At 46.7% G+C, this 72089-nt stretch overlaps 1 long non-coding RNA gene across 1 annotated transcript; it reads left to right on the top strand.

Annotated features, from left to right (window-relative positions):
* Positions 1–19002: 19002 nt before the first annotated feature.
* LOC118993422 (uncharacterized) lies at positions 19003–41807 on the top strand. The gene is made up of 3 exons (XR_005067857.1): positions 19003–19016; positions 21476–21479; positions 41729–41807. It is a non-coding gene; the product is annotated as an uncharacterized LOC118993422 (long non-coding RNA).
* Positions 41808–72089: the final 30282 nt, after the last annotated feature.

Below are 72089 nucleotides of genomic sequence, written 5' to 3'. Positions count from 1 at the left end.
ATCTCTTAATACCCAGAGGTACTCATTGTTAACTTGTGGTCAAGATACACACCAGCTGGGAGTGGGCCGTTGCTGCATCAGAAGGACTGGGGATAAAAATGTTGAGTGGTGCAAGGTTAGCAACGTGGAAAATTGTCTTCAGTCTTGTTAAAGAAAAACATTTCTTTTCTTAAAGTATATTTTATTGATTATGCTATTACAGTTTTCCCCATTTTCCCCCTTTATCCCCCCTCAGCCACACATTTCCCAACTCTCCAGCTTTCCCCTCTTTAGTTCTTCTCTAACCGTCATACATGTAAGTTCTTTGGCTTCGCAGTTTCCCATACTATCCTTAACCTCACCCCATCTATTTTATGCCCACCATTTATGCTTCTTATTCCCTGTACCTTTTCCTCCATTTCCCACCTCTGCCTCTCCACTGGAAACCCTCAGAGTGATAGCCATTTCTCTGATTCTGTTCCTGTTCTAGCTGCTTGCTTAGTTTTAGTTTTTGTTTTTCTAGGTTCAGTTGTTGATAGTTGTGAGTTTTTCATTTTACTGTTCATATTATTATCATCTTCTTTTTCTTAGATAAGTCCCTTTAACATTTCCTATAATAAGGGCTTGCTGATGATGAACTCCTTGAACTTGACCTTATCTGAGAAGCACTTTATCTGCCCTTCCATTCTAAATGAAAGCTTTGCTGAATGGAGCCATCTTGGATGTAGGTCCTTGCCTTTCATGACTTGGAAACTTCTTTCTAGCCCCTTCTTGCCTGCAAGGTCTCTTTTGAGAAATCAGCTCACAGTCTGCTGGGAAGTCCTTGGTAGGTGACTGTCCCCTTATCTCTTGCTGCTCCTAGAATTCTCTCCTTCATTTTCATCTTGGCTAATGTAATTATGATGGGCCTTGGTGTGTTGCTTCTTGGATCCAACTTCTTTGAGACTCTCTGAGCTTCCTGGACTTCCTGGAAGTCCCTTTCCTTTGACAGTTTGGGGCATTTCTCCTTTATTATTTGTTCATAGAACTTTTCCACTTGCCGCTCTTCCTCTTCCCCTTCTGATACCTCTATACCTATAATTCAGATGTCGGAATCTTTAAAGATGTCATGGAGGTTCCTAAGCCTCTCATCATTGTTTTGAATTCTTGTCTATTCATTCTTTTCTGTTTGTTTTTTTCTTACTTCCTTCTGGTCCACCCGATTGATATGAGTCCCAGTTTTGTTTCCATCACTATTGGTTTCCTGTGCATTTTCCTTCATTTCACTTAGTGTAACCTTTGTTTATTCATCTAACTTGCAGCCAAAATCAATCATTTCTGTGAGCATTTAGATCACCAGTGTTTTCAACCATGCATCTGATAGGTTGGCTACATCTTGGACACTTAAAAGTATTGGCTCTGGGGCTTTGATTTGTTCTTACATTTGCACCATAATTGTTTGGTCAGGACATGCCTATTATGTAGTGAGGGGCGGAGCCTGAGGTGTTCATCAGGGTTAGTCAACCCAGTTGCTGGGTTGTAACCCTGTATGTGGGGGCAGGGTCAGAGAGGGAGCACAGGCACTTGCTCTGCTCTCTCTCAGATTTGGGTCCCTTTTCGTACTTCTCACAAGCAAACTGGGACCTTTTAGTGCTGGTTCCCAGGTGGGTGGACTTGTGGAAGTTCCTCCTTGTGAGCCTCACTGGGTCTGCTCATTGCGTCCCAGCATCCAGGGTCTCCTAGAGACCACCTGAAAACCCCGGGTCTGCCAACCACGGCTATTTCCTGCTGTGACCCCTCTCTGCCAGCCACAGCTACTAACGGTTCTTCTCTGAGTGTAGACCCCTCACTGCATCTGGAACACAGTCCAGACTCTGTACTGCACATCTGGTTACTGTGGCTGCCTCTACCATTTCACCCCCTAACACTCTTCCCATGATGTTTTGCCTACTTTATGATAGCTCCCACCCACTGTTGCTTTTCCCATCTCCAGCTCCAGCTCCAGGGTCTATTTCTCTTCGTATTTCTTCTGCCTCTTCCCTTTTCTTATTTATTTATTTACTTACTTACATAAGAGAGGGGGGGTGAGAAAGAAATGTCAACTAGTCATTCTACTTATTAGTCATTCATTGGTTGCTTCTTGTATGTCCCCTGAAGAGGGGCCCAAAGCACAACCTTGGCATATCAGATGATGCTCTAAGCAGCTGAGCTACCTGGCCAGGGCCTCTTTTCTCCTCATTTAGCTCCCAGCTTAAATGTTGTCTTCTCAGAGAAGCCTGACCTGTTTTTCTATTTAAAGTAGGTGTCCCACTATCATCTCTCACAGAACCCTGTGTATTTTCTTCAGTCTCTCAATGTTTTATTCACTTTCAGGTTTACTGTTTTCCCCAGCACCCTGGAAAGTCACCTCCTGAAGAACAGGGACCTTCCCTGTCTTGTTGGCAGCCAAATAGCCAGCATCCTCATCAGTGCCTGTGCATGGTAAGTGATTCAGTAGATGACTATTGAGTGACTAAATGCTTGTTCCAAGGAAAAGAGGAAGATAAGGTGAATGTTGACACCAGGTGAGAGAACCCACATCCCAAGCTGGCATTGCTGGGGTTGGAAGGCCTTCTCTGGGGTCCTCCCGGTTTTTGAGGGTCCTCCTGAGATGCTCATCACAGAGTCCCGTGGGAGCCTCCCCAGCCAGATGAGCCCTGCCAAGTTGCACAGTCAACCCTGAATCAGTCTCTGTGACATCCTGGGGGAATCTGGGAGTGTGGACAGGTGGAGCCAGCTGCCACAAACCGCCTGGCTACACTCCAGTCTCTCTATCTCCCCCACTGCCTTTCACTGGGCCTCAGAGAGTGGCTTAGTGAATCCATGTTCCGAAGTTCATCTGGGAGTGAGGCCACACACCTCCCATCCCTTGCCTGAGCCTGGGCTACAGTCTTCACACGTAGGCCAGTCCTCAGCATTGCAGACTGACCTTTCTTGAGGAGAAAATCTCCCTGGCACCTCCCCTGGGCTGAGGGTGAAATGGAGTGAAGGCAGGCAGGCCTCCTGTCCCACCTGGATTCTAAGCCCCCAGCCCAAGACCTCATAACACCCTCCACTTGTTCTTCCTGGGATCTGCCTGGTGCCCTTCTTGGGCTGTGAAAATTTCATCTGCTGAACCCAATTAAGCCATTTCCTCAACTGGGGGAGCTTCCTGGGGGTCTCAGGGTATAACCATGTTTGCCTCAGGGCATTCAGACTCCAAGCCCCAGGCCACTGAAAGCTGAAGCCAGAGAGAAGATGGGGGGGTGGGCTGCACTGGTTCTCAACAACAACACCTGGAACTTGTTACAAACCAGTGTGTGTGACAGAAAACAAGACTGAAATGAATGCCCCGAGTCCAGAATCAGTCTGGGTATCTCCACAAGCTCACAGACCCCACACCAGTGACCTCATTTAGTTCCCACCACCCACTTCCTCAGAGTCCCCTGGGGGGACCCAGCCTGGCACAGAGGCATTGGAACCAGCTGCAGGGTCTGACACAGGGGACTGCTGAGAGCACGTGGCAGAAAACAGCACACGTGGCTAAAGGGCATATAAAACAAAAGGTTCGAGTTCATTTGTAATCTAAGAAATGCAATTTTAGTACAACAGCAGGTAACCTTGGCATCCATCAGATTGTCAGAGATAAAACTGGCCCTCCAGTGAGGGCCAAGTGTGGCTGTGCACTGTTGGGTGCCCAGGGGGCACAAGGCAGCTCAGGCTTCAAAATTGGGCCACGTCCATCCAGCGCCTGATAATGGACCTGCCCTCACAGCCAGACCTCCTCTGCAGGAACTGTTCCTGAGGAACAGAAGAAGATCTAATGGTGTGGGGGAAATGCGGGTCACAGACAGTCACGGTTACCAAGTAGTGGGTACGTGCATTGGAGACCTGCATTCTGTGTGAAGTGTGCATGTGTGTGTGTGCACCAAGGACAAAATAACAGTGGTTTCCCACACAGGTGATTCAAGGAACTTTTACTTTCCTTTTTACTAACTTGTACTTTGGCTTTTCTACTCAGAAGGATGTTCTGATAAATGGGATTTAAAAGCTGACAACGATGGTGGTTCTAATCTCTGGCACATCTCAAAATCACAAGGCTTTGCCCTGGCCAGTGTGGCTCAGTGGGTGAGCAGCACCCAGTGACTGCAAGTTTGTAGGTTCCTTTGCAGGTCAGGGCATATGCCTAGGTTACAGGTCCTCTCCCTCAATTCAGATGGATACAGTCTTAGGTCCCAGCACAGATCCCTGTTCTGGGCACACAGGAAGGCAGTCAATCAATGCATCTCTTGCATCGATGTTTCTCTTTCTCCCTTCCTCTTTCTCTCTAAAAAAGCAAAATAAAAATGTATTCAAGTGAATATAAAAACATCACATGGCTTTTAATAACAAAGAATACGATGCCCCCACACACTCTGAATGAAAACAGTTTCCTGGGGTGGGGTGCAAGCACTGGTATTTCTCTTAAAAGCTGCCCTACTGATTTCCAAATATAACCAGATTCAAGAACCACTTAATGATACACTCCTTGGCCTCAGGAAACTCCCAGCTGGGTTTAGTGACACTTAACATTTTAGGGGTCACCAAACTCTCTGAGATCCTGATGCACTGAAATTCATTTCACAAATGCTTTCCAAGGCTCTGTCTTGAAATGGTCTCTTTCTCCAGAGAATTTATGGTCTTTAAAAGCTTTGGATCTTCCCTCGAAAGTGCAGTGTTCCTTTTCACACACTCTCAGGGAAAGAGTGCACATTTATTTGGGTTGAGGCCCACCTTGCACCCATGACCACTTCTTCCAGCTCTGTGATTTTTCCTTGGGCAGTGGGCTCTTCTCATTGCATGCCACTTTCCAGGGATTGTCAGTTGGGGGCTACACCCACCCCGGCCCAAAGGGTGGACAATATGACCTCTCCTGCTTTGGATTTGACTCTGGTCCTTGTAACACAGCTTTTCCTTCCCTGGATGACCTATCTTCCCTTCCTCTCTCAGCCAATTCCCATTGTTGGTGAAGTTAGTCCAAGCCAGTTTCTGTTACTTGTAACCCAGTGTCTTCATTAAAACAAGGTGCTAAAGAAGATCATTCTCGGGCTTCCTGAGAGCAGGCAGAGTCCAGTTCAGAGCCCCAGGAAGAGGTAGAAGAGGTAGGAACAGCACCACAGAGCCCCAAGATTCCTGGGCCTCAGGTCAGAAATTTGGGCTCTTTCTGCTGCTCCTAAGAGGCCATGTCTTCTGCAGAGATTGGGCTGATACAGACGGGAAGAGAGGCGGGCAGAAGTCATGGCCTTGAGAGTTGGCCCAATAGCAGTCACTTCAGTACCTGCATCAAAGATGGCCTTGCCCATGGGCAAGTGTGGACACTGACTCTGGCAATGTGGGGTGGATTGGGCAGAGGAAGGCAAAAACTGGTACAACTGTAATACAGTAAAAGTAAACAAATTTATAAAAGATGGTCTTGGTGGAGGCAACTTAATTTGAAGGAGATGCTTGGGAACTTAAAGCTGCTCTTGCACAGTTTTTGTTGGGTTGATTAGTAAAAGGCAGCTCAGGGGCTGATGATGGAGAGCCTGATTCCCCCTGCCACCCTTGGTAATCCTATGTGAACTGGGAGATCCACTGATTCTCCGTGCCCGACTTGGCTTTTAGACACGGATGCCTTGGATTCTTCACCTCCCTACTGCATGGAGTTGTTGCCAGGCTCAGTGGATATCAGAGAAAAGTATAAAGAGCCTCACAGATATAACAAGGGCTTGTTGGCAGAATTAGCATCTGCCAGGCAGCCACGGGGCACAGAAGTGTCACAGTGATGTCTCAGTTCCTTGGGGTTTGTTCCCAAGGAAGCCAGTCTGGGAAAAGTCCTGTGTAGGTGCCACTCAGGATAGTGAAAGGTGGGTGTGCAGGACGGCCCAGCTGAAGGAGGCTTCCTGAGACCAGTGACATCTCTCTTCTACCTGTTCTGGCATATGAGCTAAAGTCTGCCTCCTCCCAGGCACCTTAGGCCAGCAACATGGATTTGCAAAGCCCACTTCCTTTTGGAGAGTTAAGAGCAGGTGGGCTTTCACACAGTCCTTTGGGTTGGCCAAGGCCAAAGGCTGAGGCTGAGGAGTTCCTGGAACAGCCAAGAGGAGCTCGGAACAGGCCTGTCCTTGCACTTTCCCTCCCCAACTCTCAAATCTTCCCATTTCTCTTCACTCCCTTCAGCAGGTCTCTGGTGTTTTGTTTTACCCACCAAAACCTGTTTTCAGGAGAGGTTTAGATGCAAGTTACCTACCTCTCAAAGAAAAACAAAGGTCTGGATTGCTCTTTCCTCACATATTAAGCCGGTATTCTCAGTACATTTAAAGGAATTTCAGGCCTGAGAGTATAACGGCAGAAGAGAGTTAAGGGGAAAGGGGGAGGGAATTTCTCTCTGTTGCTCTAGGTGAGGCTAAGCATACACCTGGGGTCCCTCTCTGGGTTCTAGGACTCTCTGCTTCCCCAGGGTTCACCTACAGCACTGGCCACATTCAGTTTCCTAACTTGTATATAGAAAACTGTTTCCTTCCACTAAGCTAGAAATGCCTTAGTGGCAGAAGCCATGCCTAATTGAGCTCAGAATATCTCCCACTATGTGCACGGGGCCTAGAACAAACAGACAATTAATGAATGTGAGAAGTTAACATAGGTCCTGAAGGTAGTGAGTTTTCACCCAAGCATTGCATTAGTTATATTCCATAGGCTCTGATATATACTCTTTTCATTATTGTTGAAGTACTTTCCTTGTGGCACCAAGCTATCTGGAAGTATAGATTGGTAGTTGCAAAATCATCCTGGGGATGGAGAGTACAAGAAAGGAAATATGGTCAATAATTTTGTCCTTACTGTGGATGGTGCCAGTTGGCTACTGGAAATATCAGGGGGACACTTTGTCAAGTATGTGATGTCCAATCACTGATAGAAAATATTGAATGCAAAGTACAATTGAAAACAATTTTTATTAAAAACAAAACCCATCTCTGACCAAAAAAAGGAAAATTTTTATTTCACGGGTAGTAAAATCAAAGCTCAAAGACAAGGGGACTTGCTGTTAGACCACAAGGGGCAGTTTCACTGGGCTCCAAGGTGCAGGGTCCAGCACGTCAGCCACATGACTTAGCCTGAGCTTGAGCCCCAGCCCCTGCTCAGGCCCTGCCACCTCCAACCATTTTCCTATCTTCTCTGGGTATCACTGGGTCGCCTATAAAACCCTCCAGCGTCAGTTTGCAGTGACTGGAGATCCTTGATGTGAGGGGAGCCTTGCCTTTCCAGGAAGGCTTCAGCTACAAAGTTGATGCCAAGATGCTGCCTGTATCATCTGAAACCTTCCTAAAGAGGCAGGCACACAGCAGCCAGAAGGAGAACCAGGCTGCTCAGAGCTCAACCAAGAAGTTAGGGAAGTGAACATCCAGCTCCTTCAAATGCTTGCTTCCTCCTCCCATTGCTTCCCAACCAGGCATCACCACCTGGAGTCTCAGCATCTCAGCTGCAAGCTATTCAGGTCTCTGTCTCCCCCTTCTCAGCAGGATCTTTTTGAACTTGTTCATGTGGACCAGGAAACAACTCATAACAACTTAAAGTGCTATGTGTAATTTTGGCATTGCATTACTTTTATGGCACATTTCAAGAAAGATCATAAATCTCAGTTAACTATTCAACAGAGGACACACGTAGGAGAGAGACCTTTTAAGTGCCACTTTTGTCTCACGAATTTCTTTCAGCCTTCGGATCTCTGTAGTTAACCAGAGAATCCGCACCCACAAAAAGCCACCCAGCTGTCACATTTGTCAGAAGTCATTTGCCCATGACTCTACCTTGAGTGGTCATCAGGGGGTCCACACAAGGGACAAGCCTTGTCCATGCGAAGTCTGTCACAAATGTCTTAGTCACAAACTGAACCACAATGTCCACCTGCCTGCCCACATGGGCCTCAGACCCTACTGCTGAGACGAGTGTGACCAGGCATTCTGTTAGCTCAGGACTTTGAAATGCCACCAGAAAACACATTCAGACATCACTTCCCAGTGATTTCAACTCCCTTCTTCCCAAGAAGAAAATTAATTTGTCACCTATGTTGCAGAAAATGATGTATGGCAGGTTTTTAAACATATACTACAAGGTCTCTGGAACACAGTGGGGCTTCTATAAATTGGAAGTAAGATCCTTGAATGGTAAGTACAGATCTTCCTTATGGGCTTCTTTTTCTGTTTCATTATAAACTACCATTTCCCTCCTCATAGGATTTTGGTTCTTTCTCACACTGTCATTCTTCCAGCAAAATGCAAGTCATTAATTATTTCAATAAGTATTTCATAGTTCAACTGTAATCTCTTATTTGTCCTCCTGTTCTACTTTATTTCATTGTACAATAGTGTGATCCCAGTAGGATGCTCATATTTACTACAGAATACTCAGGGAAGAGTCCATTTCTGCTTAACACTGTTCCCCACCTGGAACCCACCTTGAGGGACAGAGGGAGGATTTAGAAGGAGGCTGACTGGTTCATGTGTGGCAAGAATCCAATCACTCCCACTTCTACCTATAGCCCCCAATGTGCTGCATCTGTTTTAGAACAGACTGGGGTAATGGGTGCTGAACGATATATAAGACCCCCCTTTTCCTCTGGAGGTTCATCCCTACCTACGGGGTGCATTTTGCCCATTGCCTAAAGAAAGATGTCTCTTAATACCAGACATCAGTGAAAAGAAAAGGAACTTATTATTTGAAATAATACGAACTAAAGTTCCCCACAAATGCACACAGTCCTCCCTGCACCCTCCATGTGGCCAAAGGGAGCACTTCCAAAGCCTCATGGTGCTGAGTCTCACCGAAGCTGCATGGTCACAACCAAGACACCAAAGCCCTGTGGTCCTAAACAGACATGGGTCCTAAGGAGTCCCATGGTCGCCAAAAGCCAGACACCCAATGGCTGCTGCACCTCAGTTTAAATCCCAGTGCCAATCTTTCTCTGCAGCCCCGTTTACAGCATCTCCCACAATTGGCCACAGCTATCAGCATTCTGGGCAGCTGTGGCCCTGTGGTGTGAAGCCAATTATCTCCAAGCGCTTCTGGACTCTATTACAAATTTCTATTTGGGGCTCCCCTCTTGGCTAACCTCTGTGACAAATCCCTCCTTTCAAATATACAACCCTTTTATACTCATGTGAAGGATAGTGGACGAAGGTCTCATCTTCTTATAACTACTTCCTGCTGGACATGGATGTAGACCTACCTACACTTGGCTCAGGGGCTGCCATGAAAGGGGAGTGGGGAGGGTGCAGCATTAGGCTACTTCTTCCTGTAAGGGGAAGGACCTTACAGAATCCAGGTCAGTTGGCTGTCACCAGCAAGTGGCAGGCTTGATGTCCAAAGGCTGCCATTACTGGACAGTTGGCCTTCTAGTATTCTGGAGGTGAAAGATTTGAAAAGAGAGTTGGAAGCATAATTAAATCATAATCACTAGATGACAAGGACAGGGACTTAGGGAAAGAATGGCTTATCTGGAGGAAGGTGTATAAGGCATGCTACACCTATCCAAATCCCTTGTGGCCTACTTGAGTTCACTTGCGCTGAGGGATATATATTAGGATTTTCCTCCTTTCAGATTTCTGGGTTCTTTCTCTCCAGGCCTTTAGGATAGAAAAGGGAAAATCAGTTCCAAAATGAAATCCACAGACCACCCCAACCCAACCAATTACTTTAGCCAACCTGTTAAGTCTCAGGGGGCAATGATGAAGACGGGATTTTTGAGTAAGGCTTATATTGCAACCAGTCACTCAGATAATGAGGTCCTAGGCATACACCCAACAAAAAACAGAAGGAAGAACACATGGTCATTTACACAAAAATGCCCAAGCCAGTCTCAGTGCCCATGATCCTGTCTTTCAAGAGGATATCTTGTTACAAGTTTCATTCTGAAATGACATTTAACAGTGGTAATTTGACAGGTTCTTTCTGCCTATACATTAAAAAGCAAACTTTCAAAACAGTTGAGCCGTTTCTGATCTACAATACTGAGTGTTGTGATTTTCCTCAAACCATAATTTTTCTTCCTTAAATCACCCTCATTGTTATTAAAGGGACTACTTTTACTCCAGCTTTTAGTTTTCACTGTTTGTTTGCCAAAACACACTAAGAAGAGCCTGGAACATCTATGATCTTCAAGTCTGCTTTGCTTGAACTCACACAGGGAGCCCTTAGATGGACTTCTCATTCGGACCCACGGGGCACACAAGCAGAGCCACACAGCTTCCATCTGGTTTCACCTGTACCAGTTGTTTCTCTCAAATTCTTGAGGCTTCCATTATGCCTACAGGTTCCTTTTTAGCCATCTTTTAGGAAAGCAAACTTCCTCCCTTCCCTGGAAAGCCTGCCACAACTTGATAGCCAACAGTGGCACCAGGCTTTTCTCTCGGGCTTTTGCTACCTTCACAAGTCAATCTCAGCTCCTTAGGGCTTTCTGGTGATGAGTAGAACACACACATGCCTCCTTCAGACATGACATTCCAGTTAAAATTTCAATTAGCAAGTCACCATTAATGACTGGTCTTAATACATTTATGCAAAGAAATTTTATGTAATGCCAAAGTTTGGAGGAATCAGGTAGGGAGAAAAATATCAAGTGTGAAGGAAAATCCTTTTTCTTCTGATACCCTTTTATATACCCTCTTTCATTTACATATCTTACACTTTTCCTTGTTTATTTTCCTACAGGGTGTGAAGTTTTAAGCCTCCCTGGAATCCTCAATTCCCTTTTCAGAGCAGATACAGAGCTAAACAGAACAGTACACATTCTGCAGAGGTGGAGGGAATAGAGGTAGAGGCATTCTCTTGTACCAGTGCCTCCCATTTGTGCCTCTGCAGAGACAGGCTCTTTCAGGCCTGCTCTCTTGGCTGAGACATGCTCCTTTGCCTCCAGCTGAAGCACTCATCAGCCCTGAATGACCCTGCCTAAGTCCTGAGTGCCAAAGGCATTCACCCCTACTGCCTAGAGGTGACCTTCTCTAGGACTTACAAATGACCTGGACTAGGTCTTCAGGTGACCTTAACTAGGTCTTCAGATACAGAGAATTTCTCATCAGAAACAACCAAATTGAAACCACATTCCCATAAAACCAGAAGACAACTAGGTGAGGCTTCCTTTCCTCCAGGTTTAGAACTTTCACAACCTTTCCTACATACATACTCATCCATATTACACCATAATTCATTATAATTCTTGTGTCTTTCACACACTGGGAAGGAGTATACTTAAACTTAGTACTTGAACTCAGTATGTGACAGTCAAAGGTCTTTAGCTTTATCAACACCTGCATGAAATAACAAGCACTGTCACCGTGTACTGGGGTTTGCTGTCCTTTTTGGAAAGAGGGATTTCAAACCTTCCTCTGCAGTGCAGGTCCCGCTATCCCTTCCCTCCTCAGTCAGAGCAGTAGTGTTACCCATGTGTGGTGAATCCAGGGCTTAATTCCCATTAGCTTCAGGAAGAATGCATTGTCAATAAGACATCGTAGGGAGCAGTCCACTGTTCAGAAAGCTCATGTTCAGGGCCTTGAGTCTTCCAGGTCTTTAGTAGGACTTGGTCCCCTGGCTAGAATGGATGCAGAGGTTGGTCAGAGGGGTAAAGAGACCTGTAATGAGCAAACTGGTGAAAAGTGGTTCGTGTTGTCCTAAACATTGGGCATATTGTTTATTTTTTTCTCATGCTCCAAACCTAGGGGTGTATATCTAAAACAATTTTCGAGGGGATTACCATAAACTATTTCAAACTGGGTACCACACTGATTCGAAGCAAAGCAATGGGGACTGCCTGGTCGCATTTTAAATGTGTTTCCTGGTGTATTTTTGCCAGAGTCTTCTTTATGGGATAATTCATTTTCTCAGTCTTTCCTGTGGACTGAGGTCTTTAAGATGCATGCAATTTCCATTGTATCTGCAATGCCTTTCCTACCTTCTCGGAGGTTTCTGAAGTGAATGATGGTCCATTGACTTTGAATGCTCTGGGGAAGTCCAAATCTGGGAATAACTTCTTGAAGAACAGTTTTGCCATCACAGTTGCCTTTTCAGTCCTGGTGGGGTATGCTTTTACCCACCCAGAAATAGGATCCACAAAGACCAGTAAGAATCTGAAATTTCCCTTCATTTTTGGCATTTGTGAGAAGTCCACCTGGCAATCCTAAAATTGTCATATCCCTTTGTAATGTACTCCATTTTCCTTGGGGACATGCTGTGTCTTAGGATGGTTTTTGGCTCGTATCTGACAGGCTTCGCTGATCCTGAGGACAGTCTTTTGCAAATAAGGGCCTTTCAAGTGTGGCCTAATGAAGTCTCTTAAAGCATCCCTTCCATAGTGGGTCCCTTCGTGTAGGTGCTTGAGGACGGGATATACTGGGGGCAAAGCGGGTAAAAACCATACCATGGGTTCTTCACCATCCACTTAGAATTGGGATCAGTGTTAGTAAATCCCCACTCATGGCCCATTTCTCATCTTGTTCTGTGTAATGAGGTTTAGACTGACAAACCCAGATGGGAAAATACAGCTGCTAAGCATGGCAACTCCTTGGCTGCCTGTCTTGCTGCTTTGTCAGCAACTTGGTTTCCCTGACTGGTTTGGGAACCATCCCTCTGGTGTCCTGAGCAGTGCGTTATACCAACCCGGTACAGTACATTCACTGCCTCCAACAACTGTAAAATCACCTCCACATGTTTCACACCCTTGATCCTCAAGGTTAAAACTCCTCTCATTCCATTTTGCTCCATGGGCATGGACTACCATGAAGGCATATTTGGAATCTCTATATTATGTTAACTTTCTATCCTTGGGACAGCGGTAAGCCTCTTGTGAGGGCTATTAATTTTGCCTTTTCTGCTGAGGTTCCTGGTGTCCGGGATTTGGCATCTACTACCTTGTCTGAAGTGGTCACCACATATACCGAGCTTGTCACTGGCCATTGTCTATGAAGCTGCTTCCATCTGTATACAGTTCCCAGTCTGGTGATGCCAGCAGCTGGTCTGTCAGATCTGAACCTGCTAGAATAAACATGGTCAATTATTTCCAAGCAGTCATGCTCAAGGGCAGAGTCCCCCTCCATGACTGGGAGTAGGGTGGCTTGTTTCAGGGTTGTGGTGGTGTGCAAGGTGACATTTGGATGGTCCAGCAAAATGGCCTGGTATTTCCCCATATTCCCTGCCCATCACCCAATATCCTTCTCTTTGTTCTAGTAGAGTCAGAACTTCATGTCACAACAGCACTGTAGTAGGTTGTCCCAAGATAAACTTCTCAACTTCCTGTAAGGTGTCACAGGTGACTGCTATTGCCTGGAGGGGTGTTGACCATCCTTTTGTTGTGTGATCTAGCTTCCTTTAGAGATAGGTTATGGGTAGGGGAAGAGTCTCCAGGGTCTGGGTTAGCACCCCCAGTCCTACCCCTACCTTTCATGAATGTACAATTTGAAAGGCTTTTGTAAGTCTGGCAGTCCTGATGCAGAGGCCAAAACAAGCTCCTCCTTCTAAGTATGAAATGCCACCTGTCAGTCCCCTGTATATTCAAGGGGTTCAGAGTCCAGTCCTATTAGGGAATTATACAGTGGCTTTGCCATGAGTCCAAAGTTTGGAATCCAAATCCCACAAAACCCTGTAAATGCTAAGAACCCGCAAAGCTGCCTTCAATTTTCTTGGATTTTTAGGTTAGCAATGGCTTGCTTTCTATCTACCATCAGATTTCTGGGACCCTGTTTTAGTTGAAATCCCAGATATGCCACTTCTTGTTTGCAAATTTGGGCCTGATAAGGTGACACTTTCTATCCCCTCTCTGCAAAATGATTTAGAACTGTGATGGTATTGTGCAAAGACTCCTCATAGATACTACTGCCCATTAACAGGTCATCCACATTGCAAAAGGACTCCTGATTTCAGCTGAACATCCCTTAAGTCTTTATTTGCACTTCCCAGAATATAGTCAGGGAGTTCTTAAATCCTTCTGGCAGCACAGTCCAGCAGTATTGGAGTGTGGTTTTAGTCTCTGGGCTCTGCTACTCAAAAGCAAAGAGTTGTTGAGCCTGCTCATCTATCAGGATGCAGAAAAAGGCATCCTCCAAGTCCAGGACTGAAAACCATTTGCCATCCCCAGCACTACAGTCCACAGGGTGTAAGGGGTAGCCTCAGTGGGGTGAATGTCCTGGACAATGTCATTGATGGCCCTGAGATCCTGGACCAACCAATACTCATCCGAGTGTGGGTTTTTGACTGGCAAAATGAGAGTGCTGGAGGGTGACCAGCAAGGCTGAATTAATCCTGATTTCAAGAACTTTTGCTACACTGGCTGAATTCTTTCTAAAGCCTCCTGTTTGAGGGGATACTGGTTTTTTTTCACTGAGACCCATACCCCTGGTTTCAGATGTATCTGTATCGGTTGCTTGTTAACTGCTTTACCTGGAGTTCCATTAGCCCAAACAGTTCAGTGGCCCTGCTTGCAGACCTCAGGTGGGAAGGATTCACCTCTGGAGTCTTGTGCCAGGTCAGGAAATCCTGCAGCCAGAGGACATTTTCCAGCAGGACTTCCACACACAGTTGCTGTCACCTGGGGGAAAAGGGTATTTGTGACTGCAGTTTACACAGCAAATCTCCACCCCACAATGGAATAGGCCAACAGGCATACAGAGAAAACTATGTGTAAGCTTTTGACTCCCAAGCTGGCATTCCAGAGGTCGTAGGCATGTCTGTTTTTGTACCTGGCCAGACATACCAGTACCTGTTACTCCATTTGAGCTTTTTCCAGTCAACTTAGTGTTCAACATTGAGTATGTACCTCCCATATCTGAGAGAAAGTCAATTGGCTTGTTCCCCAGAGTCACTTGTATCCAGGACTCCTGAGGGGAAATGGTGATAGGTCGGGAGATGTCTAGTGGAGCCCCTGGGCCTCCTCATTCATTATCATGCTCCAGTCTCTGCTTCCCACCATCACTCAGTCTGGATTCTAATTCTTACTTTCCTGTCTCCTCTTTGGGCACTCATTCTTCCAGTGAACCTCCTCCCTGCAATGGGCACATTGATTAATGCCTATTGGGCCTTTCTTCTTCTCCTTAGGTCCCCTTTGCTATCAGCATGGTAGTGGGCACCTAATGAATTTCCTTTCGCTGCCCTAATAAATGGCTTTTCCTGGTTTCCCTGTGTTGTTTCCAAAAACACCATGACCTCTTTTGCCTTCCCTGTTTCCCGGGCATTGTAGACCTTAAATGCTATGTGAACCAGTTGCGATGGGCTCATTCCCACTATCCCGTCTACTGCTGGAGTTTGTTCCTGATATCCAGGGCACTCTGTCCAATACAAGTCCTATTTACCGTCCTCACATTTTCTGGTTCCGCTGGGTCTGCATCGGTGAAATTTCCTATCAGCCTGATAAATCCTTTCTAGATTTTTGGAACGATCCCCGTCTGGCTTCTGCTGGAGAGATCAAATCAAATTCAGGCTCCTCTACTTGGGCACTGCTTTCCTAAGCCATTCCAATATGCACCCTGTGTAGTGTTTCAAAGGGGCTAAGTCTCCTCTGCTATTTGGGTCCCACTTAGGGTCCACCCAAGGAATTGCCTCAAATGGGTCAAGGATCCCCTGGCTGTCCTCATCATGAAGATGCTGGGTCTCCTGATCAGCCCTGTTTATAATTGTCTTTTGTCTGCCATTAGCAAAATATTCAGGAAGGCCCATACGTCTGCCAAATATAGTTGCTGACTGGCAGAAACAGAGGCAATAAGACCTGCCATCTTTGGAGGATCATCCCTATATGAGGAGTTAGGATTCCTCCAATTTAGTAAGTTTGAACTAGAGAATGGAATGTGGGCCCCAATAGTTGGCAGTGGGTTGGCCTTCTTCATTTACTCCATGCATTGGGTATTGCCTCAAAGTATGTTGGCTGACTACACCACACCTTTGGAGGGTTCCAGTTATAGGAGGTACCTGTCAAGTTTGGTGGGGGGATGGCGAGACATTCCTTAGCAGGTAGAGGTGGAGTAGTTGGCTTTACAATCCCTGCTTCAGGGGAGGTTACAGAAGGAGATGGTACTGAGGTGTCTCCCACTGCCTTTGGAGGAGGAGGTACCATGGCAGTGGCAGTCCCCATCACCTGTGAGGCCAGACGTTTAGAAACCTCCACCACCTGTGGGGGCAGCAGCCCCATGGAGACCTCTCCCACCTGAAGCTGGTGAAGCACCTCTGTAGCTCCTCCCTTCTACAGAGGAACTGGAGCCCCACAGGTCCTTCCAACCAAGCAGGGTGGCATCCCTGATGAGACCTCTCCCACCTACAGGGGAAGAGGGGTGGTGCAGGTCGCTTCCACCTGCAGTGGGTGAGGCACCGAAGTTGCTCCTCCCAACTGCAGAGGGAGCAAAGCCACTGGGGAGGGCAGCAGCTCAGAGGATACACCTCCCACCTGCAGAGAATGCTGATCTCTGGTGGAGACCTCTCCCTCTCTCCCTCTCTCCCTCCTGAAGCAAGAGAGGAGCCCCAGCAGGCCCCACCTGCCAGGGAGGTAGCAGCACTGCTGAGGTCCCTCCCATCTGGGAGAGTCCATTTTCTGGGTTCAGAGCATTAATGAGGTTTACCTCACTATCAGCCCACTTCTCCCGAGTTCTATTCTCAGGGAGGGGCTTTGAAACCACCTTTTCCTTCTGCACCATCACTCGCTTCTCTGTCTCTGGCATAAGGCTACTGTGCATCATTATAAATGCGTTAAGACACTGGAGTTTTTTTGAGAGTTGCGCCATTGGCAATGTATTTTTAGTGGGTAATGATGCAGTATTCAAAGAACGATTCACAGGCCACATCAGCTCATCACTCAAAACATCGGTAGGCCACAGTGTTACAATAGTGAAACAATAACTACTTACATAAGGGATTCTTGTAATTCGAGTTAGAGGAGTAACTCTCCCAATCCCTTAGAATTCTATCCAGTGGGCTCCACTCACAGACTGGCTCAGAACAACCTGTACTGTTCCAGCAGAATGTGCAAAAATTCAGAGCAAGAGGAGTACAGACAGCGAAAAGACCAGTTATTCCCTCAGCTATTGTCCATGACTCCAACTCCATCATTCCAAACTGTACTCAGAAAACAAACTTTCAACCAAGATACTTCCACCATTGCTCCCTTCCCCATTTCATTTCCTTTTCACCTTTCTGGGAATGATTAGGCCGCAGATGCCCTCAGTAGAAGTGCAGGCAATTGGTCAGAGACTGGGAAAATTATGATGTCTCACTGTCCTGCACCTGAGGGGCTTGGTCTGCCATGCAGAGTTATTCTTCCATCTCCGTCTCAAAAAACTCTTACGGAACAAACCCCGGTGGGGGGCCATGACCGGAACAAACCCCGGTGGGGGGCCATGACCGATATACAAGAACCCCCTTGTTCTCCAGGCGTTCGTCCCTACCAACTGGGTTCATTTTCCCTGTCGCCTTAGGAAAGACATCTCTTAATACCAGAGATCAGTGAAAAGGAAAGGAACTTATTATTCATTTGAAGTAATACAAACTAAAGTTCCCCACAAAAGCACACAGCCCTCCCGGCACCCTCCATATAGCAAAAGGGAGCACTTGCAAAGCCTCACGATCCTGACTCTCACCCAAGCCGTGTGGTCCTAAACAGAACCGTAGTCCTAGGGAGTCCCGGGGTCCTAAGAAGTCGCGTGGTCCCCAAAAGACAGACGCAAAATGGCTGCAGCACCTCCGTTTAAATCCCTGCACCAATCTTCCTCTGCAGCCCCATTTCCGGTTCCTCCTACAATTGGCCACAGCTGCCACCATCCTGAGCAGCTGTGGCCCTGTGGTGTGGAGCCAATTATCTCCAAGCTCTTCTGGACCCTATTGCAAATCCCTATTTGGGGGTAGCCTCTTGGCTGCATCCTGTTACACATCCACACAGTGGGGCTCCTTGTTGCAAATAAAACCTTCAGAAGCAGAATCTCTGGGCACAGGTTTCACCCACTGGTTAAGGAGCCCTCCATGTGGTTGTAATACAGGTGGATCCCTGAACCACAGCCCTCCCTCCCTGGTTCTTAGACCTGGAGTCACCTGGAGCGAGTTGTGCTTCATTTTAGTTTTAGTTTGAAATCATTGTAGAGTCATAGGAAGTTGCAACAAAAAGCTCAGGAATGTCGCTCAGATCAAAAACAGGCCTGCCAGCTGCACAGGTGAGTGGACTTAAACATCTTCAGGGAAATGGGTAGATGGATTTGTGTCATTTCTTTCCATCACATTGTCTACACTCGGGCTCTTTTCAGAGTCGGCGTGGTTTTAGCTTCTGCGAAGCCAGTGGTCATTTATCAAGCCAGCTCTCACTGAAACTCTTTCAGCACTGATGAACTTGACCTCAGCCATGTACTGGCCTGACTTTTTTTCCCTTGTCTCTGGCTTCTCTCCTGCCTCCTCCCCTGTCTCATACCCTCCTTTTCTTTGTCCCAGATTTATAAGGATCAGCACACCCTTATTATGGGTAAATAATCTTTGATTGTTGTAATGAAATATTTAAAACTTGATTGACTTGTACACATTCGTAAGGAGTAATGATAACAAAGAAAATAAAACATTAAAAAATGTCCTTTCAAAACATAGAGTTTCTTAAAACATGTAAGTGGTTTTAAACGATATTTTCTGAGACGATCTGAAAATTTCTGGTAATACCCAGAGGTACTCATTGTTAGCGTGTGGGCAAGATTCGCACCGGCTGGGAGCGGGCGTTGCTGCCTCAGGAACAGGGGTTAAAATGTTGAGTGGGGCAAGGTTAGCAATGTGGGAAATTATCTTCAGTCATGTTAAAGAAAACCATTTCTTTTCTTAAAGTATGTTTTATTGATTATGCTATTACAGTTTTTCTCATTTCCCTCTTTATGGCCCCTCGCTCCTGTACCCTCCAACCCTCCAGCTTTCCTCCCTTTAGTTCATGCCCACCATTTGTGCTTCTTATTCCCTGTACCTTTTCCCCCATTTCCCACCTCGGCCTCCTCATTAAAAACCCTCCAGGTGATAGCCATTTCTCTGATTCTGTTCTAGCTGTTTGCTTAGTTTTAGTGTTTGGGTTTTTACTTTTTTTAGATTCAATTGGTGATAGTTGTTAGTTTTTCATTTTACTGTTCATATTATTATCATCTTCTTTTCCTTAGGTAAGTCCCTTTAACATTTCATATAATAAGGGCTTGGTGATGATGAACTCCTTTAACTTGACCTTATCTGGGAAGGACTTTATCTTCCCTTCCATTCTAAATGATAGCTTTGCTGGATAGAGCAATCTTGGATGTAGGTCCTTGCCATTCATGATTCAAATTCTTTCCAGCTCCTTCTTGCCTGTAGGATTTCTTTCAAGAAATCAGCTGATAATTAGATGGGCCCTCCTTTTTAAGTAACTGTCTTCTTTTCTCTTCCTGCTTTTAAGATTCTCTCTTTACCTTTAACCTTAGGTACCTGAATGATGATGTGCCTTGGGGTGTTCCTGTTTGAGTCCAACTTCTTTGGGACACTCAGGAATGCCTGGACTTTGTGGAAGTCTATTTCCTTTGCCAGACTGAGAAAATTTTCCTTCATTATTTGTTCAAGTAAGTTTTCAACTTCTTGCTCTTGTTTTTTCCCTTCTGGCACCCCTATGATTCTGAATTTAAAGCATTGAAAGTTGTCCCAGAGTTTCCTAAGACTCTTCCCATTTTTTTAAATTACTGTTTCTTCCTTTTGTTTCAGTTGGATATTTCTTTCTTTCTTCCCTTTGTTCCAAATTGTTGATTTGAGTCCTGGTTTCTTTCCTGTCACTGTTGGTTCCCTGTATATTTTGGTTTGCTTCACTTCGGGTAGCCCTCATATGTCTCCTTATTTTGCAACCAAGCTCAGCCACTTCTCTGAGCATCCTGATCCCCAGTGTTTTGAACTCCAAATCAGGTAGGTTGGTTATCTCCTGTTCACTGAGCCCTTTTTCTGGAGTTTTCATTTGTTTCTTCATCTGGGCCATGTTTCTTTGTCTCAGCACACCTGTTACATTGCAAGGGGGCGGGGCCTTAGCTATTCTCTAGGGCGTGGCAACCCTCCTTGCTGTGTTGTGGCACTGTGGTGAATGGTACTTTAATTCCTTGGTTGACAGAGTTCCATGTAGTTTGGCTTTCTGGTACTTCTGGGTGTTTACTGTTTTTAGATTAGTTGTTATCCTTCTTTTGGTTGTGCAAGGCAGAGTGGAGTTTCTGCTAATGCCTTCATCTTGGCCAGAACTCCGACTTTGCATTTCAAAGAGACTCAAACCTTAAATCAGGAAAAGCCGAGCTCCAATAGTGCGATTTCAGTTATTAACGGGAGAATAACAAAAGGTATTTGAGGAGAGACTGAATTTAGTTTTTTGTACATTTGTCCCTTAAGTGAAACTGATAAAAAGAGCTATGGTATGAGTACCACTATCTGTGCCTCAGTTTCCTCTTCTGTAGAGTTAGAGCTTAGCAACTACTTCCCCAGGCCTTTCCTGGCTCTAGGAAACTGGGATCTTGGTGACAGAACGGGCCAGGTAACCGTGGAACAGTAATGTTTAATGGATTATTGCCTGGTTGACTGCTGGCAGCAGGACAAACTGCCATGGGACACATCTGACCTTTGCCTCCTTTCCCATCCCTCCCTCCAGCAGGATGGAGAGGTGAAGAACAGACGGTCTGTAGGAACAAGCCAGATAGCTGGACTCCATGGAGGCGGTAGCACCAAGTGTCCCCAGAATGTGGGTTGTTTGTCCTCAGACCTGTGTAGTTCAGCCTAGGGCAAGCTGTATCTCCTAAGCCCATGTTCACCATCTGTTAAAGGGGGTGAGTGCGATGCTACCTTCCTGTCCGCCTCCCAGGCTGGATAAGCAGCTCCAAGGTGAAGGCATGCTTTATAGAAAAGAACAGGACACAGTGTTCCTGAAAGCCCTTCCAGAGGTGTGTGAAAGCAGGACCCACCAGAACTTCTAATATACTCGTGGGTCCTGGGCTGGACAGAAACTACCTGGCTCACTCCTCTCCCCTTCTTCTTTCCAACGACCCCCTTCTCCTTCTTGGGCCCTTCCCCACACCCACTTCCAGACAGTGCAAAGGTACATCCTCCAGGCCTCTGGGCCTCTCTCAGCTGCAGAGCTCTGAGGCCCTGCAAGCAGCTGGGCAGGCAGCTGTGGAGGCTGCAAGGGGCTGCAAGGAAGCCACATGCCTGGGGACAGTCTGGGGCTGGTGCTGGGAGTGGACCTGATTTGCTATTTTCTCCTACTTATCACATAGCACAGCACCACAGGCAAGGCCAGGGCAAGGCCTGAGGGAGGCTGCTGCCTGGCAGGCCCCAGCTTCCCTGTGGGGCCTCAGTACATGGGAGTGTCTGTCCACAGGTGGTAGGAGGGCCTGCCAGTACCTCAGAGACCTTCCAGGCCAGTTTTTTATTTAGCCACTGAAGATATCCCACTCAGCTTCCAGATAAATCCCCCTGATCAGTCCCCTAGCTCAAGCTGGGTAGTGAGAACTGTTGAGGAGACAGCTTCTAGGGCAGCTCTGAGTGACAGCAACTTCTTCCTGAGGTGAGCTGAATTGTCTTACATTTTAAAATATGGTTTATGGCCTTGGCTGGTGTAGCTCAGTGGACTGAGCACGGGCCTGTGAACCAGACGATCGTGGTTCGATTCCCAGTCAGGGCACATGCCTGGGTTGCAGGCCAGTTCTCGGCAGGTGCCAGTTCCCAGCAGGGGATGCACGAGAAGCAACCATACATTGATGTTTCTCTTCCTCTCTCCTTCCCTTCCCCTCTAAAGATAAATAAATAAATATTTTAAAAAATTAAAATAAAATATGGTTTATGGATTATGTCATTATACTTGTCCCATCCCCTCCTTCATTCCCTTCCACCCTGCACTCCACCTCCCAGCCACATTCTCTCGCTTTAGTTCATGTCCATGTGTCCTAAGTTTTTCACCCTCTACATTTCCCACACTACTCTTGCCCTCCCCCTATTTTGTCCCCACCATCTATGCTACTTGTTCTTTGTACCTTTTCCCCCACTCCCCTCCTCCCACTCCCCTGTTGATAACGTTCCATGCGATCTCCATTTCTGTGGCTCTGCTCCTGACTTAGGTGTCTGCTTAGGTTGCTTTTGTTTCAGGTATACTTGTTGAAAACTGAGTTTCCTGTCTATTCACTGTTCATGTTTCTATCTTCTTTTTCTTAGATTCGTCCCTTTAATATTTCATATAATAAGGGCTTGGTGATGATGAACTTCTTGAACTTGACCTCTTCTGAGAAGCACTTTATCTGCCCTTCCATTCTAAATGACAGCTTTGCTGGATGGAGACAGCATGGATGTAGGCCCTTGCCTTTCATGAGTTGGAAACTTCTTTCTAGCCCCTTCTTGCCTGCAAGGTCTCTTTTGAGAAAGCAGCTCACAGTCTGCTGGGAAGTCCTTGGTAGGTGACTGTCCCCTTATCTCTTGCTGCTTCTAGGATTCTCTCCTTCATTTTCATCTTGGCTAATGTAATTCTGATGTGCCTTGGTGTGTTCCTTCTTGGGTCCAACTTCTTTGGGACTCTCTGTGCTTCCTGGACTTCCTGGAAGTCTCTTTCCTTTGCCAGTTTGGGGCAGTTCTCCTTTATTATTTGCTCAAATAACTTTTCCACTTGTTGCTCTTCCTCTTCCCTTTCTGGTACCCCTATTATTCTGATCTTGGAATGTTTAATGTTTTCCTGGAGGTTCCTCAGCCTCTCCTCATTGTTTTGAATTCTTGTTTCTTCATTCTTTTTTGTTTGGTTGTTTCTTTCTTTCTTCTAGTCTACTCGATTGATTTGAATCCCAGTTTTGTTTCCATCACCATTGGTTTCCAGTGCATATTCCTTCATTTCACTTAGTGTAGCCTTCATTTTTTCATCTAACTGGCAGCCAAAATCAACCATTTCTGTGAGCATCTGGATTGCCAATATTTTGAACTGTGCATCTGATAGGTTGGCTACATCTTGGACACTTAAAAGTATTGGCTCTGGGTCTTTCATTTGTTCTTACATTTGTGCCATAATTTTTTGGTCAGGGCATGCCTATTATGTAGTGAGGGATGGAGCCAGAGGTGTTCACCAGAGTGGGTCAACCCAGTAGCTTGGTTGTAACCCTGTATGTGGGGGCAGGGTCAGAGAGGGAGCAAAGGCACTTGCTCTGCTCTCTCTCAGATTTGAGTCCCCTCTGCTGCTTCCCACAAGCAAACTGGGCCCTTCAAGTGCTGGTTCCTGGGTGGGTGGGCTTGTGGAAGTTCCCACTTGTGAGCCTCACTGGGTCTGCTCATTGCCTCCCTGCATCCAGGGTGTCCTAGTCACCACCTGTGCACCTCGGGTCTGCCACACACGGCTATTACCTGCTGTGACTCCACTTTGCCCGCCACGGCTAGTAAGGGTTCTTCCCTGGGTCTAGACCCCTCACTGCATTTGGAACCCAGCCCAGAGTCTTTACTGCACATGTGGTTACTGTGGCCGTCTCTCCCCTCTGAGCCCCTGACACTCCTCCCTGAAGTTCTGCTTACCTTGTGATGGCTCCCACTCACTGTTGCTCTTTCTAGCTCCAGCTCCAGGGTCTATTTCTCTTCCTATTCCTTCTGCCTCTTCCCTTTATTTATATGTTTACTTACTTACATAAGAAATAAAGAGGGAGGGAAAGAGAGAGAAATGTCAACTAGTCATTGTATTTATTTATTCATTCATAGGTTGCTTCTTGTGTGTGCCCTGAACAGGGGTAGAATGCACAACCTTGGCATATCAGATGATGCTCTAACCAACTGAGCTACATGGACAGGGACCCCTTCTCCTCATTTAGCTCCCAGCTGCAATGTTGTCTTCTCAGAGAAGCCTGGCCTGTTTTTCTATTTAAAGTAAGTGTCCAACTATCATCTCTCACACAATCCTGTGTATTTTCTTCAGTCTGTCAAGATTTTATTCATTTTCAGGTTTACTGTTTTTCCCACCACCCTGGAAAGTCAGCCCCTGAAGAGCAGGGACCTTCCCTGTCTTGTTGGCAGCCAAATAGCCAGCATCCTCATCAGTGCCTGTGCATGGTAACTAGTTCAGTAGATGATTGTTGAGTGACTAAACACTTGTTCCAAGGAAAACAGGAAGATAAAGTGAATGCTGACACCAGGGGAGAGGACCCACACCCCAAGCTGGCGTTGCTGGGGTTGGAAGGCCTTCTCTGGGGTCCTCCTGATTCTCCAGGGTCCTTCCGAGATGCTCATCACAGAGTCACCTGGGAGCCTCCCCAGCCAGATGAGCCCTGCTCAGTGGCATAGTCAACCCTGAATCAGTCTCTGTGACATCCTGGGGGAATCTGGGGGTGTTGACGGGTGGAGCCAGCTGCCAGAAACTGCCTGGCTACACTCCAGTCTCTCTGTCTCCCCCACTGCCTTGCACATGGCCTCAGAGACTGGCTTAGTGAATCCATGTTCCGAAGTTCATCTGGGAGTGAAGCCTCCCACCTCCCAAACCGTGGCTGAGCCTGGGCTTCAGTCTTCACACTTAGGTGCTTCCTTAGCATTGTAGACTGACCCTTTCTTGAGGAGAAAAGTCTCCCTGGAACCTCCCCTGGGCTGGGTGAGATGGAGTGGAGGCAGTCAGGCCTCCTGTCCCACCTGGACTCCAAGCCTGCAGCCTGGTACCTCAAAACACCCTCCCCTTGTTCTTTTGTGGATCTGCCTGGTGCCCTCATCAGGCTGTGACAATTTCATCTGCTGAACCCAATTAAGCCACTTCCCCAACTGGGGGAGCTTCCTCCAGGTCTCAGGATGTAACCATGTTTGCCCCAGGGTATTCAGGTTCCAAGCCCCAGGCCACTGAAAGTTGAAGCCAGAGAGAAGATGGGAGGTGGGCTGCACTTGTTCTCAACAACAACACTTGGAGCTTGTTACAAATGGAAATTTCTAGCCCTCCCCCACTTATCTAGGGAAGAGGAACCCAGCTGCCTCTGTTTTAATGCATTGTCCAGGTGACTCTGATGGATGCGCCGTTGAGACAGTCACAGAACTGAAGGACCTAGACCAAAGCCTGAGGAGGCAGTGAATACCACAGACTGAGAAGTCCCAGCCCTCCTTTCTGCCTCCTTCCTGGTGACTTTGGGCAATGGATAGAATGTTTGTGTCCCTTCAAAATTCCTACGTTGAAACCTAACCCCCAATGTGGTGGTGTTGGGACGTGGGGCCTTTGGGAGGTGGTTAGGTCTTGAGGGCATAGCCCTCTCCAATGCCACTGGTGTGTGTATGAAGGCGGCCCAAGAAGGCTCCCTTTTCTTCTGCAGAGCCAGAACAGGAGAAATGACAGCTGTGTGTGATCCAGAGGAGGCCCCACACCAGACACCACCTGTGTTACCGCCTCGATCTGGGACTTCCTAGCCTCCACAACTGTGAGCAAGAAATGTCTGTTCTTCCGACAGACGTGGACAACAGTGTGGGGATGGACTGTGGGAGTGGGGAATGGAACGGGCAGAGGACGGTAAAGGGGGAAAACTGACTCAACTGTAATAGAATAACAATAAAAATTATTTAATAAGATACATTCCTGTTCTTCATAAGCAACCAGTCTTTGTGGGCACTCAGAGTTCTCCTCTCTAAATGGAGACACGATTTCTGGCCGTGACCTCGGGCAGGCCATGTCACCTCTCTGGGAACCACAATTCTCACTGGTGAAATGAAAAGGTCACACTTCCTGAAAAGGGGATGGGGCTGAGAAGTCAATCAGATAATGGTATTTACAAAGAACTCAGAGAGCGCCAGGTCCGTGACACCTGGCAGGTGTCAGCTCAGTAGCTGCAGTACCAACTTTTAAAGTGCACAGTGGGTGCGAGGGCAGTATTTCTAGGATACCAGGTCTGGGCCTTCCCTCAAACCAGGGTGTGTGAGAGAAAAGGAGACTGAAGTGAATGCCCTGAGCCCAGAATCCGTCTGGGTATCTCCCCAAGTTCACAGATCCCACACCAGTGACCTCATCTAGTTCCCACCACCCACTTCCTCAGAGTCCCCTGGGGGGACCCAGCCTGGCACAGAGGCACCAGGACCTGCTGCAGGGTCTGACACAGGGGGCTGCTGAGAGCACACGGCAGAAAACAGCACATGGCTAAAGGACATATAAAACAAAAAGTTCAAGTTTATTTGTAATGCAATGAATGCAATTTAAGTAGAACAGCAGGTAACCTTGGCATCCATCAGATTGTCAGAGATAAAACATGGCCCCCAAGGGAGGGCCAAGTGTGTCTGTGCACTCTTGGGAGCCCAGGGGGCACAAGGCAGCTCAGCCTTCAATCTGGGCTACATCTATCCAGCGCCAGAAAAGGGACCTGCCCTCACAGCCAGACATCCTCTGCAGGAACTGTTCTGAGGAACAGAAGAAGATCTAATGGTGTGGGGGACAAGCTAGCCACAGAGAGTCATGGTTACCAAATAGTGGGTACGTGCATTGTAGACCTGCATTCTGTATGAAGTGTGCACGTGTGTGTGTGCACCAAGGACAAAATTAAAGTGGTTGCCCACACAGGTGTTTCAAGGAACTTTTACTTTCCTTTTAATAACTTGCATTTTGGCCTTTTTCTCAGAAGGATGTTCTGATAAATGAAATTTAAAAGCTGACAACTTGGTTGGTTCTAATCTCTGACACATATCAAAATCACAAGGCTTTGCCCTGGCCAGTGTGGCTCAGTGGGTGAGCAGCACCCAGTGACTGCAAGTTTGCAGGTTCGACTGCAGGTCAGGGCACATGCCTCGGTTGCAGGTCCTCTCCCTCAATTCAGTTGGGTACAGTCGATGGTCCCAGCACGGATCCCTGTTCTGGGTGCACAGGAAGGCAGTTAATGGATGATTCTCTTGCATTGATGCTTCTCTCTCTCCCTCCCTCTTTCTCTCTAAAAAAGCAAAATAAAAAGGTACTCAGGTGAGGATAAAAATATTACATATGTTTAATAACACAGAATAGAATGCCTCCACACACTCTGAATGAGAGTTTCTTGGGGTGGGGTGCAGGCACTGGTATTTCTCTTAAAAGCTCCCCTGCTGAATTCCAAATATAGCCAGATTCAAGAACCACTTAATGATACACTCCTTGGCCTCAGGGGAAAATCCTAGCTGGCTTTAGTGACACTTAATATTTTAGGGGTCACCAAACTCTCTGAGGTCCTCATGCATTGGAATTCATTTCACAGATGCTTTCCAAGGCTGTTCCTTGAAGTGGTATCTTTCTCCAGAGAATTTGCAGTCTTTAAAAGCTTTGAATCTTCCCTCAAAACTGCACTGATCCTTTTCACACACTCTCAGGGAAAGAGTGCACATTTATTTGGGTTGTGACCAACCTTGCAACCATGACCACTTCCTCCAGCTCTGTGATTTTTCCTTGGGCAGTGGGCTCTTCTCATTGCATGCCACTTTCCAGGGATGGTCAGTTGGGGGCTACACCCACCCCGACCCATAGGGTGGACAATGTGACCTCTCCTGCTTTGGATTTGACTCTGATCCTAGTAACACAGCTTTTCGTACCTTCCTACCCTTCCTCTCCCAGCGAATTCCCATTGTTGGTCAAGGTAGTCTGAGCCAGTCTTTGTTACCTGTAATCCAGTGTCTTCACTAAAACAAGGTGCTAAAGAGGATTAACCTTGGGCTTCCTGAGTGTCTTCAGAATCTAGAGCAGAGCCCCAGGAAGAGGTAGAAAGGGTAGGGACAGCACTACAGAGCCCCAGGATTCCTGTGCCTCAGGTTAGAAATTTGGGCTCTTTCTGCTGCTCCTAAGAGGCCATGTCTTCTACAGAGATTGGGCTCATACAGACGGGAAGAGAGGTGGGCGGAACACATGGCCTTGAGAGTTGGCCCAATAGTGATCACTTCAGTACCTGCGTCAAGATGGCCTTGCCCATGGACATGGGCAAGTGTGGACATTGACTGTGGGAATGTGGGGTGGATTGGGCAGAGGAAAGCAAAAACTGGTACAACTGTAATACAGTAAAAGTAAACAAATTTATAAAAGATGGTCTTGTTGGAGGCAACTTAATTTGAAGGAGATGCTTGGGAACTTACTTAAAGCTGCTCTTGCACAGTTTTTGCTGGATTGATTAGTGAAAGGCAGCTCAGGGGCTGATGATGGAGAGCCTGATTCCCCCTGCCACCCTTGGTAATCCTATGTAAACTGGGAGATCCACCGAATCTCCGTGCCCGACTTGGCTTTCAGACATGGATGGCTTGGATTCTTCACCTCCCTACTGCATGGAGTTGTTGCCAGGCTCAGTGGATATCAGAGAAAAGTATAAAGAGCCTCACAGGCATAAGAAGTGCCTGGTGGCAGAATTAGCCTCTGCCAGGCAGCCACGGGGGACAGAAGGGTCACAGTGACATTTCAGTTTCTGGGGTTTGTTCCCAACGAATGCAGTCTGGGAAAAGATGTGTGTGAGGGCTCTGAGGTCACTCGGGAGAGTGAAAGGTGGGTGTGCAGGAGGACGCTGCTGAAGGAGGCTTCCAGTGACCAGTGACCTCTCTCTTCTGCTCCTCCTGTGGTATGAGCTAAATCTGCCTGGGCCCAGGCACTGTATGCCAGCAACATGGATTTGACAAGCCCAGTTCCTTCTTGGTGAGTAAGGGCAGGTGGGCCTTCCCATAGTCCTTTGGGTTGGCCAAGGCCAAAGGCTGAGGGCTGAGGAGTTCCTGGAGCAGCCAACAGGAGCTCCGAACAGGCCTCATCTTGCACTTTCTCTTCCCCAACTCTGAAATCTTTCCATTTCTCTTCACTCCCTCTTGGAAATTGCTCTGCTTGGTTTCAGGAATTGTCATTGCCTCCCATAGCTAAGGATGAGTAAGTGACATCTGGAATGTGAGCCACTAAGGAGACAAAGCTACTCACTGACTCTGCTTCATCTCCCTGCCCCCAGTGCATGGTCAGTTAGACCATGACGGGTACAACTCCTCAGAGGAGGGGCCACCTAAACCACATACCATCACTTGGGAGGCCATCATGGAAGGACGTGGGGGCGGAGGGGTGGGGAGCTGCAACATAGAGGGTGTCATGGCCCCTTGCACACTGGATATTCTGACATAGCCCAAGTTCCCCTGTCCTCTGGGACAAGTGCTTCCTGGCTCTAATCCACTTAAGCCTGAAAACCTGTGATGGGGGAGGCAGTGCAGCTTCTTGCCAGCTTGAACAAGATCCGGGGTGATTGGGCATAAGAAAGAATTCCTAAAAGTCCTGTGAAGCCCACTCTGCTAAGAGTGCTTTCATTCAGATGTTAAGGGTTCGAGCAGGGAGACATGAGTATGTCTCTCAAAGTTTCTGAAAACCCCTTCCCTGACAGATGCTGACTCAGACTAAGCCCTCAGATTTCCTTGAAATGTTATCTATTGTTTGATCCTTACCACCTGTATTCCTATGTATTACAACCCAGCTAAAGCCATTCGGGAAGGAGCCCCTGGCCTTTCTCCTCTGAGAGACTGGCCACCTCTCCTCCCCAAGCAGATCATGTCTTGGTAGTGTTACTCTCGTTCGTAGAGGACGGGGGGACTTGCTGACAAAGTTGCTCCCACAACTCTCTCCAGCAGGTCCCTTGTGTTTTGTTTTACCCACCAAAACCTGTATTCGGGAGAGGTTCTGATGCAACTCCCCTACCTCTCAGTGAAAACCGAAGTTGACTATTGCTCTTTATTCACAAAGTAAGCTGGTACTCTCAGAACATTTCAACGAATACCAGGCCTTAGATAATAGGGGTAGGAGACATCTAAGGGGAAGAGGAGAAGGGGAAGGGATTTTTCTCTCTCTTGTTCTAAGAGAGAGAAAAAAGGGGAATGAGGCTAAGAATACTCCTTGGAGGTCCTTTTCTGGGTTCTAGGACTGTCTGCTTCCTCACAGTCCAGGAACAGCACTGACCACTTTCAGTTTGCTAAATGGAAAGAGTTTCCATGCTCTAATGGACTTCATTAGGCCCATCTCAAAGGTCCTTATTTGCAGAACACTGTCCACAGGATCAGCCAAGCCTGTCATATATGTGCCAAAAACAATCCTAAAACAAAGTGTGTCCCCATGAAAAGGGAGTATAATACAAAGGGATGTGCCCATTTGAGGACAGGGAGGTGGACTTGTCACAAATGCCTAAAACGAAGAAAAATTTCACATTTTTGTTGGTATTCTGGAGTCTTTTTCTGGGTGGGTAAGTGTTCCCCACCAGGACTGAAAAGGCAACTGAGTTGGCAAAACTGTTCCTTAAAGAAATATTTCCCAGATTTGGACTTCCCCAGAGCATTCAAAGAGACAATGCACCATCATTCACTTCAGAAACCTTCCAGAAGGCTGGACAGGCATTGCAGATACAATGGAAATTGCATGCATCTTGGAGACTTCAGGCCACAGGAAGGACTGAGAAAATGAATTATCCCATATAGAAGACTTTGGCAAAAATACGCCAGGAAACACATTTAAAAAAGGGCCCGGCACTCCCCGTTGCTTTGCTTTGAATCAAAGTGGTATCCAGAGAGGGCTGAAATGAGCCCTTTTGAAATAGTTTATGGTAAACACCGCCCAAATTTATGTTTTAGGTACACCCCTCTAGATTTGGAGCATGAAAAATAATTAAGCAATATGTATAACGCTTAGGACAAGCACTAATCATTTTTCACCAGTTTGCTCTTTACAGGGGGGTTTACCACTCTGACCAGCCTCTGCACCCATTCCAGCCAGGGGACCAAGTCCTACTAAAGACCTGGAGGATTCCAGGCCCTGAACACCAGCTGTCTGAACAGTGGACTGCTCTCTACAATGTCTTATTGACAATGCATTCCTCCCTGAAGCTAATGTGAATTAAGCCCTAGATTTGCCACAGAGGTAAAACAAGCACCGATTAAGGGTAATGCAGACCCTACTGCTGTGACTGAGGAGGGAAGGGAGAGCAGGACCTGCACTCCAGAGGAAGGTTTGAAATTCTTCTTTCGAAAAAGGACAGCAAACCCCAGTACACGGTGACAGAGTTTGTTATTTCATGCTGGTGTTTATAAAGCCAAGGACCTTTGGCTGCCACATACTGAGTTGATGTACTAAGTTTAAGTTAGTCCTTCCCAGTGTATGAAACACACAAGCATTACAATGAATTGTGGTTAAATCTAGATGGGTAAAATTATGTCGAAAAGGTTGTGAAAGTTTTAAACCTGAAGGAAAGGAAACCTCACCTAGTTGTCTTCTGGTTTTAAGGGAATGTGGTTTCAAGTTGTTTCTGATGAGAAATTCTCTGTATCTGAAGACCTAGTTAAGGTCACCTGAAGACCTAGACAAGGTCATGTGTAAGACCTAGAGAAGGTCACCTGTAACCAGTTTGAAAGAATGCCTTTGGCACTCAGGACTCAGGCAGGGTCATTCAGGGCTCATGAGTGTTTCAGCTGGAGGCAAAGGAGAACGTCTCAGCCATGAGACCAGGCCTGAAAGAGCCTGTCTCTGTGGAGGCACCAATGGGAAGCACTGGTACAAGAGAATGCCTCCACCTCTATTCCCTCCACCTCTACAGAATGTGAACTGTTCGGGTTAGCTCTGTATCTGCTCTGAAAAGGGAATTGAGGATTCCAGGGAAGCTTAAAACCTCACACCCTGTAGGAAAATAAACAAGGAAAAGTATAAGATATGAAAATGAAAGAAGGTATAAAATAGGATATCAGAAGAAAAAGGACTTTCCTTAACACTTGATATTTTTCTCCCTACCAGATACCTCCAAAACTTGGCATTACATAAAGTTTCCTTGCATAAATCTAATAAGATGAGTCCTTAATGGTGATTTATTAATTGAAATTTTGACTGGAATGTCATGCCTACAGGAGAAATGTATTCTGATCATCACCAGAATTCCCAAAGGAACTGGATTGACTTGTGAAGCTGGCAAAAGCCCAGGAGAAAAACCTGGTATATTTATTGACTGTGCGGTTTGTGGCAGTCTTTCCAGGGAAGGCATGAAGTTTGCTTTCCTTAAAATGGCTAAAGAAGAACCTGTAGGCACAATGGAAGCCTCAAGAATTTGAGAGAAACAACTGGTACAGGTGAAGCCAGATGGCAGATGTGTGGCTCTGCTTCTGTACCAAGAGCTGGACTGAAAAAATCAACCAAAGGGTTCCTTGTGTGAGGTCCAGAAAAGCAGACTTAAAGGTCATAGGTGTTCCAGGTTTCTCTTAGTGTGTTTATGCAAACAAACAGTAAAAACTAAAAGCTGGACTAAAAATAATCCTTTTAATAACAATGAGGGGGATTTAAGGAATAAAAATTATAGTTCTGGGAAAATCACAACATTCAGTGTTGGACATGAGAAATGGCTCAACTAACTGTCTTGAAAGTTTGCTTTTCAATGTATAGGCACAAAGGAGCTGTGAAATTGCCACTGTTAAATATCATTTCAGCATGAAACTTGTAACAATATGTCTTCCCAAATGACAGTCTCACAGGCAAAGGGACTGGTTTAGGAATTTATGTGTAAATTACCATATGTTCTTCCTTCTTTTCTTGTAGGGTGTATACCTAGGGCCTCATGACCTGAGTGATTGGTTGCAATGTAGGCCTCACTTAAGGAGACCATCTTCATCATTGCCCCCTAAGACTGAACGGTTTGACTGAACTAATTGTTTGGGTTGGGGAGGTCTGTGGCCTTCATTTTGGAACTGATTTCCCCTTTTCCGTCCTAAAGGCTTAGACAGAAAGGGCCAAGAAATCTGAAAGGAGGAAATTCTAATATATACCCCTCAGCCTGAGTGAGGTATAGGGGGCCACAGAGGATTCGGATAGGTGAGCATGTCTTGTACACCTTCCTCCACATAAGCCATTCCTTACCTAAGTCTCTGCCTTGGTCATTTAGTGATTATCATTTAATGGTGCTTGCAACTCTCTTTCCAAATCTGTCACCTCCAGAAGACAACTAGGATGCCAACTGTTCAGTAATGGCAGCCTTTGGACATCAAGTCTGCCACTTGCTGGTGACAGCCAACTGACCTGGATTCTGTAAGGTTCTTCCCCTCACAAGAAGGACTCCCTCCATGCTGCACCCTCCCACTCCCCCTTTCAGGGCACCCATGATGCAAGGCTAGATAGGACAACATCCCTGTTCATCCGGAAGAATTTACAAGAAGATGAGACCTTCGACCACTATCCTTCATATGATTGTATAGGGCTTGTATAACTGAAAAGAGGGATTTGTATAGGGTGCAGGAAAGAGAGGAGCCCAAAATAGAGATTTGTAATAGGATCCATAACAGCTTGGGGATAATTGGTTCCACACCATACGGCCACACCTGCCTGGGATGCTGTCAGCTGTGGGCAATTTTGGGAGGAGCCAGAAATGGAGCTACAGAGCAAGACTGGTGCTGGGATTTAAACGGAGTTGCAGCAGCCATCGGGTGTCTCTCTTTCAGATGACGCATCGATTTAGGACCACAGGGCTTGGGTGAGAGTCGGCACCACGAGGCTTTGCAAGTGCTCCCTTTTGTCACATGGAGGGTGCCGGGAGGACTGTGTGCTTTTGTAGGGAACTTTAGTTTGTATTATTTAAAATAACTAATATGTTTTTTCACAGATCTCTGGTATTAAGAGATGTCTTTCCTCAGGTGGCAGGGAAAATGAACCCATAGGTGGAGAGAATCCCCCGAAGAAAAATGAGGTGTTGTGGAATGTCCAGTACCCTTACCCTGGTCTGTTCTGTGATAGTTTTTTTGGTGACACAGAGGGAAAGATAATTGACCATGGCAGACCAATCCCCTCAGGTGGAGGAGAGTGAGACTTTTGAATTTTCCCAGTCTCTGAGAATTTCTCTGTACTCCTTCTGAGGGCATCTGTTGACTAATCATGCCAAGAAAGGTGAAAAGGAAATGAATTGGGTAAGGGAGCAAACGGTGGAAGTATCTTGGCTGAAAGTTTGTTTTCTGAGTACTGTTTTGGAATAGTGGAGTTGGAGTGCTGGACATTAGCTGAAGAAATACCTGTTCTTCTCACCGTCTGTGCTCTTGTTGCTCTGAATTTTTGCACACTCTGCTGGAACAGTGTAGGTTGTTCTATAGGTCCCTGAGTGGAGCTCACTGGGTAGAATTCTAAGAAATTGAGAGAGTTACTCCTCTAAGTCGATTTAGAAGAATCCCTTATGAGCCCTGGCTGGTGTAGCTCAGTGGATTGAGCGAGGGCCTGGGAACCAGAGGATCGCGTTTCGATTCCCAGTCAGGGCACATGCCTGGGTTGCAGGCTGGTTCCCTGCAGGCCAACTCCCAGCAGGGGACACACGGAAGGCAACCATACATTGATGTTTCTCTCCCTCTCTCCTTCCCCTCTAAAAAAGATAAATAAATAAAATCTTTTTAAAAGAAGAATCCCTTATGTAAGTAGTTATTTTTTCACTATTGTAACCCTGTGTGGCCTACCTATGTTTTGAGTGATGAGCTGAGGTGGCCTGTGAATGGTTCCTTGAATACTGCATCATTACCCAATTAAAAAGGCACTGCCAATGGCGTAACTCTCAAAAGAACTCCACTGTCTTAATGCATTTATAATGTTGCACAGTAGCCTTATGCCAGAGACAGAGAAGCGTGTGATGGTGCAGAAGGAAAAGGTGGTTTCAAAACCCCTCCCTGAGAATAGAACTTGGGAGAAGACGGATGATGGCCAGATAAACCTCATTAATGCTCTGAACCCAGAAAATGGATTCTCCCAGATGGGAGGGACCTCTGCAGTGCTGCTACCTCCCTGGGAGGTAGGGCCTGTTGGGGCTCCTCCCCTGCTTCAGGAGGGAGACAGGGAGAGGTCACCACCAGGGGTCTCAATTCTTTGCAGGTGGGAGGTGTGTCCTCTGTGCTGCTCTCCTCCCCAGTGGCTTTGCTCCCTCTGCAGATGGGAGGAATAACCCAGTGCCTCACCCTCTGCAGGTGGGAGGGACCTGCAACACCCCTCTTCCCCTGCAGGTGGGAGAGGTCTCAGCAGGGATGCTACCCTCCTGGTGGGAAGGATCTGTGGGGCTCCAGTCCCTCTGCAGATGGGAGGTGCTGCAGAGGTGCTTCACCAGCTGCAGGTGGGAGAGGTCTCTATGAGGCTGCTGCACTGACAGGTGGTGGTGGTTTCTACATGTCTGGCCACACAGGTGATGGGGACTGCCACTGCCATGGTACCTCCCCCTCCACAGGCAGTGGGACACACCTAAGTAACATCTTCTGTAATCTCCTGTTAGGCGGGGATTGTAAAGTGAACTGCTCCACCTCTACCTGCTAAGGAATGTGTCTCACCACCACCACCGCCCAAGTAACTCGACAGAGTACTTCCTATAACCTCAGCCCTCCAAAGATGTAGCCAGCCAAGACACTTTGAGGCAATATCCAATGCATGGAGTAACTGAAGGAGGCCAACCCACTGGCAACTACTGGGGCTCATACTCCTTTCTCTACTTCAGACTTAATAAATTGGAGGAATCCCAATCTTCCAAATAGGGATGATCCACAAACAATGGCAGATCTTATCACCTGTGTTTTTGCCAGGCACCACCCAAACTGGGCAGAAGTACAGGCCCTCCTGAATATTTGTCTAATGGCAGGCAAGAGACAGTTGGTTCTAAACAGGGATAACCCGGAGGCCCAGCATCTCCATGATGAGAACAGCCAGGGGATCCTTGAGCCAGTTGAGGCAGTTCCTTGGGTGGACCCCAAGTGGGACCCAAATAGCAGAGGTGACTTAGCCCCTTTGAAACACTACACAGGGTGCATATTGGAAGAGCTTCCGGAAGCAGTGCCCAAGCAGAGGAGCGTGAGTTTGATTTGAACTCTCCAGCAGAAGACAAATGAGGATCTTTCCGAATTTCTAGAAAGGATTTATCAGGCTGATGGGAAATTCACCGATGCTGAATCAAAAGCACCAGAAAATGTGAGGACGGTAAATATGACTTTTATTGGACAGAGTGCCCTGGATATCTGCAAGAAACTCCAGCATGTTGCCAGGGTAATGGGAATGAGCCTCTTCCAACTGGTGGACATAGCATTCAACGCCTACAATGCCCGGAAAGCAAGGAAGGCAAATGGGCCATGGTGTTTTTGGAAACAAAACAGGGAAACCAAGAAAAACCATTTATTAGGGCAGGGAAAGGAAACTCATTAGGTGCTCACTCCCATGCTGGTGGCAAAGGGGACCTAAGGAGTAGAAGAAAGGCCCAATAGGCATTAATCAATGTGCCCATTGCAGGGAGGAGGTTCACTGGAAGAATGAGTGCCCAAAGAGGAGACAGGAAAGTAAGGATAAGAACCCAGACCGAGTGATGGTGGGAAGCAGAGACTGGAGCATGATAATGAATGAGGAGGCCCAGGGGCTCCACTGGACATCTCCCGACCCATCACCATTTCCCCTCAAGCGTCCTGGATACAAGTGACTGTTGGGAACAAGCCAATTGACTTTCTCGCAGATATGGGAGGTACATACGTAATGCTGAACACTAAGTTGACTGGAAAAAGCTCAAATGAAGTCACAGGTAGTGGTGTGTCTGGCCAGGTACAAAAGCAGACATTCCTACAACCTCTGGAATGCCAGCTTGGGGGTCAAAAGCTTACACATAGTTAGTTTTCTCTCTATGCCTGATTGTCCTATTCCATTGTGGGGCGGAGATTTGCTGTGTAAACTGCTGTCACAAATACCCTTTTCCCCCAGGTGACAGCAACTGTGTGTGGAAGTCCTGCTGGAAAATGCCCTCTGGATGCAGGATTTCCTGACCTGGCCCAAGGCTCCAGAGGTGAATCCTTCCCACCTGAGATCTGCAAGCAGGTCCACTGAACTGTTTGGGCTGATGGAACTCCAGGTAAAGCAGTTAACGTGCAACCCATACAGATACATCTAAAACAAGGGGTATGGGTCTCAGTGAAAAAAAAAACAGTATCCCCTCAAAAAGGAGGCTTTAGAAAGATTCAGCCAGTGTAGCAAAAGTTCTTGAAATCAGGATTAATTCAGCCTTGCTGGTCACCCTCCAGCACTCCCATTTTGCCAGTCAAAAACCCACACTCGGATGAGTATTGGTTGGTCCAGGATCGCAGGGCCATCAATGACATTGTCCAGGACATTCACCCCACTGAGGCTACCCCTTACACCCTGTGGACTGTAGTCCTGGGGATGGCAAATGGTTTTCAGTCCGGGACTTGGAGGATGCCTTTTCTGCATCCTGATAGATGAGCAGGCTCAACAACTCTTTGCTTTTGAGTGGCAGAGCCCAGAGACTAAAACCAGGCTCCAATACTGCTGGACTCTGCTGCCACAAGGATTTAAGAACTCCCTAACTATATTCGGGGAAGTGCTATTAAAGACTTAAGGGATGTTCAGTTGAAATCGGGAGTTCTTTTCCAATATGTGGATGACCTGTTAATGGCCAGCACTATCTATGAGGGCTGTTTGCATAATACCATCACAGTTCTAAATCATTTGGCAAAGGGGAGATATAATGCGTCACCTCATAAGGCCCAAATTTGCAAACAGGAAGTGGCATATCTGGGATTTCAACTAAAACAGGGTCCCAGAAGTGTGATGGCAGATAGAAAGCAAGCCATTCCTAAGCTAAAAATTCCAGAAAATTGAAGGCAGCTTCGTGGGTTCTTAGCAATTACTGAGTTTTGTTGGGTTTGGATTACAAACTGTGGACTCATAGCAAAGCCATTGTATCATTCCCTAAGAGGACTCGACCCTAACCCCTTGAATGGACAGGGAACTGTCAGGTGGCATTTGATAACTTTGAAGGAGAAGGTGGCTTTGGCCCCTCATTAAGACTGCCAGACTTACAGAAGCCTTTCAAATTGTACATTCATGAAAGGCAGGGGATAGGACTGGAGGTCCTATCTGTCTGATAGGTCTGCTAACCCAGACCCTGGGGACTCTTCCCTTAGCCTATCTCTCAAGGAAGCTGGATCACACAACAAAAGGATGGCCACTGTGCCTCCAAGCAGTAGTAGCCACCTAGTAGCCACCTTTCTGTGAATTCTTACAGAAAGCTGAGAAGTTTATCTTGAGACAACCTACCACAATGTTGGTGCCACATCAGATTCTGACTCTGCTAGAACAGAGAGGAGGATATTGGCTGATGGCAGGGAATATGGGGGAATATCAAGCCATTTTGCTGGACCATGCAAATGTTACCTTGCAGACCACCACAAACCTGAACCCAGCCACCCTACTCCCAGTCATGGAGGGGGACTCTGCCCTTGAGCATGACTGCTTGGAAATAATTGACCATGTTTATTCTAGCAGGTTCAGATCTGACAGACCAGCTGCTGGCATCACCAGACTGGGAACTCTATACAGATGGAAGCAGCTTCATGGACAATGGCCAGTGATGAGCTGGGTATATGCGGTGACCACTTCAGACAAGGTAGTAGATGCCAAATCCCTTACACCAGGAACCTCAGCAGAAAAGGCAGAATTAATAGCCCTCACATGAGGCTTACTGCTGTCCCAAGGAAAGAAAGTTAACATATATACAGATTCCAAGTATGCCTTCATGGTAGTCCATGCCCATGGAACAAAATGGAAGGAGAGAGGACTTTTAACCTTGGGGAACAAGGATGTGAAACATGTGGAGGTTGTTTTACAGTTGTTGGAGGCAGTGAATGTCCCTGACTGGGTTGCTGTAATGTACTGCCCAGGACACCAGAGGGATGGTTCCCAAACCAGTCAGGGAAACCAAGTTGCTGACAAAGCAGCAAGACAGGCAGCCAGGGAGTTGCCATGCGTAGCAGTTCTGATTTGCCATCTGGACTCGTCAGTTTAAACCTCATTACAGAGAACAGGATGAGAAATGGCCCATGAATGGGGATCACTAATACTGATTCCAATGCTATGTGGAGGTTCAGCACCCATGATATGATTTTACCCCCTCAGACTCCAGTGTATCCAATCCTCAAGCACCTACATGAAGGTACCCACTGTAAAATATTTTCAGATACTGAAACCTTTGTAAAGAAGCAGGTGCACAGTGGCCAGAGCAAGAGCCAGGCTGCTCAGAGCTCAACCAAGAAGTGAGGGAAGTGAACACCCAGCTCTTTCAAATCCATTCTTCCCCCACCCATTGCTTTTCAACAAGGCTTTTCACCACCTGGAGTCTCAGAGTCTTAGTTCCAAGCTATTCAGGTCTCTGGCTCCCTCTTCTCAGCAGGATCTTTTGGAAGTTGTTCATGTGGACCAGGAAACGACTCATAACTTCTTAAAGTGCTATGTCTGATTCTGGCATTTGCAATTTCTTTTGGAAGATTACAAAGAAAAATTTCATCTAAATCTCAGCTTACTTTTCACCAAAGAGCAAGCTCCCGAGAGACCTTTTAAGGGCCAGTTTTGTCTCAACAAGTTCGTTCGGCTTTCGGATATCCAAGTTTACCAGAGAATGCGCACCTGTAATTTCTGACGGGGATCGTTTACCCATGACTCTGCCCTGTGCATGAGGAGGTCCACACGAGGGAGAAGACTTGTCCATGTGAAGTCACAAAAGTTCATCCACAAATGGAACCTCAATGTACACGTGCCTCCCGACATGGGCCTCAGGCCGTACTGCTGACGTGAGTGTGAACAGGCCTCCCGTGAGCTGGGGACTTTTAAATGCCACCAAAAAACATATTCAAATTGACTTCACAATGATTCCAGCTGTCTTCTGCCAAAGAAGAAAATTTGTCACCCATGCTACAGAAATTGATGTATGACAGGTTAAACACATACAAGGTTTCTAGAACACAGTGGGGTTTCTGTAAAGATCCTTGAATAAGTACAGATATTCCTTATTGGTTTTCTTTTTTCTGTTTCATTGTAACCAACCATTTTCTTCCTCATAGGATTTTTTGGTGTTTCTCATGCTATCATTCTTCCATCAAAATGCAAGTCATTAATTGCTTCAATAAGTATTTCATAATTCAACTGTAATCTCTTAATGTCCACATGTTATACTTTATTTCATCATAAAATAGGTTGATCCCAGTAGGGTGGCCAGATTTACTACAGAATACTCTGGGATGTGCCTATTTCTGTTTATCATTGTACCCCACACCTGGACCCCACCTTGATAAACAGAGTGAGGATTTAGAAGGAGGCTGAGTGGGTCATGTGTGGCAAAAATCCAATCACTCCCACTTTTAGCTACACCCCCCAACCTGCTTCATCTGTTAGAGAACATACTGGGGTGGGAGGTGCTGAACGATATATAAGACCCCCCTTTTTCTCTGGGGGCCTCCCCACCTACTGGGTTTGTTTTGCCTACTGCTGGAAGGAAGATGTTTCTTAATACCAGAGATCAGTGAAAACGAAAGGAACTTATTTCTTTGAAATAACACAAACTATTTAAGTTCCCCACAGATGCACACAGTCCTCCCAGCACCCTCCACGTGGCAAAAGGCAGCACTTCCAAAAGCCACATAGTCCCAACCAAGACACAAAAGCCGTTTGGTCCTTAACAGACTCATGGTCTACAAAAGAAAGACACCCAGTGGTTGCCACACTTCCGTTTAAGTCCCTGGGCCAATCTTCCTCTGCAGCCCCATTTCTGGTTCCTTCCACAATTGGCGACAGCTGCCAGCATTCTGGGCAGGGGTGGACTTCTGGTGTGGAGCCAATTATTTCCAAGTTCTTCTGGACCCTATTACAAAGCCCTGCTTGGGGCTCTCCTCTTGGCTACATCCTGTTATACATCCACACAGTGGGGCTCCTTGTTGGAATTAAAACCTGCAGAAGCAGAAACTCTGGGAGTGGCTTTCACCCACTGCTTAAGGAGCCCTCCAGGTGGTAGTAATACAGGTGGATCCCTGAACCACAGCCCTCCCTCCCTGGTTCTTAGACCTGGAGTCACCTGAAGCAAGTTGTGCTTCATTTTACTTTCATTTTGAAATCATTGTAGAGTCATAGGAAGTTGCAACAAAAAGCTCAAGAAGGTCGCTCAGATCAAAAACAGGCCTGTCTTCCCCTTGTCCCTGGCTTCTCTCCTGCCTCCTCCCCTCCCTCATACCGTCCTTTTCTTCGTCACAGGTTTATAAGTATCAACACACCCTTATGATGGGAAAATAACCTTTGATTGTTTTAATGAAAAATTTAAACCTTTATTGACTTGTATACATTCACTAGGGGGTAATGATAAAATACAAAGAAAATAAAACAATGTAACAGAAAACAACTCAGTCACTTTTGGGTGTACAGATTGGAACTTTATTTCACGGACGTGGTCCCAGAGGAGTCAGTCTCTAAATCCTGGGCCCTGAGCAACTGGGGAGCAGTTATTTTTACTGAGCAAGGGAGGGCCCATCCTTTGGACCCTTACTTCTGGCCCGAAAGCAGGGGCAGCCTACAGCAGAAAGCAGAGCCTTACCTCTGGTATGTAGATGATACACAGTCCAAAGAAGCCAAAAGAGGCTTTTGGCCTCCATGGGCCAAAACAAGCCATCAGGCTGCAAAAACAACTGGGCTACAAAAACAAATCACTCTCTAGTCACTGTGTTGTGTCTTAAAATAGCTGTCAATTGTCAATTCCCCACAACACTCCCCCCTTTGATGCTTGACAGCACTGTTAGCTGGTCTAGTATCACTATAAGGCTGGCCTATAAATCTTGGGGTATCTTCTGATAATGATATCTCTTCAGGGACAGGATCTTGGCAGTTGTTCTGTGAGTCACTGTGGCCTCTAGACTCTGGACTATGGTCTGTAGTATATAGGGGCCAAACCTCAGGCCTAAGAAAATGATGATTAGGGGTCCCAGGAAGGGGAGCAACCACTGAAGCCAGGCTTGGGGGTTTATTTTCCAGTTCTCTAATTCTAACTTTCCGTTCCTTTGGTGTGGCGGTTTATATTCTCTCTGACTTCTTTAACTTTCTTTGCTATGATTTCTGACTGACTTCCATAGTAGCAACATTTCTCTCCTAGGAACGTATAGTTCCCCCCCTTTTCCTGGATTCAGAGCATTAATGAGGTTTCTTTCCTCATCATTTTTCTCCTCCTGTGATTTACTATCAGGGAGGGGTTCTGAGATTCCTTTCTTCTTGTGGAATCATATAAAGGACAATAGATGAAGGTCTCAACTCCTTATAACTACTTCTGGCTGGACATGGATGTCCTCCTACTTACCCTTGGGTCATGGGTACCCTGAAAGAGGAGAGGGGTGCAGCATGGAGGGAGTTTTTCCTGCAAGAGGAAGGACCTTCCAGGGTCCTGGTTAGTTGACTGTCACAAGGAAGTCACAGGCTTGGTGTCCAAAGGCTGGCATTACTGGACCGTTGGCCTTCTGGTCAGGTCATATTCGGGAGGTGACAGATTAGGCAAGTAATTGGAAGCACAATTAAATCATAACTATTAAATGACAAAGGCAGGGACTTCAGTAAAGAATGGCTTATCTGGAGGAAGGTGTACAAGGCATGCTACACCTACCCAAGACTCTGGTGGCCCACTACCTTTCACTCAGCTGAGGGGAATACATTAGGATTTCCCTCCTTTCAGATTTCTGAGCCCATTCTGTCCAAGTTATCAAGACAGAAAAGGGAAAATCAGTTCTAAAGTGAAGCCCACAGACTGCCCCAACCCTTTATCAACCTAACTACATAGTTCAATCAAATCATTGAGTCTCAGGGGGGGTGATGATGAAGATGGGCTCCTTAAGTGAGGCCTATATTGTAACTAATCATCTATAGGCATAGGCAGGTCATAGGCATACACCCTATGAAAACAGAAGAACACACAGGTTAATTCACATAATAATCTCCAAACTAGTCACTGTGCCTGTGAGACTGTCTTTTGGGATAATATTCCATTGCAAGGTCCCTCCTGAAATGTCATTTAACAGTGGCAATTTGACAGGTCCTTTGCACCTGTAAATTGTACATCTTTGGTGACATCACAAACCTGGTTTCAACTCTTAAAGGAAAATAAATTTTTAAGATAGCTATGCCATTTTGATGTCTAATACTGAGCATAGTGATTTTTCTTGATCCACAGTTTTTCTCCTTAAGATCACCCTTACTGTTATTAAAGGAACTACTTTGGGTCCCACTTTTGATTTTGGCTGTTCATTTGCATAAACACACCAAGAGCAGCCTGGATCACTTAGGATCTTTAAGTCTGCTTTGCTGGAACTCACACAGGGAACCCTTAGATTGACTTCTCAGTCTGCCCCTTGGAGCACAGAAGCAGAGCCACACACCTGCCATCTGGCTTTGCCTGTGCCAGTCATTTCACCCAAACCCTTGAGCCTCTATTATGCCTACAGGTTCCTTTTTAGCCATCTTTCAGGAAAGCAACCTTTGTTCCTTCCCTGGAAAGGCTGGCTGGAACCACACAACCAACCAAAGTACCAGGCTTTTCTCATGGGCTGTTGCTAGCTTCACAGGTCAATCCCAGTTCCTCTGAGCTTTCTGGTAATGACCAGAATCCATACATGACTCCTTCAGGCGTGACATTCCAGTCAAAGTCCTCGTTAACAAAACCACTATTAATGATTGCTCTTACTGGTTTAATGAAAAGAAACCTATGTCATCATTCATTCCTTCAGAATGCCAAATTCTGGAGAGATCAGGTAGGGACAATAACACAAAGCTTGAAGGAAAATCTTTCTCCTTCTAATACCCATCAAGATGCATCTCCATGCCTTATACCTTCTGTTACTAACACTACAAAATTTATTTCCAAAACTTTCACATTTCCATTTATTTTTGTACCTTCCCACAGACTTTCTGCAATATTTGCAAACCTTCCTATCCATATTTATCCATAATTCACTTTTAATCCCTGTTCCTTTCTCACACTGGGAAGTACTGCACTTCAACTTAGTACCTGGCAGCAAAAAGTCCCTAGCACTATAGGCATCTTCTACTAAAAGTCCCTAGATTCACAGGGACATTTTGCACCTTTCTGAAGCTTAGACCTTGCAAACACCCTATAAATCAGATGGTCAGCCTTGGACCTCAGTTCATGACCTTCAAAACCAGAGCCATTCCTATCAGAACCAGTTACACAGAGAACCTGACTGCTGCACAGTCCACTCAGCAGCAGCATACAGCTAAGCAGGTTTACAGAAGCAAGGAAGCAGGGCTGCTGATAAGGTCATACAATGTTCTTTTGTTTTTACTTCTTAGTTACTTAGTTGCTTACCCTTCCTTATCTTCTCAGCAAATGGACCATGTCCTTCTGACTTGTCTGGGCTTGTCGAAGCAGGTCTCCTGCTACTTCTTCCCCCTTTATCTATCCTGAGGATGGGAGGAGGTGTCCTAAAGACTTTCGGGCATTCCTAATTCTAAATAGTGCCAGTGGCAGCAAATCAGTCCAAGGTCATCCAGTCTCCTGCTGGAATTTAGCTAGAGTTTCCCTGAGAGTCTGGTTCATGCACTCTACTTTTCCCGAGGTCTGGGGTCAGTATGCAGTGTGCCCACTCTGTTTTGATTTGTGCCCCTTCTTTTAGGACACCCAGTACCCTGTCTTGGTTGGCAGTTTGAACAGCTGGCAAGGGCCCTCCCAGCACCAGTCTCAGGTTGGTGCAGCTGAAAGGAGGCCATTTACAGACCGCAGTAACACTGGGTCAGTCTCCTTCTCTGTGAATGATTTTAGATGTCTGGCCAGGGCCTCTCCAAGGAGAATGGGAGAGTTTCTGAAGCCCTGTGGCAGTCTGGTCTGGGTCTAAGCCAGCTAGGCTGAGGACTGTAGGTGTCTGCAACTCTGGTGTTTGTGGCCTGCCAGTGGGCTTTTTCTTTTGCCTTTTCAGAGCAGATACAGAGAAAAATCCGAAACACAGAGTTCTGAAACCACACACAGGTAGAGGCATTCTCTTGCACCAATGCGTCCACTGGTGCCTCACAGAGACATGCTCCTTCAGGCTCGGTCTCTTGACAGAGACATGCTGCTTTGCCTCAGGCTGAAGCACTCGTCATCCCCAATTGACCCTTCCTGGGTCCAGGGTGGCAAAGGAATTCTCCCCAACTGGCTACAGGCGAGCTTTCCTAGGTCTTACAATACAGGTTTCTGATTAGAAACAGAACCACGTGTGAGAAATTTGCTCTTTTCCCACAAAACCAGTAAACAAGTAGTTGAGGTTTCCTTTACTCCAGGTTTAAAACACTCACATCCTTTATACATATTTCTACTTATCTAGATTTATCTATCCTTCTTTTCACTCTTGGTTCCTCTGCTTCGGCAATCTGGTGGCTCCATGCTCTTGGGAGGTATCTGGTTTCCTGAAGAACCCACTGTCCGGCCACCAGTAGGGCCCAGAAGGGCTTCACAGCTGGCTCCTGGCTCAATCAAGGGGGCTTGGCCCGGACAGCCCTGCTTGTCACCTTGGCAACCCGTTTAGCAGGACCAGGTGCAAGGGGCCATGTGGGCCTTGACTGCCTCCCTTCCCTCCCGCGGGGCGGGGTGGGGGGATGTCACTCTTGCTCCATAGGTTTTTCACCCATGGAGCCACAAACACAGTCACCCCTTCAAACACACAGACAAAGATCCAAGAGTTTATACAGTCCTTCCCAAGTAGGACTGCCCAAGTTGGGATATGTTTCCCCTTCCAGATGGCCAATTAATTGGTCTCCAGAGGTCTTACAGCTAATTGCCTGCCTGAGAGGTGATCAGTCTCCTTCCACCACAAGGGTGGGCTGGTCTGGGGCTCTGGTCCCCGGGGCACTTACCAATCAGTGCCTTCTCAGGTTCAGATAGTTCCAGTCCGCAACCCTTCTGCCCGGGTTGAAGAGCGATGCAGAGTATGACTTCCATGGAGCCCTGGGTGTTCGGGACCCGAAATCACTGGGGCACACGCTTCCCTTTGGCCGCCGGGCTCCCTCTGGGTCACTTCCACATCACACCCTCACCGGAAGCAAAAAGGCCTCCTCCGTGTGAGTGTCCTTTCCTTGTCAGGGAACCAAATGTTACAGAAAACAACTCAGCTGCTTTGGTGTGTATGGATTGAACTTTATTTCACTGGCGTGGACCCAGAGGAGTCAGTCTCTAAATCCTGGGCCCTGGGCAGCATGGGAAAAGTTATTTTTACAGAGCAAGGGAGGGCCCATCCTTCGGACCCTTACTTCTGGCCCAAAAGCAGGAGGCAGCTACAGAAGCAGAAGGAGCAGAGCGTTATCTCTGCCATGTAGACGATACACAGTGCAGAGAAGCCAAAAGAGGCTTTTGGCCTCTATGGTCTAAAACAAGCCACCCGGCTGCAAAAACAACTGGGCTGCAAAAACAAATCACTCTCTAGTCACTGTGTTGTGTCTTAAAAAAGCTATCAATTTCCTGCAACATCAAAACACAGTTTTTTAGAAATGTAAGTGGTATTGAACAATATTTTCTAAGAATTTTTAAAAATTTCTCTTAATACCCAGAGGTACTCATTGTTAACTTGTGGGCAAGATACACAGCGGCTGGGAGCGAACGTTGCAGCATCAGAAGGACTCGGGATAAAAATGTTGAGTGGTGCAAGGTTAGCAACGTGGAAAATTGTCTTCAGTCTTGTTAAAGAAAAACATTTCTTAAAGTATTTTTTATTGATTATGCTATTACAGTTTTCCCCATTTTCCCCCTTTATCCCCCCTCAGCCACACATTTCCCAACTCTCCAGCTTTCCTCTCTTTAGTTCATCTCCAAGCGTCGTACATGTAAGTTCTTTGGCTTCGCACTTTCCCATACTATCCTTAACCTCACCCCATCTATTTTGTGCCCACCATTTATGCTTCTTATTCCCTGTACCTTTTCCTCCATTTCCCACCTCTGCCTCTCCACTGGAAACCCTCAGAGTGATAGCCATTTCTCCGATTTTGTTCCTGTTCTAGCTGTTTGCTTAGTTTTAGTTTTTGTTTTTTTAGGTTCCGTTTTTCATAGTTGTGAGTTTGTCATTTTACTGTTCATATTATTATCATCTTCTTTTTCTTAGATAAGTCCCTTTAACATTTCATATACTAAGGGCTTGGTGATGATGAACTCCTTTAACTTCACCTTATTCTGGGAAGCACTTTACCTGCCCTTCCATTCTAAGTGACAGCTTTGCTAGATACAGTAATCTTGGATGTTGGTCCTTGCCATTCATGATTCAAATACTTTCCAGCTCCTTCTTGCCTGTAGGATTTATTTCAAGAAATCAGCTGATAATTGGATGGGCCCTCCTTTTAAACTACCTGTCTCCTTTTCTCTTGCTGCTTTTAAGATTCTCTCTTTACCTTTAATCTTGAGTACCTTAATGATGATATGCCTTGGTGTGTTCCTGTTTGAGTCCAACTTCTTCTGGACACTCAGGAATTCCTGGATTTTGTGGAAGTCTATTTCCTTTGCCAGATTGAGAAAATTTTCCTTCATTATTTGTTCAAGTAAGTTTTCAACTTAATGCTCCTGTTCATTCCCTTCAGGCACCCCTACGATTCTGAGTTTAAAACATTGAAAATTACCCAGAGTTTCCTAAGCCTCATCCCATTTTTTTAAATTACTGTTTCTTCCTTTTGTTTCAGTTGGATATTTCTTTCTTTCTTCCTTTTGTTCCAAATCATTGATTTGAGTCCTGGTTTCCTTCCTGTCACTATTGGTTCCCTGTGTATTTTGGTTTATTTCACTTTGGGTAGCCCTCATATGTCTCTTCATTTTGCAACCAAGCTCAGTCACTTCTCTGAGCATCCTGATCCCCACTGTTTTGAACTCCAAATCAGGTAGGTTGGTTATCTCCTGTTCACTTAGCCCTTTTTCTGGACTTTTTATTTGTTTTCTCATCTGGGCCATGTTTCTTTGTCTCAGCACACCTGTTACATTGCAAGAGGGTGGGGCCTTAGCTATTCTCTAGGGTGTGGCAACCCTCCTTGTTCTGCTGTGGCACTGTGGTGAATGGTACTTTAATTCCTTGGTTGACAGAGTTCCACGTAGTTTGGCTTTCTGGTACTTCAAGTTCTTTACTGTTTTTTGATTGGTTGTTATCCTTCTTTTGGTTGTGCAAGGCAGAGCGGAGTTTCTGCTAATGCCTCCATCTTGGCCAGAACTCGGCACTTGCATTTCAAAGGGACTCAAACCTTAAATCAGGAAAAGCCGAGCTCCAATAGTGCGATTTCAGTTATTAATGGGAGAATGACAATAGGTATTTGAGGAGAGACTGAATTTAGTTTTTGTACATTTGTCCCTTAAGTGAAACTGACAAAAATAGCTATGCTATCAGTTCCACTGTCTGTGCCTCAGTTTCCTCTCTTGTAAAGTCAGAGATTAGCAGCTGCTTCCGCAGGCCTTCCCTGGCTCTAAGAATCTGGGATCTTGGTCACAGAAGAGGCCAGGTAACAACTGGAGCAGTGACGTTTACTGGATTATTGCCTGGTTGACTGCTGGCAGCAGGACAAACTGCCATGGGACACACCTGGCCTTTGCCTCCTTTCCCATTCCCTCCTCTCAGCAGGATGGAGAGGTGAAGAACAGATGGTCTGTAGGACCAAGCCAGATATCTGGACTCCATGGAGGCAGTAGTCACAAGTGTCCCCAGATTGTGGGTTGTTTGTCCTCAGACCTGTGTAGTTCAGGCTAGGGCAAGCTGTATCTCCTAAGCCCAGTTTCACCATCTGTTAAAGGGGGTGTGTGGTACTACCTTCCTGTCCGCTTCCCAGGCTGGATAGGCAGCTCCAGAGTGAAGACATGCTTTATGGAAAAGAACAGGACACAGTCTCTCTGGAAGCCCTTCCAGAGGCATGTGAAAGCAGGACCCACCTGAACTTCTAAGATTCTCCTGGATCCTGGGCTGGACAGAAACTAGCTGGCTCACTCCTCTCGCCTTCTTCTTCCCAGCGACCCCCTCCCCCTTCTTGGGCCCTTCCACACACCCACTTCCAGCCAGTGCAAAGGTACATCCTCCAGGCCTCTGGGCCTCTCTCAGCTGCAGAGCTCTGAGGCCCTGCAAGCAGCTGGGCAGGCAGCTGTGGAGGCTGCAAGGGGCTGCAAGGAAGCCACATGCCTGGGGACAGGCTAGGACTGGTGCAGGGAGTGGACCTGATTTGCTATCCTCTGCTACCTATCACATAGCACAGCACCACAGGCAAGGCCAGGGCAAGGCCTGAGGGAGGCTGCTGCTTGGCTGACCCCAGGAACCCTGTGGGGAGTTCAGTACATGGGAGTGTCTGTCCACAGGTGGTAGGAGGGCCTGCCAGAACCTCAGAGACCTTCCAGGCCAGTTTTTGATCCAGCCACCCAAGACATCCCCCTCAGCTTCCAGATCAGACCCCCTTGCTGGGTATGAGAACTAGAGAGGAGACAGCTTCTAGGCCGGCTCTAACTGACAGCAACTTCTTCCTGAGGTGAGCTAAAGTGTCTTAGGTTTTAAATATACCTTATGGATTGTGCCATTACACTTGTCTCATTTCCCCCCCTTAAGTCCCCTCCACCCTGAACAAACAATCCCAGCCACATTCTCCCGCTTTAGTTCATGTCCATGTGTCATAAGTTCTTTACCCTCTACATTTCCCACACTACTCTTGCCCTCCCCCTATTTTCTCCCCACCATCCATGCTACTTGTTCTCTGTAACTTTTGCCCCAACCTCCTCCTCCCACTCCCCTGGTGACAAACTTCCATGTGATCTCCATTTCTGTGGCTCCACTCCTGTTTTAAGTGTCTGCTTAGGTTGCTTTCGTTTCAGGTATAGTTATTGAAAACTGAGTTGGCTGTCCATTCACTGTTCATGTTTTTATCATCTTTTTCTTAGATAAGTCCCTTTAACATTACATATAATAAGGGCTTGGTGATGATGAACTTCTTGAACTTGACCTTATCTGAGAAGCACTTTATCTGCCCTTCCATTCTCAATGAAAGCTTTGCTGGATGGAGCCATCTTAGATGTAGGTCCTTGCCTTTCATGACTTGGAAACTTCTTTCTAGCCCCTTCTTGCCTGCAAGGTCTTTTTTTATTTTTTTTAAAGATTTTATTTATTATTTATCTTTAGAGGGGAAGGAGAGAGGGAGAGAAACATCAATGTATGGTTGCCTTTCGTGTGTCCCCTGCTGGGAGTTGGCCTGCAGGGAACTGGCCTGAAACCCAGGCATGTGCCCTGACTGGGAATCGAACCCTGATCCTCTGGTTCACAGGCCCACGCTTAATCCACTGAGCTACACCAGCCAGGGCCTTGCAAGGTCTCTTTTGAGAAATCAGCTCACAGTCTGCTGGGGAGTCCTTGGTAGGTGACTGTCCCCTTATCTCTTGCTGCTCCTAGGATTCTCTCCTTCATTTTCGTCTTGGCTAATGTAATTATGATGGGCCTTGGTGTGTTGCTTCTTGGATCCAACTTCTTTGAGGTTCTCTGAGCTTCCTGGACTTCCTGGAAGTCTCTTTCCTTTGCCAGTTTGGGGCATTTCTCCTTTATTATTTGTTCATAGAACTTTTCCACTTGCTGCTCTTCCTCTTCCCCTTCTGATACCTCTATACCTATAATTCAGATGTTGGAACGTTTAAAGATGTCATGGAGGTTCCTAAGCCTCTCATCATTGTTTCGAATTCTTGTCTATTCATTCTTTTCTGTTTGGTTGTTTCTTTCTTCCTTCTGGTCCACCCGATTGATTTGAGTCCCAGTTTTGTTTCCATCACTATTGGTTTCCTGTGCATTTTCCTTCATTTCACTTAGTGTAAACTTTGTTTATTCATCTAACTTGCAGCCAAAATCAATCATTTCTGTGAGCATTTAGATCACCAGTGTTTTCAACCATGCATCTGATAGGTTGGCTACATCTTGGACACTTAAAAGTATTGGCTCTGGGGCTTTGATTTGTTCTTACATTTGCGCCATAATTGTTTGGTCAGGTCATGCCTATTATGTAGTGAGGGGTGGAGTCTGAGGTGTTCATCAGGGTTAGTCAACCCAGTAGCTGGGTTGTAACCCTATATGTGGGGGCGGGGTCAGAGAGGGAGCACAGGCATTTGCTCTGGTCTCTCTCAGATTTGGGTCCCCTTTCGTGCTTCCCACAAGCAAACTGGGCCCTTTTAGTGCTGGTTCCTGGGTGGGTGGGCTTGTGGAAGTTCCGCCTTGTGAGCCTCACTGGGTCTGCTCATTGCCTCCCGGCATCCAGAGTCTCTCCTAGAGACCACCTGCACACCCCGGGTCTGCCAACCACGGCTATTTCCTGCTGTGACCCCTCTCTGCCAGCCACAGCTACTAACGGTTCTTCTCTGGGTCTAGACCCCTCACTGCATCTGGAACACAGTCCAGACTCTGTACTGCACATCTGATTACTGTGGCTGTCTCTCCCCTTTCACCCCCTAACTCTCCTCCCATGACGTTTTGCCTACTTTATGATAGCTCCCACCCACTGTTGCTTTTCCCAGCTCCAGCTCCAGCTCCAGGGTCTATTTCTCTTCATATTTCTTCTGCCTCTTCCCTTTTCTAATTTATTTATTTACTTACTTACATAAGAGAGGGGGGGTGAGAAAGAAATGTCAACTAGTCATTCTACTTATTAGTCATTCATTGGTTGCTTCTTGTATGCCCCCTGAAGAGGGGTCCAAAGCACAACCTTGGCATATCAGATGATGCTCTAAGCAGCTGAGCTATCTGGCCAGGGCCTCTTTTCTCCTCATTTAGCTCCCAGCTTAAATGTTGTCTTCTCAGAGAAGCCTGACCTGTTTTTCTATTTAAAGTAGGTGTCCCACTATCATCTCTCACACAATCCTGTGTATTTTCTTCAGTCTGTCAATATTTTATTCACTTTCAGGTTTACTGTTTTTCCCACCACCCTGTAAAGTCAGCCCCTGAAGAGAAGGGACCTTCCCTGTCTTGTTGGCAGCCAAATAGCCAGCATCCTTATCAGTGCCTGTGCATGGTAACTAGTTCAGTAGATAATTGTTGAGTGGCTAAACGCTTGTTCCAAGGAAAAGAGGATGATAAAGTGAATGCTGACACAAGATGAGAGGACCCACATCCCCAAGCTGGCATTGCTGGGGTTGGAAGGCCTTCTCTGGGGTCCTCCCGGTTTTTGAGGGTCCTCCCGAGATGCTCATCACAGAGTCCCCTGGGAGCAGCCCCAGGCATATGAGCCCTGCCAAGTTGCACAGTCAACCCTGAATCAGTCTCTGTGACATCCTGGGGGAATCTGGGGGTGTGGACAGGTGGAGCCAGCTGCCACAAACCGCCTGGCTACACTCCAGTCTCTCTGTCTCCCCCACTGACTTTCATAGGGCCTCAGAGAGTGGCTTAGTGAATCCATGTTCCGAAGTTCATCTGGGAGTGAGGCTGCACACCTCCCATCCCTTGGCTGAGCCTGGGCTACAGTCTTCACACGTAGGCCAGTCCTCAGCATTGCAGATTGACCTTTCTTGAGGAGAAAAGTCTCCCTGGCACCTCCCCTGGGCTGAGGGTGAAATGGAGTGAAGGCAGGCAGGCCTCCTGTCCCACCTAGATTCTAAGCCCCCAGCCCAAGACCTCATAACACCCTCCACTTGTTCTTCCTGGGATCTGCCTGGTGCCCTTCTTGGGCTGTGACAATTTCATCTGCTGAACCCAATTAAGCCATTTCCTCAACTGGGGGAGCTTCCTGGGGGTCTCAGGATATAACCATGTTTGCCTCAGGGCATTCAGACTCCAAGCCCCAGGCCACTGAAAGCTGAAGCCAGAGAGAAGATCGGGGGTGGGCTGCACTGGTTCTCAACCAGAACACAAGGAACTTGTTACTAACCAGTGTGTGTGACAGAAAACAAGACTGAAATGAATGCCCCGAGTCCAGAATCAGTCTGGGCATCTCCCAAGTTCACAGACCCCACACCAGTGACCTCATTTAGTTCCCACCACCCACTTCCTCAGAGTCNACGCCTGAAGGAGGCATGTATAGATTCTGGTCATTACCAGAAAGCTCAGAGGAACTGGGATTGACCTGTGAAGCTAGCAAAAGCCCATGAGAAAAGCCTGGTACTTTGGTTGGTTGTGTGGTTCCAGCCAGCCTTTCCAGGGAAGGAACGAAGGTTGCTTTCCTGAAAGATGGCTAAAAAGGAACCTGTAGGCATAATAGAGGCTCAAGGATTTGGGTGAAATGACTGGCACAGGTGAAACCAGATGGCAGGTGTGTGGCTCTGCTTCTGTGCTCCAAGGGGCAGACTGAGAAGTCAATCTAAGGGTTCCCTGTGTGAGTTCCAGGAAAGCAGACTTAAAGATCATAAGTGATCCAGGCTGCTCTTGGTGTGTTTATGCAAATGAACAGCCAAAATCAAAAGTGGGACCCAAAGTAGTTCCTTTAATAACAGTAAGGGTGATCTTAAGGAGAAAAACTGTGGTTCAAGAAAAATCACTATGCTCAGTATTAGACATCAAAATGGCGTAGCTAACTATCTTAAAAATTTATTTTCATTTAAGAGTTGAAACCAGGTTTGTGATGTCACCAAAGATGAACAATTCACAGGTGCAAAGGACCTGTCAAATTGCCACTGTCAAATGGCATTTCAGGAGGGACCTTGCAATTTTCTGTCATCCCAAAAGACAGTCTCACAGGCACAGTGACTAGTTTGGAGATTATTATGTGAATTAACCTGTGTGTTCTTCTGTTTTCATAAGGTGTATGCCTATGACCTGCCTATGCCTATAGATGATTAGTTACAATATAGGCCTCACTTAAGGAGCCCATCATCATCATCACCCGCCCTGAGACTCAATGATTTGATTGAACTATGTAGTTAGGTTGAAAAAGGGTTGGGGCAGTCTGTGGGCTTCACTTTAGAACTGATTTTCCCTTTTCTGTCTTGATAACTTGGACAGAATGGGCTCAGAAATCTGAAAGGAGGGAAATCCTAATGTATTCCCCTCAGCCGAGTGAAGGATACTGGGCCACGAGAGTCTTGGGTAGGTGTAGCATGCCTTGTACACCTTCCTCCAGATAAGCCATTCTTTACTGAAGTCCCTGCCTTTGTCATTTAATAGTTATGATTTAATTGTGCTTCCAATTTCTTGCCTAATCTGTCACCTCCCGAATATGACCTGACCAGAAGGCCAACGGTCCAGTAATGCCAGCCTTTGGACACCAAGCCTGTGCCTTCCTTGTGACAGTCAACTAACCAGGACCCTGGAAGGTCCTTCCCCTTCTGGGAAAAACTCCCTCCATGCTGCACCCCTCTCCTCTTTCAGGGTACCCCTGACCCAAGGGTAGGTAGGAGAACATCCATGTCCATCCAGAAGTAGTTATAAGGAGATGAGACCTTCATCCATTGTCCTTTATATGATTCCATAAGAAGAAAGGAATCTCAGAACCCCTCCCTGATAGTAAATCACAGGAGGAGAAAAATGATGAGGAAAGAAACCTCATTAATGCTCTGAATCCAGGAAAAGAGGGGGGAACTGTACGTTCCTAGGAGAGAAATGTTGCTACTGTGTCCATCAGTCAGAAATCATAGCAAAGAAAGTTAAAGACATCAGAGAGAATATAAACAGCCACACCAAAGAAAAAGAAAGTTAGAATTAGAGAACTGGACAATAAACCCGCAAGCCTGGCTTCAGTGGTTGCTCCCCTTCCTGGGACCCCTAATCATCATTTTCTTAGGCCTGAGGTTTGGCCCCTATATACTACAGACCATAGTCCAGAGTCTAGAGGTCACGGTGACTCACAGAACAACTGCCAATATCCTGTCCCTGAAGAGATATCAATATCAGAAGATACCCCAAGATTTATAGGCCAGCCTTATAGTGATACTAAACCAGCTAACAGTGCTGTCAAGCATCAAAGGGGGGAGTGTCGGGGGAAATTGACAGCTATTTTAAGACACAACACAGTGACTAGAGAGTGATTTGTTTTTGCAGCCCAGTTGTTTTTGCAGCCCAATGCTTCTTTTGGCCCATAGAGGCCAAAAGCCTCTTTTGGCTTCTTTGGACTGTGTATCGTCTACATACCAGAGATAAGGCTCTGCTTTCTGCTGTAGGCTGCCCCTGCTTTCGGGCCAGAAGTAAGGGTCCAAAGGATGGGCCCTCCCTTGCTCAGTAAAAATAACTGCTCCCCAGTTGCTCAGGGCCCAGGATTTAGAGACTGACTCATCTGGGTCCACGCCCGTAAAATAAAGTTCCAATCTGTACACCCAAAAGTGGCTGAGTTGTTTTCTGTTACATTGTTTTATTTTCTTTGTATTTTATCATTACCCCCTAGTGAATGTATACAAGTCAATAAAGTTTTAAATTTTTCATTATAACAATCAAAGGTTATTTTCCCATCATAAGGGTGTGTTGATACTTATAAACGTGTGACGAAGAAAAGCACGGTATGAGGGAGGGGAGGAGGCAGGAGAAAAGGCAGGGACAAGGGGAAGACAGGCCTGTTTTTGATCTGAGAGACCTTCTTGAGCTTTTTGTTGCAACTTCCTATGACTCTACAATGATTTCAAAATGAAAGTAAAATGAAGCACAACTCGCTTCAGGTGACTCCAGGTCTAAGAACCAGTAAGGAAGCTGTGATTTTCGATCCACCTGTATTACTACCACCTGGAGGGCTCCTTAAACCAGAGGGTGAAAGGCACTCCCAGAGTTTCTGCTTCTGCAGGTTTTAATTCCAACAAGGAGCCCCACTGTGTGGATGTGTAACAGGATGCAGCCAAGAGGGGAGCCCCAAGTAGGGATTTGTAATAGGGTCCAGAAGAACTTGGAGATAATTGGCTCCACACCAGAGGTCCACCCCTGCCCAGAATGCTGGCAGCTGTAGCCAATTGTGGGAGGAACCAGCAATGGTGTTGCAGAGGAAGACTGGCGCAGGCATTTAAACGGAAGAGCGGCAGCCATTGGGTGCCTTTCTTTTGCAGACCATGAGTCTCTTAAGGACCAAACGGCTTTTGTGTCTTGGTTGGGACTATGTGGCTTTTGGAAGTGCTGCCTTTTGCCACGTGGAGGGTGCTGGGAGGACTGTGTGCATCTGTGGGGAACTTTAGTTTGTGTTATTTCAAAGAAATAAGTTCCTTTCGTTTTCCCTGATCTCTATTATTAAAAAAACGTCTTCCTTCCAGCAGCAGGCAAAAAAAACCCAGTAGGTGGGGAGGCCCCCAGAGAAAAAGGGGGGTCTTATATATCGTTCAGCACCTCCCACCCCAGTATGTTCTCTAACAGATGCAGCAGGTTGGGGGGTGTAGCTAAAAGTGGGAGTGATTGGATTTTTGCCACACATGACCCACTCAGCCTCCTTCTAAATCCTCACTCTGTTTATCAAGGTTGGGTCCAGGTGTGGGGTACAATGATAAACAGAAATAGGCACTTCCCTGAGTATTCTGGAGTAAATCTGGCCACCCTACTGGGATCACCTTATTTTACAATGAAATAAAGTATAATGTGAAGACAAATAAGAGATTACAGTTGAATTATGGAATACTTATTGAAACAATTAATGACTTGCATTTTGATGGAAGAATGAAGCATGAGAAACAACCAAAAAAATCCTATGAAGAAGAAAATGGTTGGTTACAATGAAACAGAAAAAGAAAACCAGTAAGAAATATCTGTACTTATTCAAGGGGTTTCTTTACAGAAACCCCACTGTGTTCTAGAAACCTTGTATGTGTTTAACCTGTCATACATCAATTTCTGTACCATGGGTGTCAAATTTTCTTCTTTGGCAGAAGAGAGTTGGAATCAATGTGAAGTCAATTTGAATATGTTTTTTGGTGACATTTAAAAGTCCCCAGCTCATGGGAGGCCTGTTCACACTCACATCAGCAGTAGGGCCTGAGGCCCATGTGGGGAGGCAGGTGTACATTGAGGTTCCATTTGTGGATGAACTTTTGTGACTTCACATGGACAAGTCTTCTCCCTCGTGTGGACCTCCTCATGACCGCACAGGGCAGAGTCATGGGTAAACTATCCCCGTCAGAAATTACAGGTGCGCATTCTCTGGTAAACTTGGAAATCCGAAAGCCGAACGAACTTGTTGAGACAAAACTGGCCCTTAAAAGGTCTCTCTGGAGCTTGCTCTTTGGTGAAGAGTAAGCTGAGATTGAAGATGAAATCTTTCCTTTTTATCTGCCAACAGATACTGCAAATGGCAAAATCAGACATAGCACTTTAAGAAGTTATGAGTCGTTTCCGGGTCCACATGAACAACTTCCAAAAGATCCTGCTGGGAAGCGGGAGCCAGAGACCTGAATAGCTTGGAACTAAGACGCTGAGACTCCAGGTGGTGAAAAGCCTTGATGAAAAGCACTGGGTGGGGGAAGAATGGGTTTGAAGGAGCTGGGTGTTCACTTCCCTCACTTCTTGGTTGAGCTCTGAGCAGCCTGGCTCTTGCTCTGGCCACTGTGCACCTGCTTCTTTAGAAAAGTTTCAATATCTGAAATATTCTACAGTGGGTAACTTCATGTAGGCGCTTGAGGATTGGATACACTGGAGTCTGAGGGGGTAAAATCATATCATGGGTGCTGAACCTCCACATACCACTGGAATCAGTATTAGTGATCCCCACGCATGGGCCATTTCTCATCCTGTTCTCTGTAATGAGGTTTAAACTGACGAGTCCAGATGGCGAATCAGAACTGCTTGGTGTGGCAACTCCCTGCTGCCTGTCTTGCTGCTTTGTCAGCAACTTGGTTTCCCTGACTGATTTGGGAACCATCCCTCTGGTGTCCTGGGCAGTGCATTACAGCAACCCAGTCTGGGACATTCACTGCCTCCAACAACTGTAAAACAACCTCCACATGTTTCACATCCTTGTTCCCCGGGGTTGAAAGTCCTCTCTCCTTCCATTTTGCTCCATGGGCATGGACTACCATGAAGGCATACTTGGAATCTGTATATATGTTAACTTTCTTTCCTTGGGACAGCAGTAAGCCTCATGTGAGGGATATTAATTCTGCCTTTTCTGCTGAGGTTCCTGGTGTCAGGGATTTGGCATCTACTACCTTGTCTGCAGTGTTCACCGCATATACCCAGCTCATCACTGGCCATTGTCCATGAAGCTGCTTCCATCTGTATAGAGTTCCCAGTCTGGTGATGCCAGCAGCTGGTCTGTCAGATCTGGCCTGCTAGAATAAACATGGTCAATTATTTCCAAGCAGTCATGCTCAAGGGCAGAGTCCCCCTCCATGACTGGGAGTAGGGTGGCTTGGTTCAGGGTTGTGATGGTCTGCAAGGTAACATTTGTCTTCTCCAGCAAAATGGCCTGGTATTTCCCCATATTCCCTGCCATCACCCAATATCCTCCTCTCTGTTCTAGCAGAGTCAGAATCTGATGTGGCACCAACATTGTGGTAGGTTGTCTCAAGATAAACTTCTCAGCTTTCTGTAAGAATTCACAGAAAGGTGGCTGCTAGGTGGCTACTACTGCTTGGAGGCACAGTGGCCATCCTTTTGTTGTGTGATCCAGCTTCCTTGAGAGACAGGCTAAGGGAAGAGTCCCTAGGGTCTGGGTTAGCAGACCTATCAGACAGATAGGACCTCCAGTCCTATCCCCTGCCTTTCATGAATGTACAATTTGAAAGGCTTCTGTAAGTCTGGCAGTCCTAATGAGGGGCCAAAGCCAGGTTCTCCTTCCAAGTTATCAAATGCCACCTCACAGTTCCCTGTCCATTCAAGGGGTTAGGGTCCAGTCCTCTTAGGGAATGATACAATGGCTCTGCTATGAGTCCACAGTTTGGAATCCAAATTCAACAAAACTCTGTAATTGCTAAGAACCCACGAAGCTGCTTTCAATTTTCTGGAGTATTTAGCTTAGGAATGGCTTGCTTTCTATCTGCCATCACACTTCTGGGACCCTGTTTTAGTTGAAATCGCAGATATGCCACTTCCTGTTTGCAAATTTGGGCTTTATGAGGTGCACATTATATCTCCTCTTTGCCAAATGATTTAGAACTGTGATGGTATTGTGCAAACAGCCCTCATAGATAGTGCTGGCCATCCACACATTGCATCCGGAGAGGTCATCCACACATTGCAAAAGAACTCCCGATTTCAACTGAACATCCCTAAAGTCTTTAATAGCACGTCCCTGAATATAGTCAGTGAGTTCTTAAACCCTTGTGGCAGCACAGTCCAGCAGTATTGGAGCGTGGTTTTAGTCTCTGGGCTCTGCCACTCAAAAGCAAAGAGTTGTTGAGCCTGCTTATCTATCAGGATGCAGAAAAAGGCATCCTCCAAGTCCAGGACTGAAAACCAGTTGCCATCCCCAGGACTACAGTCCACAGGGTGTTAGGGGTAGCCTCAGTGGGGTGAATGTCCTGGACAATATCATTGTTGGCCCTGAGATCCTGGACCAACCAATACTCATCTAAGTGTGGGATTTTGATTGGTAAAATGGGAGTGCTGAGGGTGACCAGCAAGGTTGAATTAATCCTGATTTCAAGAACTTTTGCTACACTGGCTGAATTCTTTCTAAAGCCTCCAGTTTGAAAGGATACTGGTTTTTGTCACTGAGACCCATACCCCTTGTTTCAGATGTATCTGTATGGGTTGCACGTTAACTGCTTTACCTGGAGTTCCATCAGCCCAAACAGTTTGGTGGACCTGCTCCCAGATCTCAGGTGGGAAGGATTCACCTCTGGGGCCTGGGGGACAGGTCAGGAAATCCTGCAGCCAGAGGGCATTTTCCAGCAGGACTTCCACACACATCTGCTGTCACCTGGGGGAAAAGGGTATTTGTGACTGCAGTTTACACAGCAAATCTCCACCCCACAATGGAATAGGACAATCAGGCATACAGAGAAAACTATGTGTAAGCTTTTGACCCCCAAGCTGGCATTCCAGAGGTTGTAGGGATGTCTGCTTTCGTACCTGTCCAGACACAACAGTACCTTTTACTACATTTGAGCTTTTTCCAGTCAACTTAGTGTTCAACATTGAGTATGTACCTCCCATATCTGAGAGAAAGTCAATTGGCTTGTTCCCCAGAGTCACTTGTATCCAGGACTCCTGAGGGGAAATGGTGATAGGTCTGGAGATGTCCAGTGGAGCCCCTGGGCCTCCTCCTTCATTATCATGCTCAGGTCTCTGCTTCCCACCATCACTCGGTCTGGGTTCTAATTCTTACTTTCCTGGCTCCTCTTTGGGCACTCATTCTTCCAGTGAAACTCCTCCCTGCAATGGGCACATTGATTAATGCCTATTGGGCCTTTCTTCTTCTCCTTAGGTCCCCTTTGCTATCAGCATGGTAGTGGGCACCTAATGAGTTTCCTTTCCTGCCCTAATAAATGGCTTTTCTTGGTTTCCCTGTGTTGTTTCCAAAAACACCATGGCCCATTTGCCTTCCCTGCTTTCCGGGCATTGTAGGCCTTACATGCTATGTCCACCAGTTGGGAGAGGCTCATTCCCATTACCCTGGCAACATGCTGGAGTTTGTTGCAGATATCCAGGGCACTGTGTCCAATAAAAGTCCTATTTACCGTCCTCACATTTTCTGGTGCTTTTGGATCAGCATCGGTGAATTTCCCATCAGCCTGATAAATCCTTTCTAGAAATTGGGAAAGATCCTCATTTGTCTTCTGCTGGAGAGTTCAAATCAAACTCACGCTCCTCTACTTGGGCACTGCTTCCGGAAGCTCTTCCAATATGCACCCTGTGTAGTGTTTCAAAGGGCCTAAGCAATCTCTGCTATTTGGGTCCCACTTAGGGTCCACCCAAGGAATTGCCTCAAATGGGTCAAGGATCCCCTGGCTGTCCTCATCATGGAGATGCTGGGCCTCCGGATCATCCCTGTTTAGAACCAACTGTCTCTTGCCTGCCATTAGACAAATATTCAGGAGGCCCTGTACTTCTGCCCAGTTTGGGTGATGCCTGGCAAAAACACAGGTGATAAGATCTGCCATTGTTTGCGGATCATCCCTATTTGGAAGGTTGGGATTCCTCCAATTTATTAAGTCTAAAGTAGAGAAAGGAGTATGAGCCACCATAGTTGCCAGTGGGTTGGCCTTCTTCATTTACTCCATGCATTGGATATTGCCTCAAAGTGTCTTGGCTGGCTACATCTTTGGAGGGCCGAGGTTATAGGAAGTACCCTGTTGAGGTCCTCGGGCAGTGGTGGTCGTGAGACACATTCCTTAGCAGGTAGAGGTGGAGCACTTCACTTTACAATCCCCGCCTAACAGGAGATTACAGAAGATGTTACTTAGGTGTGTCCCACTGCCTGTGGAGGGGGAGGTACCATGGCAGTGGCAGTCCCCATCACCTGGGAGGCCAGCCATGTAGAAACCACCACCACCTGTCAGTGCAGCAGCCCCATTGAGACCTCTCCCACCTGCAGCTGGTGAAACACCACTGCAGCCCCTCCCATCTGCAGAGGGACTGGAGCCCCACAGGTCCTTCCCACCAGGAGGGTGGCATCCATGCTGACACCCCTCCCACCTGCAGGGGAAGAGGTGTGTTGCAGGTCCCTCCCACCTGCAGAGTGTGAGGCACTGGGTTATCCCTCCCATCTGCAGAAGGAGCAAAGCCACTGGGGTGGACAGCAGCTCAGAGGATACACCTCCCACCTGCAAAGAATGGAGACCCCTGGTGGTGACCTCTCCCTCTCTCCCTCCTGAAGCAGGGGAGGAGCCCCAGCAGGCCCCACCTCCCAGGGAGGTAGCAGCACTGCAGAGGTCCCTCCCATCTGGGAGAGTCCATTTTCTGGGTTCAGAGCATTAATGAGGTTTCTTTCCTCATCATCTTTCTCCTCCTGTGATCTACTCTCAGGGAGGGGCTTTGAAACCACCTTTTCCTTCTGCACCATCACACACTTCTCTGTCTCTGGTATAAGGCTACTGTGCAACATTATAAATGCACTAAGACAGTGGAGTTCTTTTGAGAGTTGCACCATTGGCAGTGCCTTTTTCATTGGGTAATGATTCAGTATTCAAGGGACCATTCACAGGCCACCTCAGCTCATCACTCAAAACATAGGTAGGCCACACAGGGTTACAATAGTGAAACAATAACTACTTACATAAGGGATTCTTGTAAGTCGACTTAGACGAGTAACTCTCTCAATTTCTTAGAATTCTACCCAGTGAGCTCCACTCAGGGACCTATAGAACAACCTACACTGTTCCAGCAGAGCACGTAAAAATTCAGAGCAACAAGAGCACAGACGGTGAGAAGAACAGGTATTTCTTCAGCTATTGTCCAGGACTCCAACTCCACTATCCCAAAACAGTACTCAGAAAACAAACTTTCAGCCAAGATACTTCCACCATTGCTCCCTTTCCCATTGCATTTCCTTTTCACCTTTCTGTGCATGGTTAGTCGGCAGATGCCCTCAGAAGGACTGCAGAGAAATTCTCAGAGACTGGGAAAATTCAGAAGTCTCACTCCCCTACACCTGAGGGGATTGGTCAATTATCTTTCCATGTGGGTCTCCAAGAAGTATCACAGAATAGACCAGGGTAAGGGTACTGAACATTTCACAACACCCCATTTTTCTCTGGGGGATTCTCTCCACCTATGGGTTCATTTTGCCTGCCATCTGAGGAAAGATATCTCCTAATACCAGAGATCAGTGAAAAAACCATATTAGTTATTTTAAATAATACAAACTAAAGTTCCCTAGAAAAGCACACAGTCCTCCCGGCACCCTCCATGTGGCAAAAGGGAGCACTTGCAAAGCCTCGTGGTGCCGACTCTCACCCAAGCCGTGTGGTCCTAAATCGATGCGTCATCTGAAAGAGAGACACCCGATGGCTGCTGCACCTCCGTTTAAATCCCAGCACCAGTCTTGCTCTGTAGCTCCATTTCTGGCTCCTCCCAAAATTGCCCACAGCTGACAGCATCCCAGGCAGGTGTGGCCGTATGGTGTGGAACCAATTATCTCCACGCGGTTATGGATCCTATTACAAATCTCTATTTTGGGCTCCTCTCTTTCCTGCACCCTCTACAAATCCTTTTTCAGTTATACAAGCCCTATATAATCATATGAAGGATAGTGGTCGAAGGTCTCATCTTCTTGTAAATTCTTCCGGATGAACAGGGATGTTGTCCTATCTAGCCTTACATCATGGGTGCCCTGAAAGGGGGAGTGGGAGGGTGCAGCATGGAAGGAGTCCTTCTTGTGAGGGGAAGAACCTTACAGAATCCAGGTCAGTTGGCTGTCACCAGCAAGTGGCAGGTTTCATGTCCAAAGGCTGCCATTACTGAACAGTTGGCATCCTAGTTGTCTTCTGGAGGTGACAGATTTGGAAAGAGATTTGCAAGCACCATTAAATGATAATCACTAAATGACCAAGGCAGAGGCTTAGGTAAAGAATGGCTTATGTGGAGGAAGGGGTACAAGGCATGCTACACCTACGTAAATCCTCTGTGGCCCACTATACTTCACTCAGGCTGAGGGGTATATATTTGAATTTCCTCCTTTCAGATTTCTTGGCCCTTTCTGTCTAAGCCTTTAGGACGGAAAAGGGGAAATCAGTTCCAAAATGAAGCCCACAGACCTCCCCAACCCAAACAATTAGTTCAGTCAAACCGTTCAGTCTTAGGGGGCAATGATGAAGATGGTCTCCTTAAGTGAGGCCTATATTGCAACCAATGACTCAGGTCATGAGGCCCTAGGTATACACCCTACAAGAAAAGAAGGAAGAACACATGTTAATTTACACATAAATTCCTAAACCAGTCCCTTTGCCTGTGAGACTGTCATTTGGGAAGACATATTGTTACAAGTTTCATGCTGAAATGATATTTAACAGTGGCAATTTCACAGCTCCTTTGTGCCTATACATTGAAAAGCAAACTTTCAAGACAGTTAGTTGAGCCATTTCTCATGTCCAATACTGAATGTTGTGATTTTCCTCGAACCATAATTTTTATTCCTTAAATCCCCCTCATTGTTATTAACAGGATTATTTTTAGTCCAGCTTTTAGTTTTTACTGTTTGTTTGCATAAACACACTAAGAGAAACCTGGAACACCTATGACCTTTAAGTCTGCTTTTCTGGACCTCACACAAGGAACCCTTAGGTTGACTTTTTCAGTTCAGCTCTCAGGGTACAGAAGGAGAGCCACACATCTGCCATCTGGCTTCACCTGTACCAGTTTTTTCTCTCAAATTCTTGAGGCTTCCATTGTGCCTACAGGTTCTTTTTTAGCCATGTTTAAGGAAAGCAAACTTCATGCCTTCCCTGGAAAGACTGCCACAAACCGCACAGTTAACAAATGTACCAGGTTTTTCTCCTGGGCTTTTGCTAGCTTCACAAGTCAATCCAGTTCCTTAGGGCATTCTGGTGATGAGCAGAACCCAAACATTTCTCCTTCAGTCATGACATTCCAGTCAATATTTCAATTAATAAATCACCATTAAGGTCTCATCTTAATAGATTTATGCAAGGAAACTTTATGTAATGCCAAGTTTTGGAGGTATCTGGTAGGGAGAAAATTACTAAGTGCAAAGGAAAATCCTTCTTATTCTGATATCCTATTGTATACCTTCTTTCATTTTCATATCTTATACTTTTCCTTGTTTATTTTCCTACAGGGTGTGAAGTTTTAACCTTCCCTGGAGTGCTCAATTTCCTTTTCAGAGCAGATACAGAGCCAAACAGAACAGTACATATGGGGCAGAGGTGGAGGGAATAGAGGTGGAGGCATTCTCTTGTACCAGTGCCTCCCATTGGTGCCTCCACAGAGACAGGCTCTTTCAGGCCTGGTCTCTTGGCTGAGACATGCTCCTTTGCCTCCAGCTGAAACACTCATCAGCCCTGAATGACCCTGCCTGAGCCCTGAGCGCCAAAGGCATTCTTTCAAACTGGTTACAAGTGACCTTCTCTAGGTCTTACACATGACCTTGTCTAGGTCTTCAGGTGACCTTAACTAGGTCTTCAGATACAGAGAATTTCTCATCAGAAACAACTTGAAACCACATTCCCATAAAACCAGAAGACAATTAGGTGAGGTTTCCTTTCCTTCAGGTTTAAAACTTTCACAACCTTTTCGACGCAATTTTACCCATCTAGATTTAACCACAATTCATTGCAATGCTTGTGTCTTTCATACACTGGGAAGGACTAACTTAAACTTAGTACATCAACTCAGTATGTGGCAGCCAAAGGTCCTTGGCTTTATAAACACTTGCATGAAATAACAAACTCTGTCACCGTGTACTGGGGTTTGCTGTCCCTTTTCGAAAGAGGGATTTCAAACCTTCCTCTGGAGTTCAGGTCCTGCTCTCCCTTCCCTCCTCAGTCACAGCAGTAGGGTCTGCATCGCCCTTAATCGGTGCTTGTTTTACCTCTGTGGCAAATCTAGGGCTTAATTCCCATTAGCTTCAGGGAGCAATGCATTGTCAATAAGACATCGTACAGAGCAGTCCACTGTTCAGACAGCTGGTGTTCAGGGTCTGGAATCCTCCAGGTCTTTAGTGGGACTTGGTCCCCTGGCTGGAATGGGTGCAGAGGCTGGTCAGAGTGGTAAACCCACCTGTAAGGAGCAAACTGGTGAAAAATGATTAGTGCTTGTCCTAAACGTTATACATATTGCTTAATTATTCTTCATGCTCCAAATCTAGAGGGGTGTACTTAAAACATAAATTTGGGCGGTGTTTACCATAAACTATTTCAAAGGGCTCATTTCAGCCCTCTCTGGATACCAGTTTGATTCAAAGCAAAGCAATGGGGAGTGCCGGGCCCTTTTTAAAATGTGTTTCCTGGCGTATTTTTGCCAAAGTCTTCTATATGGGATAATTCATTTTCTCAGTTCTTCCTGTGGCCTGAAGTCTCCAAGATGCATGCAATTTCCATTGTATCTGCAATGCCTGTCCAGCCTTGTGGAAGGTTTCTGAAGTGAATGATGGTCCATTTTCTCTTTGAATGCTCTGGGGAAGTCCAAATCTGGGAAATATTTCTTTAAGGAACAGTTTTGCCAACTCAGTTACCTTTTCAGTCCTGGTGGGGTTCACTTACCCACCCACAAAAAGAATCCAGAATACCAACAAAAATCTGAAATTTCTCTTCATTTTAGGCATTTGTGTAAAGTCCACCTGCAACTCTTCAAATGGGCACATCCCTTTGTATTGTACTCCCTTTTCCATGGGTACACACTCTGTTTTAGGATTGTTTTTGGCACATATTTGACAGGCTTGGCTGATCCTGTGGACAGTCTTCTGCAAATAAGGACCTTTCAGTTATGGCCTAATGAAGTCCATTAGAGCATGGAAACTCTTTCCATTTAGGAAACTGAAAGTGGTCAGTGCTGTGCCTGGACTGTGAGGAAGCAGTCCAGGCACAGTCCAGGACTGTGAGGAAGCAATAATACTTTATTTTCTTTGTATTTTATCATTACTCCTTAGTGAATATGTAGAAGTCAATCAAGGTTTAAATATTTCATTACAACAATCAAAGATTATTTACCCATAATAAGGGTGTGTTGATTCTTATAAACCTGGGACAAAGAAAAGGAGGGTATGAGACAGGGGAGGAGGCAGGAGAGAAGCCAGAGACAAGGGGAAGAAAGTCAGGCCAGTACATGGCTGAGGTCAAGTTCATCAGTGCTGCAAGAGTTTCCATTGAGACCTGGCTTGAGAAATGACCGCTGGCTTCCCAGAAGCCAAAACCACACCGACTCCGAAAAGAGCCCGAGTGTAGGTAAGGTGATGAAAAGAAATGTCGCAAATCCATCTACCCATTTCCCTGAAGATGTTTAAGTCCGCTCACCTGTGCAGCTGGCAGGACTGATTTTGATCTGAGTGACCTCCTTGAGCTTTTTGTTGCAACTTCCTATGACTCTACAATGATTTCAAACTAAAACTAAAATGAAGCACAACTTGCTTCAGGTGACTCCAGGTCTAAGAACCAGGGAGGGAGGGCTGTGGTTCAGGGATCCACCTGTATTACAACCACATGGAGGGCTCCTTAACCAGTGGGCAAAACCTGTGCCCAGAGTTTCTGCTTCTGAAGGTTTTATTTGCAACAAGGAGCCCCACTGTGTGGATGTGTAACAGGATGCAGCCAAGAGGCTACCCCCAAATAGGGATTTGCAATAGGGTCCAGAAGAGCTTGGAGATAATTGGCTCCACACCACAGGGCCACAGCTGCTCAGGATGGTGGCAGCTGTGGCCAATTGTAGGAGGAACCGGAAATGGGGCTGCAGAGGAAGATTGGCGCAGGGATTTAAATGGAGGTGCGGCAGCCATTTTGCGTCTGTCTTTTTGGGACCACGCCACTCCTTAGGACCACGGGACTTCCTAGGACTACGGGTCTGTTTAGGACCACACGGCTTGGGTGAGAGTCAGGACCACGAGGCTTTGCAAGTGCTCCCTTTTGCCATATGGAGGGTGCCGGGAGGGCTGTGTGCTTTTGTGGGGAACTTTAGTTTGTATTATTTCAAATGAATACTAAGTTCCTTTCCTTTTCACTGATCTCTGGTATTAAGAGATGTCTTTCCTCAGGCGGCAGGCAAAATGAACCCAGTTGGTGGGGAGGAACCCCCGGAGAACAAGGGGGGTCTTGTATATTGGTCAGGGCCTCTCACCGGGGTTTGTTCCGTAAGAGTTTTTCGAGACGGAGATGGAAGAATAACTCTGCATGGCAGACCAACCCCCTCAGGTACAGGACAGTGAGACATCAGGATTTTCCCAGTCTCTGACCAATTGCCTGCACTTCTACTGAGGGCATCGGCAGCCTAATCATTCCCAGAAAGGTGAAAAGGAAATGAAATGCAGAAGGGAGCAATGGTGGAAGTATCTTGGTTGAAAGTTTGTTTTCTGAGTACAGTTTGGAATGATGGAGTTGGAGTCATGGACAATAGCTGAGGGAATAACTGGTCTTTTCGCTGTCTGTACTCCTCTTGCTCTGAATTTTTGCACATTCTGCTGGAACAGTATAGGTTGTTCTGAGCCAGTCCCTGAGTGGAGCCCACTGGATAGAATTCTAAGGAATTGGGAGAGTTACTCCTCTAAGTCGACTTACAAGAATCCCTTATGTAAGTAGCTATTTTTTCACTATTATAACACTGTGTGGCCTACCTATGTTTTGAGTGATGAGCTGAGGTGGCCTGTGAATGGTTCCTTGAATACTGCATCATTACCCAATTAAAAAGGCATTGCCAATGGCGCAAGTCTCAAAAGAACTCCACTGTCTTAATGCATTTATAATGATGCACAGTAGCCTTATGCCAGAGACAGAGAAGCGTGTGATGGTGCAGAAGGAAAAGGTGGTTTCAAAGCCCCTCCCTGAGAGTAGAACTCAGGTGGAAAGGGATGATGGGGAGGTAAACCTCATTAATGCTCTGAACCCAGAAAATGGACTCTCCCAGATGGGAGGGACCTCTGCAGTGCTGCTACTTCCCTGGGAGTTGGGGCCTGCTAGGGCCCCTGCCTTGCTGCAGGAGGGAGAGAGGGAGAGGACTCCACCAGAGATCAGCATTCTCTGCAGGTGGGAGGTGTATCCACTGTGCTGCTACCCTCCCCAGTGGCTTTGCTCCCTCTGCAGTTGGGAGGAGCAACTGCAGTGCCTCACCCACTGTAGGTGGGAGGGACCTGTACCAGCCCTCTTCCCCTGCAGGTGGGAGGGGTCTCAGCATGGATGCCACCCTCCAGGTGGGAAGGACCTGTGGGGCGCCAGTCCCTCTGCAGATGGGAGGGGCAGCAGAGGTGATTCACCAGCTGCAGGTGGGAGACGTCTCCATGGGGCTGCTGCCCTCACAGGTGGTGAAGGTTTCTACATCTCTACCCTCACAGGTGATGGGGACTGCCACTGCCATGGTACCTCCCCCTCCACAGACAGTGGGAGACACCTCAGTACCATCTCCTTCTGTAACCTCCCCTGAAGCAGGGATTGTAAAGCCAACTGCTCCACCTCTACCTGCTCAGGAATGTGTCTCACCCTCCCCCCACCAAACTTGACAGGGCACCTCCTATAACTGCAACCCTCCAAAGGTGTGGTGTAGCCAGCCAACATACTTTGAGGCAACACCCAATGCATGGAGTAAATGAAGAAGGCCAACCCACTGGCAACTACTGGGGCCCATACTCCATTCTCTAGTTCAAACTTACTAAATTGGAGGAATCCCAACCCCTCATATAGGGATGATCCTCCAAAGATGGCAGATCTTATTGCCTCTGTATTTGCCAGTCACCAACTAAATTTGGCAGAGGTACAGGCCTTCCTGAATATTTTGCTAATGGCAGAGAAAAGACAGTTAGTTAAAAACAGGGCTGAGCAGGAACTCAGCATCTCCATGATGAGGACAGCCAGGGGATCCTTGACCCAGTTGAGGCAATTCCTTGGGTGGACCCTAAGTGGGACCCAAATAGCAGAGGTGACTTAGCCCCTTTGAACAGTACAGAGGGTGAATATTGGAAGACCTTAGGAAAGCTGTGCCCAAGGAGAGGATCCTGAGTTTGATTTGAACTCTCCATCAGAAGCCAGATGAGGATCCTTCCCAATTTCTAGAAAGGATTTATCAGGCTGATGGGAAATTCACTGATGCTGATCCAGAGGCACCAGAAAATGTGAGGACGGTAAATATGATTTCTATTGGACAGAGTGCCCTGGATATCTGCAACAAACTCCAGCATGTTGCCAGGGTAATGGGAATGACCCCATCCCAACTGGTGGACATAGCATGTAAGGCCTACAATGCCTGGGAAACAGGGAAGGGTAACAGGTCATGGTGTTTTGGAAACAACACAGGGAAACCAAGAAAAGCCATTTATTAGGGCAGGGAAAGGAAACTCATTAGGTGCCCACTACCATGCTGGTGGCAAAGGGGACCTAAGGAGAAGAAGAAAGCCCCAATAGGCATTAATCAATGTGCCCATTACAGGGAGGAGGTTCACTGGAAGAATGAGTGCCCAAAGAGGAGACAGTAAAGTAAGAATAAGAACCCAGACCGAGTGATGGTAGGAAGCAGAAACTAGGCATGATAATGAATCAGGAGGCCCAGGGGCTCCACTGGACATCTCCAGACCTATCACCATTTCCCCTCAGGAATCCCGGATACAAGTGACTGTTGGGAACAAGCCAATTGACTTTCTCGCAGATATGAGAGGTACATACTCAATGTTGAACACTAAGTTGACTGGAAAAAGCTCAAATGAAGTAACAGGTACTGGTGTGTCTGGCAAGGTAAAAAACAGACATTCCTACAACCTCTGGAATGCCAGCCTGGGGGTTAAAAGCTTACACATAGTTTTCTCTGTATGCCTGATTGTCCTATTCCATTGTGGGGTGGAGATTTGCTGTAAACTGCAGTCACAAATACCCTTTTCCCCCAGGTGACAGCAACTGTGTGTGGAAGTCCTGCTGGAAAATGCCCTCTGGCTGTAGGATTTCCTGACCTGGCCCAAGGCTCCAGAGGTGAATCCTTCCCACCTGAGATCTGGGAGCAGGTCCACTGAACTGTTTGGGCTGATGGAACTCTAGGTAAAGCAGTTAACGTGCAACCCATACAGATACATCTAAAACAAGGGGTATGGGTCTCAGTGAAAACAACCAGTATCCCCGCAAAAAGGAGGCTTTAGAAAGAATTCAGCCAGTGTAGCAAAAGTTCTTGAAATCAGGATTAATTCAACCTTGCTGGTCACCCTCCAGCACTCTCATTTTGCCAGTCAAAAACCCACACTCAGATGAGTATTGGTTGGTCCAGGATCTCAGGGCCATCAATGACATTGTCCAGGACATTCACCCCCCTGAGGCTACCCCTTACACCCTGTGGACTGTAGTCCTGGGGATGGCAGCTGGTTTTCAGTCCTGGACTTGGAGGATGCCTTTTTCTGCATCCTGATAAATGAGCAGGCTCAACAACTCTTTGCTTTTGAGTGGCAAAGCCCAGAAACTAAAACCAGGCTCCAATACTGCTGGACTGTGCTGCCACAAGGATTTAAGAACTCCCTGACTATATTCTGGGAAGTGCTAATAAAGACTTAAGGGATGTTCAGTTGAAATCGGGAGTTCCTTTGCAATATTTGGATGACCTGTTAATGGCCAGCACTATCTATGAGGGCTGTTTGCACAATACCATCACAGTTCTAAATCATTTTGCAGAGAGGGGATAGAAAGTGTTACCTTATCAGGCCCAAATTTGCAAACAGGAAGTGGCATATCTGGGATTTCAACTAAAACAGGGTACCAGAAATCTGATGGCAGGTGGAAAGCAAGCCATTGCTAAGCTAAAAATCCAAGAAAATTGAAGGCAGCTTCGTGGTTTCTTAGCAATTACAGGGTTTTGTTGCATTTGGATTCCAAACTTTGAACTCCTAGCAGACCCACTGTATAATTCCCTAATAGGACTGGACTCTGAACCCTTTGAATGGACAGGGGACTGTCAGGTGGCATTTGATACTTAGAAGGAGGAGCTTGTTTTGGCCTCTACATCAGGACTGCCAAACTTACAAAGGCCTTTCAAATTGTATTTTATGAAAGGCAGGGGATAGGACTGGGGGTGCTAACCAAGATCCTGGAGACTCTTCCCCTACCCATAACCTATCTCTTAAGGAAGCTGGATCACACAACAAAAGGATGGCCACCACACCTCCAGGCAATAGAAGTCACCTGTGCCACCTTACAGGAAGTTGAGAAGTTTACCTTAGGACAACCTATTACAGTGCTGGTGTGACATGAGGTTCTGACTCTGCTAGAACAAAGAGAAGGATATTGGGTGATGGCAGGGAAAATGGGGAAATACCAGGCCATTTTGCTGGACCATCGAAATGTCACCTTCCACACCACCACAACCCTGAACCCAGCCACCCTACTCTCAGTCATGGAGGGGGACTCTGCCCTTGAGCATGACTGCTTGGAAATAACAGACTATGTTTATTGTAGCAGGTTCAGATCTGACAGACCAGCTGCTGGCATCACCAGACTGGGAGCTGCATACAGATGGAAGCAGCTTCATGGATAATGGCCAGGGATGAGCTGGGTATATGTGGTGACCACTGTAGACAAGGTTGTAGATGCCAAATCCCTGACACCAGGAACCTCAGCAGAAAAGGCAGAACTAATAGCCCTCACAAGAGGCTTACTGCTCTCCCAAGGATAGAAAGTTAACATATATACAGATTCCAAGGTGCCTTCATGGTAGTCTATGTTCATGGAGCAAAATGGAAGGAAAGAGGACTTTTAACCTCGGGGAACAAGGATGTGAAACACGTGCAGGTGATCTTACAGTGGTTGGAGGCAGTGAATGTACCGGACTGGGTTGGTATAACTCACTGCCCAGGACACCAGAGGGATGGTTCCCAAACCAGTCAGGGAAACCAAGTTGCTGACAAAGCAGCAAGACAGGCAGCCAAGGAGTTGCCATGCCTAGCAGCTGTATTTTCCCATATGGATTTGTCATAGTCTAAACCTCAT

Source organism: Sturnira hondurensis, unplaced genomic scaffold (genome assembly GCF_014824575.4).
Source record: "Sturnira hondurensis isolate 20B ecotype Veracruz unplaced genomic scaffold, ASM1482457v3 Scaffold0008761, whole genome shotgun sequence".
Taxonomy (NCBI): Eukaryota; Metazoa; Chordata; class Mammalia; order Chiroptera; family Phyllostomidae; genus Sturnira; species Sturnira hondurensis.
Note: the sequence above shows the minus strand (reverse complement) of the source record. Positions and strands in the feature narration are given on the sequence as shown.